This window comes from Silene latifolia, chromosome 5 (assembly GCF_048544455.1).
Source record: "Silene latifolia isolate original U9 population chromosome 5, ASM4854445v1, whole genome shotgun sequence".
Lineage (NCBI taxonomy): Eukaryota > Viridiplantae > Streptophyta > Magnoliopsida > Caryophyllales > Caryophyllaceae > Silene > Silene latifolia.
The window spans coordinates 85,342,032-85,414,120 of record NC_133530.1 but is presented as its reverse complement, the minus strand read 5'-3'; the positions used below and the strand labels follow the sequence as shown (position 1 = coordinate 85,414,120).

General features: G+C 38.3%; 2 protein-coding genes across 2 annotated transcripts; both read left to right on the top strand.

Moving 5' to 3' along the window:
- The first annotated feature begins 25,174 nt into the window (after positions 1–25,174).
- On the top strand, positions 25,175–45,536 carry LOC141655693 (putative wall-associated receptor kinase-like 16). The gene is made up of 7 exons (XM_074462759.1): positions 25,175–25,345; positions 25,501–25,638; positions 25,880–25,938; positions 40,419–40,438; positions 41,229–42,362; positions 42,796–43,860; positions 44,346–45,536. Exons 1-5 carry the CDS (start codon positions 25,175–25,177, stop codon positions 42,275–42,277), a joined length of 1,437 nt encoding a protein of 478 aa, XP_074318860.1. The 3' UTR covers positions 42,278–42,362; positions 42,796–43,860; positions 44,346–45,536.
- LOC141655692 (uncharacterized) lies at positions 42,780–45,387 on the top strand. Its single transcript, XM_074462758.1, has 2 exons — positions 42,780–43,830; positions 44,456–45,387. Exons 1-2 carry the CDS (start codon positions 42,780–42,782, stop codon positions 45,385–45,387), a joined length of 1,983 nt encoding a protein of 660 aa, XP_074318859.1.
- Positions 45,537–72,089: the final 26,553 nt, after the last annotated feature.

Sequence of the window (72,089 nt, the reverse complement as noted above, 5' to 3'; positions counted from 1 at the left end):
GCCTACAAGGATTAGGGCTAACTATCATACCTTTAATTCTCCACAAGAAATATCGAGACTCTCAAATGAAGTAGCTTAGGTTCATTCCATCTTATGTGCTAAGGTAGTACCCATGCTCAATCATCTATAACAAACAAGCTCTCATTAGTCATAAATCCCAAGGTGTTTCTCAACTCACTAGGCTCCCATATCAAACACAACTAACAAGACTAACCAAAGGATCCCGAGTTATATTCTCCTATACAACTCAAACCTTAAACAATCAATTTCTCAACTCGTTCACGCCTTCCAATGATACATTCACTCACCCCAACGTACGAGGCTCAGTTAAAAACATTCTCTCAAAACTGGGTTCTCTTGACCGAGGGCACTATCCAGCGGAATAAAAGGAAGGTGTCCTCAAGGACCCTCATTAAAAGAAGAAAACGAACCAAGGATGAATCGGGAGAAAGAATAGAAGAATAGTTACCTAGGCGAGAGAAGAGGAATTAGAAAGACGAATAGGCAACGAGATTGAAATAAAGGATAAAGAGGCACCAAAAGAAAAACAAAAGAAGTTTTAGGAAGAAATGGGAAGGAGGAAGAGGAGCTTGTTGATTTTGTTGGTTTTGGGGAATTTGAGTAAGAACTAGTAAGATAGCATCATCAATGTATCTTCTTGGCGGAGCCATCTTAAAAAGAAGAAAATTAATTAGTACCTAACAATTAGCAATCACAAACAGACTACCACATAAAATCCTAATTCTACCCATCCTACCCTTCTCTCAAGTTTATTATTCAAAGGTCAAGTGATTCTAAGTGGGGTGCACAAACGTGCGTCGGGAGCAATAGGCTCTGATACCAACTGTGACACCCTTAAATCTAGCCTTAATTAATTACGTAAATTCTACAGAAAAACTGGTAGGATATGTTTGTAATTGGTTCAACTAGCCAAAAACCTGTAATTTCAAAAAATTTTCTAAACCAGTTACAACATCTCCAACATTCCCAATAGACGGGTGTCAAAACCTGCAATTGCTAACAATCTAACTTACTTAATACCGCTAAAGGTAAGAAAATACATAATGATACAACCCAAAATAGAAAAAGGGAGACATATGTCCCTTCAAATAATATACAAACCAAAAGATAAAAGGTTTACTAATAGAATAGCCAAAACTAGGTCCAAGGTTCCTTGCTCACTAGCTCGTCAGTGACCCCCAACTAAGCATCAACAACCTGTCAATCTCATTTTATACAAACACGAAAGCCACAATTCAGTGGGGAGTAACTTCGAGTCCTCCCAGCCACGAATCGTCAAAATTAATGTAACATGTAATGTAACATGTAGACAATATGATAAACCATGTAATTATCATGTAATCTAACCTATGACCCCTAAACTGACCAAACTAAACTATCATGTGAATCATATAACAAATAGTAATCCAAACTCTATCAACCATAGCCGGCTTGCATCTCACCTTCTATGATTCATAGAATCATCAAACAAGAAAGGGCAATATATCAAAGACAGGCATAAGTTCTTAGCACGGTCAATAGTCACTTTGTAACTCGAGTCTATACCACGAGGTAGGGAAGGTAATCGAACCGGTATCTTGGCTCGGCGGTTAATATTAATAAAACATGGCCAAGAGACAACACAACCCTAGCCTAAAAATCTGAGACCTAGACATGCGGATTGTGGGGTAATATCCGTATAAGACCCTTTAAATTTAGGACTATAACGTAAATTTAACATGTGAAATATGGTCATAAACGAAATACAAAACAGAAACGACAAAGATAAAGAATCAACCTCGGGTCCTTTGTAGTGCGGCGTAAAGAACAGAAATCAACAGAGATTTCCTCCTAATTGTTGCACCCAAGACCGTCTGAGACTATGCCCTTGTGCTAGAAATGCTCTCTAATTGACTTGCAATATCGAGAGAGCTATTGTGAGGTTTTTCGATGTGAGATCTAGGAATTTCAGAGAAAGTTGCACTGAAACCCTAATTGTTTTTCACTAATGATGATTAGGTTAAGCAAGAGGAGAAGCTCTCCTTTTGTTCTCCTAATCTCGGCCAAACCGAGAGGGGCCTTGGGAAGTGGGCTTCCACTTCCTTTTTGAATTAGCTCATGGTCCGGTTCGTAAATCGCTAAAATGTATATGACGCGGTTTTGTTATAAATCGTCATCGGTTATCGGTTATTAAAGCATCAACTAATAATACGGATTAGTTGAAACATTAATACATGTCCGACAAAGACGATATTGTATAATTATATTCAATATACATTTAATTAAATATAAACGCTTATATTCAATTTATTTAATTAATCGCTTAATTCGCCTTTTAGCCATTATTATTTAATCCGTATTAAATAACATATCTCAACATCACATTTTGACTTATTATTAGTCAAATAACTCGGACTAACTGGTTAGTCAATTTTGGCATCTACATGACAGTATTTGATTAATAAATTATTTTCGAAATATATTAACGGTCCGAAATTACGGGGCGTTACACCCACGCATAGGAGGCACTTTCCGAAGAACCTTGTCCCCAACCTGAAACTCTATATCCCGGCGATATAGATCTGCATAACTCTTTTGCCTATCCTGAGCCGCTCTCATCCTTTCCCTGATCATCTTAATCTGCTCAACCATCTCATGTACCATCTCTGGTCCTAGAACCACTGCCTCAGCACTGTTGCCCAACAAATCGGACTCCTACGTCTCCTCCCATATAAGGCCTCAAACGGTGCCATGTCAATACTAGTGTGATAGCTGTTATTGTAAGAAAACTCTACCAAATCCAACCTCTGTTCCCAGCTACCACCAAAGTCCATCACACAAGCTCGTAACATATCCTCCAGAGTCTTGATTGTTCTCTCAGTCTGACCGTCTGTCGCAGGATGAAATAATGTTGTACTCATCTTTAACATTGTTCCCAAATATTCCTGCAACTCTTTCCAAAACTTTGAGATAAATCTCGCATCTCTGTCAGATACTATGTCCTTAGGGACTCCATGCAACTTTAGCACATTTTTCCGATAAGCCATAGCTAATTGTGCCTTAGTCCATGTATCTTTCATTGGCACAAAATGAGCTGACTTGGTCAGTCGATCCACTATTACCCATATCATGTTGTTACCCCGTTGACTCTTCGGCAAACCCACGATAAAATCCATAGAAATGGATTCCTACTTCCACTCAGGTACCTCTAAAGACTGAATCTTACCTTGTGGTCATCAATGTTTCCCTTTAACTCTCTGGCATGTTAAACGACAACGGGCCACAAACTCAGCTGTCTCTTTCTTCATCCCAGGCCACCAGAACGTGTTCTTTAAATCCTTGTACAGCTTGTCACCGCCTGGATGTACCGAATACGGTGTACAATGTGCCTCTTTCATGATTGTCTTTTTCAGCTCCTCATCATTAGGGACACACCACCTCCCATCAAACCTCAGACTACCATTTGTATGAATAGAGAATCGAGACAGACACACCACCTCCCATCAAACCTCAGACTACCATCTGTATGAAAAGAGAATCGAGACACTGTCCCTTTCTCTACTCCAGCCCTCCACTCTACCATCTTAGGATCCAACGCCTGTTTACCTCGAATATCATCATAAAGATCAGGCTGCACTGCTGTCAAATCTCCCATGGCATCCCCTCTCTGCATCATATGTATCCCAAACTTCCCCACCTCATCTCTCAACCTCATCAAAGATAAAGTTGTACACAAAGAATGTACACTCTTCCTACTCAAAGCATGAGCAACAACATTGGCTTTCCCTTCATGGTAGATAATATCCATGTCATAGTCGCCAATCAGCTCCATCCACCTCCTCTGTCTCATGTTCAACTCCTTTTGAGTGAAGATGTACTTGAGACTCTTGTGATCATAAAATACCTTAAAGGTCGCCCCATAAAGGTAATTTCTCCAAATCTTGAGAGCAAACACCACTGCACCCAACTCCAGATCGTGTTTAGGATAATTCTCCTCATAAGGCTTCAATTGCCTAGAAGCATAGGCAATCACTTTACCGTTCTGCATCAACACACATCCCAACCCATTCTTTGAGGCATCTGTATAAACCTCAAAGTTCTCAATCCCTTCAGGCAATGCTAAGATAGGAGCTGTGGTCAAACGCTCCTTTAATGTTTGGAACGCCGTCTCACAACTCTCATCCCAACAAAACTTGTTCTCTTTCCTCATCAAAGTTGTCATAGGTCTAGCAATCTTGAAGAAATCCTTCACGAACCGTCTGTAATATCCAGCTAAACCCAAGAAACTCCTGATCTCAGCAACATTCTTTGGTGCTTCCCACTTTGTCACTGCCTCAATCTTTGCCGGATCCACAGCTACCCCATCCTTAGAGATCACATGCCCCAGAAAAGCAACTCTCTCTAACCAGAACTCACACTTGGACAGCTTAGCATATAACTCATGCTCCCTCAAGGTCTGCGACACAATCCTCAGATGCTCCTCATGTTCCTCCTTAGTCTTGGAATAGACTAAGATGTCATCGATAAACACCACCACAAACTTGTCCAAAAACTGTCTGAAGATTCTGTTCATCAAATCCATAAACACAACCGGTGCATTAGATAACCCAAAAGGCATCACCACATACTCATAATGGCCATACCTCGACGTGAAAGCTGTCTTTGGTATGTCCACCTCTCTAATCTTCACCTGATGGTACCCCGACCTCAAATCAATCTTGGAAAAGACTGATGCACCACTCAACTGATCAAACAGGTCATCTATCCTTGGCAAAGGATACTTGTTCTTTACTGTCACCCGGTTCAGCTCCCTGTAGTCTATGCACAACCTCAAGCTCCCTTCTTTCTTCTTCACAAAAAGAACTGGTGCTCCCCACGGTGATACACTAGGTCTAATGTATCCCTTCTCTATCAGATCATCCAACTATTTCCTGAGCTCCTCCATCTCTTTAGGACCCATCTGGTACAGTGCCTTAGAGATGGACCCCATCCCCGGTTTCAACTCAACCGTGAAATCTATCTCCCTCTTCGGTGGCAACCCCGGAATCTCCTCCGGAAAGACATCTGAAAACTCACCCACCACTGGTATCTAATCAACTGTCGGACTCTTTATCCGGTCATCTCTCACATGGCACAAGATCAAAGGGCATCCCTTCCTTAGATAGGACTTCAAGGTTACAGCTGCAATCAACTTAACTTTGGGTTTGACCACCAACCCACGATAAGACACACTAACACCCTTAGGGTGTTAGGACCTCTCAAAGACCTTTCTTTTGATGACAGTCTATCTTAGCTTTGTACTTTCCCAGCCAATCCATCCCGACTATTATCTCAAAACCGTCTAAAGGAAACTCTAGCAAGTCTACAGGTAGGTCAACTTGCCCAACTATCATAGATACATCTCTGTACAACCTCCCACATAATACAGACTCACCCGAAGGTATAAAAACTTTCTCACTTACAGACTCATATACCCTCAAACCCAACCGTTTAACATGACTTGAAGATACAAACGACTGAGATGCCCCCGAATCAAACAAAATAAAGGTATGAATAATGTTAACAAGAAAAGTACCAGTGATAACATGTGTGTCGTCCTCAACTGCTTTCTTGTCCATCATAAACAGCTTTCCATTAGACTTCTGTCCACCTCCCTGGACAGTACTGGCTGATGTGGTCGGCTTAGCACCCGACCCCTGATTGTTGTTGTTGTTCGTAGCTGGTCTCTGATAAGAATTACCGCCATTGCGGTTACCTCCACCCTGGTTGCCCTGACCTCCCCGGTTAGACCATGACCCAGCCGGTCTGTTGCTCGCATAACTCTGTGCCGGTCCTTGAGAATAGCTCCCCTGTGCCGGTCTCTGAAAAGCCCCCGGTACACTCGTGCACTCATGTCTCTTGTGGCCTACACCGCCACAGCCAAAGCAAGTCATCCCCCAACTACCACTACCGCTCCCACGGCCACGCCCAAAGGAAGCCCCAGCACTGAACCCCGAACCAGAATAAAATGCTCTAGCCTGACTGTGGTTGCTGTTAGAACACATTTGGTTGATGATGTCAAGTTTCATTTGTTGTTTAATTGTTTGCCTCTTAGTTAAATTGTTTAGCAAAATTGAAGCTATTGATGATCAATCAAAGAGTCCACAAGCTAATCAAAGTAACAAGATGATCAAGATGAAGGCAAGACAAGAAAGCCCATTGCCTAGAATGAATGTTGTAAACGAGGTAGTTAAACATATCCTCTTTATGCATAAGTGATTGCAAAACCATGCAACAGTTCTGTGTGATTGTTGCACCAAGGTTTCTGGTAATAACGTATGGAGAATTTTCCGAAAAATTCACAAGTGTTTGAAATTCTTTATAAAGTCTTTCTATGTTCAATAGGAATATTATTTCAAAACTGAAGAACAAAAAGAATATGCTTGCACAATAATTGAAAGATGCCAATCCCATTTGTGCAAGTTGTTTTTCATGCTAAAAATAGGTCTTATGCTTTTTCCATTTGTGGCAAAATTGTGAGTTCCCATATTTTATGGGAAACACTCCTTTGCTTTGGAAAAATGCAGCCACCTTGAGCCTCACAAACCTGATTGTTCTTTTATAATTTTAAATGAAAATGCATACTACAAACCTATGGATATTAGATTAAAGAAATGTTAAGATCCTTCTCTTACACACTTCCTTTCTCTATAAATAGCCACTTCATTTATCATTTACTGTAAGACTTTTCAGAACACTCATTGTAAAACATTTGCAAAATCATTTCAGCATTTTAAGCTTTGTTCTTCAAATATTTGCAAAACCGTTTTCTGTTTTCAAAAGTCTTCACTTGTTTTTCAAAGTCAGTAAAATCTCCAAGTATCGGTTCGCTTAATAAGCTGTTGCATAAAGAATATGTTCAATGATTCTCGTGTTTAGGTCTTAATTGTAATCTCCATGTTCTTAAGTGAACCACTGTGATTCTGACTCTGTAAACCGTTGAGATAGAACTTTAAGTCTTGAAGCGGAGTAGCTTTGAGCAAGGGAAAGTCTTGAAGCGGAGTAGCTTCAAGCAATTGCAACCGGAGTAGGTTGGCGAGTTATTTTCATTGTAAGGGGTTTAGTTAAGTTTGAGTAAATTTCTAAACAAGCAATAAAATAACGGTTGGACGTAGGCTCCGGAGTAGGAGCTGAACCAATTTTTAAAACATCGTCTTGTTTGTTTATTTACTTTTACATTCGTTTATCCTTTGCATTTTTATCTACCTATCTCATTGCCAGTGTTGTGCAACAGTTCATCATACTGTTGCATAGACCTGCTGTACCGTTTGTAAACTTACAATCCATTAAGTTTCTCAAACTCGTACCTAATAGATCTTACTTGTGTTAGTCATTAACCAAGTAAACGAGAAAATTTTTAAAAGGTACACCTAATTCACCCCCTCCCCCTCTTAGGTGTTTATCGTTCTTAACTCTTCAATTGGTATCAGAGCCTCGTGCTCTTGATATTGGTTAAAACCAAAGAGTTGATCCTATAGTTATGGACGATTCAAAACATACTAAGTTTCCCATCTTTAAGGGGGAAAACTATGCTTGGTGGAAACACCGCATGGAGCACTATGTCAAAAGTGCGGACTACGAATGTTGGTTGATCATTCAAAAGGGTCCCCTCAAAATTAAGGTGACTAATGCCGATGGCACTAAGTCCCTCAAAAGTGAGGACAAATATGTTGAAGCCGATTATAGGAAAGTCGAGAAAAACTCTAAAGTCATGTCCATCCTTCAATATGGCATCGGTGAACAAGAGATTAACCGGATGTCCGGATGTGACTCGGCAAAGGAAATTTGGGACACCCTTAATCTTGCTTATGAGGGAACGTCACAAGTAAAAAAGTACCGTGTTGATCTTCTCATGCAACAATATGAGATGTTCAACATGGAAAGAGATGAGTCAATTAATAGTTTGTCTTCACGCTTCTCTGGTATTGTTAATGACCTCAAGAGTTTAGGTAGAAACTTTGAATCCGAGGATTTAGTCCGTAAAATCCTTCGTAGCCTATCTAAAAAATGGCAACCGAAGGTTACGGCTATTGAGGAAGCTAAAGACCTTTCTTTGTTGTCCCTTGATGAACTTATGGGCTCACTCATGGCTCATGAGTTAACTCTCATGAAGCGCTCTAGTGAAAGCTCTAAAGGGAAAGGACTCGCTCTCAATGATCTCTCAAGTGATGAGGAGGATGAAGATGACGAGTTTGCAATGTTCACTAAAAACATTGGTGGCATGATTAATGGTCGAAACTCACAAAGGTCAAACAATTATACTAGCAAAAGACGTTTTCCCAAAAGAAGATCTAGTTCCACTATGGGTTGCTTCAAATGTGGTGACAACGGTCACCAAATAAAAGAATGTCCTAAGTGGAATGACATCAAATCTAAAGAAAAGCGTGATTTTGCTAAAAGAGAATACAAGAATGAAGTAATGACAGCTGTTGGACCATATAGCTTATATGTTTATGTTTTGATGATGTCAAGGTGCCTTACATGTTTTATACTTGTTGCGTGTAATTGTTTGTTAAGTGTTTTAGCATTAACTTATTACGAGCAACCAAGGAGATTGTGATGTACACATGAGAAGTTCAAGTCCTTGTTTAAAGATCAAACAATTCGAAGGTTCGTTCAAGCATTATGTGAAGACGGAGTTCTTCTAGAAGATTAATCAAGCTTGGATGATGATGTAGCCTATACTCGAAGATCTCCCTGAAGATTAGAATAGTATAGGTGATTATCTCGTAGTGGTAATCAAGAATGAGTTTCTTAGTTAGTGAAGTTATAGCTTTGCAGCTATAACATTACTAGTAAAAGAGCTCAATGTTATAGCTCTTCTACTATAACATTGAAATGCTGAGTTTTTCATACACGACTTTTAAATGGTTCGAAAATTGTTTTACAATTTCTTAAAGACTATTTTATATGTTTTAATGAAAGTATTTATTTTGTAAAGCCCGGTTTAGTGAGGAGTCCGGTTTTATGGTTGGCGTTAATTGATAGCTTTTGGGTCGACTTATGAGTTGGACTCTACTATCAATTAGGGTTTCCATCTAGCCTCTCTTAAAACCTAAATTCTAATTATATAACAAGATTAGGGTTTGCATGGATTCACGAGCCCATGAGCCGTGTTATGCCGTGTTGCCTAAGAGATTAGGTAAAGATTTTATTTTATAAAATAATCTTTACATATCTTGTATATCTTACTTATATATTTGTTTATGGTAAAAGATTTTCTTGTTTTAGGAAATCTTATCATAATCTTAGAATTTATAGTAAAGATAATATTAGAAAGATTATATTCTATCTTTTTGAATATTCTTTATTATCTTCTATGGCTTTTAGGTAAGAGATAATAAGAAGATATAATTTATAATTATATCTTATTATTAGAATTGCTATTAGGTTTCCTTGAAACCGTGTAGCTCTCCTTCTCTTTGCCTATAAATACTTTGTCATTTGCAACATCTAAAATAGAGACCTTAAGCATAAAATTGTTTTTCATAATTTAAAGAGCAAACCGTGTGTTTTTAACGAAAACCGATTTGCTAATTTCGAAAGGTCGTGTCTTTACAAAAACTCGCATACTTGTTCTTCATTATCGTTATAAGATAATAGTGCTATAATTGATTGCTTACTTGTTCATTAACGTGAACTATTAGAAGAATCATTAGTGCTTTCTTATTAGCGTAAGTTAGTCACTCGAGTATTTAACGGTACTCATTGAGTTACAGCTAGAGTTAGTTGTACGAGTTGGGTTAGTAAATTTGTAATCCGGAGAAAGGTACTAAATTTATTAATCGAGAATAGTGGACGTAGGTTTCGACTTGTGAAACTGAACCACTTCAAAAATCCGTGTGTCTCTCTTTCTTTCGTTTATTTGCTTTGTTTTTAATTCGTTAATTAGTTAATTAGTTAAAGTTTAATCAATAAACTTTAAATAATTAATTATACATACATAATCGAAAAAGCTTTCATAAAGTTTTAAATCCTCAATTCACCCCCCCCCCTCTTGAGTATTTTGGATCAATAGACTCTTCAATTGGTATCAGAGCCTCGTGCTCTTGATTGCCTAACCGCAAGGAGGCTGATCTATCTTGTTTTTCATTTATCTTCTTGTTTTATATTCCATTTGCCTATCACGTGATAAATGGATTCCAAATATCTCAAGTGTCCCGTCTTTGATGGGAAGAATTATGGATTATGGAAAAACATGATGACTCACTATGTGAAAGGACACGATTGGGAGGCTTTGGAGGATTATTCAAAACGGACCGCATAAAATTCTTGTGGCATCCGAGGAAGGCACTACCTATGAAAAGAAAGAAGAAGACTATGTCGAGGCTGACTACAAGAAAGCTGAGAAGAACTCCAAAGCAATAAGTCTTCGCAAAACGGAATGACTTCCACAGAGTTTGATCGGTTCTCCTCTTGTTCCACGGCCAAGGAGATATGGGATGGGCTCGAATTAGCTTATGAAGGTACTTCCATTGTTAGGAAGCACCGAATTGATTTGCTTATGCAAAAATACGAGCTATTCATTATGAAGCCTAATGAGTCCTTAGATAGCATGTCTGCAAGATTTTCGAGCATTATAAACGAATCGAAAAACCTAGGTAGGAAATTCAGTACTGAGGACATTGCTAGAAAGGTTCTTAGGAGCCTTACTAAAAAGTGGCGTGCTAAGGTCACTGCAATGGAGGAATCACGAGATCTTGAAAACCTATCCTATCAAGAACTCATAGGTGCTCTCATGGCCCATGAAATTACTCTTAACAAAGATGACGCTGAACCAAGCCGAAATAAGAGTATGGCCTTAAAGAGTGAAGAAGTGGACTCTGAATTAGAGGATGAAACGTTTGTTTGCACGCCGTTTCAAAAACAAAATATTTGAAACAAACAAACAAAATCATCCTTTAACAACAACAACAACAAGTCATTCAACAAAAAGGTTAATGACTCAAAGTCATCTTTCGCAAATAGAGGTTGCTTCAGATGTGGAGAATCTGGTCATATGATCAAAGATTGTCCAACATGGGAGAAGATAAAGGACAAGACGAAACGTGAGAAGACAAAGAGAGAATTCAAGCAAGTTATGATGGCTTCGTGTTGGGGAGACCTTGAATCAGAAGATGACGAGGAATCAAGAGACGAAGTGGCTAACCTTTGTCCGAGCAAAGTGTTAGTCTTGACCTAATCTCCGACAGTGATGATGAAAGCACAACCTCTCACTCAAACTATTGTTTTCTTGGAGAATCGGACGAAGATGACGATGAAGAGGTAAGTTACCTTGAGCTTAAAAAACGTGTTAAGAAATTGTCTAAAAGTGCCCTAATTGAATTCTTTGAACAATCTCTTGATAAGTGCCATGAACAGGATTTGGAATTGAAAGATCTAAAGGAACAGATTCTCGATATTGCGGAAGAGAATCATAATCTCAAGACTAAAGCTAAGAAGTTGAAATCTAAAGTTACAGCTGAGAAAGCTACAACATTAGATTCTACTATGGCTGAAAAGAAGGAATTAGAGTCCAAAGTTATAGCTAATGAAGCTATAACTTCCGACCTAAAGCTTAAAATCAAGCACCTTCAAGCCAAAGTTATAGCTAATGAAGCTATAACTTTAGAACTTAGAAAAGTCGAGAACTTTTGGAAGCTAAGGTCACTTCTAATGAAGAAGTAATCTTGGATCAAAAGAAAGAGATAGATTCCCTTTCAAAGCAATTAAAAGAATCTAAGACCGATATGATCAATGTTAAGAAACACCACACCGATGTTGTGTTCATTCTTAACAAACGATTCCAAGACTTTCGTGACAACTTTAAAAAGGACAATGATGTAGATCACACGAAATGTCAAGAGGAAATTAAAACCCTAAAAGACCTTCTTCTACACGCTAGAAAGGTGCATGACAAATGGGAAGGTAGCACGAAAGTCCTGAACTTCCTAACCGAACAATCTGACAATAATATGAAGATGGGGTTAGGACATGAGTGCTATAGCCGTAGAGATCACTCTAAATGCAAATCAACACCTTCGGATTTTGATTTTAGAAAAAGGAAGTATCTTGATCTTCTGAATATTTGATTTGCAATTCTGTGGTCATACGGGACATATCCAAATCAATTGTGTCAAAAAGGCTCACGATTTACGAAAGAATGCCGAACATGCCAAAACTGTTGACACAGTTGACGAGGATAAGGAAACTCCCACTGACGAACCTAACGAAGAAAGGAACAATAAATTCCGTTGGTTCTATGACATGGCCTTTGACTACTCTAAGAAACCTAGCACCTCACAAAGCCCTTGCAAATCTAAACCTAGTAAACCTATTCACAAGGCATCTAGTCAAGAGAGACCTAGAGAAGTTCCGAGACCTAGAGAAGTTCCGAGACCTAGAGAAAACCCTAACCCTAGAAATCCTCCCAAGATAAATAAACCTAAAGTTAGAAAGACGGTGATTAGAAGTATTTGGGTTCGAAAGGATCTAATATTTAGAGTAACTAATCATAAGGGACCCAACTTAGCTTGGGTACCTAAAAATTGTATCTAATCCTTTTGCAGGAAGTAGTGAAAGAAAACAACCAATGGTATCTTGACGGTGGATGTTCAAGACACATGACCGGAGACAAAAATCTGTTTCTTTCACTCAAGCCTTTCAACGGAGGAAAAGTGACGTTCGGGGATAATAAAAAGGGAAAAGTAATAGGAGTTGGCAAAATCGGAATCTCCAAATCTCACGCAATAAGTGACGTTTATCTTGTAGATGGTCTAAAACACAACTTGCTAAGCATATCTCAACTATGCGACAAAGGTAACAAAGTAGTCTTTCATACTGATAGTTGTCGCATTATTATTGAAGGAACTAGCAATGTCATTCTTGAAGGCCACCGTAAAAGGAACGTGTATATGGTAGATTTAAATCTTTGTGCCTACTAATTCTTTTTCGTGTATGAAAGTTACTCTTGATGATCCTTGTTTATGGCATAAGCGTTTTGGTCACATTAGCTCTCTAACCTTGAACAAGCTCAAGAAATGGGACTTGGTAGAAGGGTTACCTAAGATCAAGTTTGACCAAGAAAAGATGTGTGACACATGTGCAAGATGTAAACAAGTACGATCATCGTTCAAGCCAAAAAGAGTAGTAAGCACAGAACAAGCCTTGGAATTAGTACACATGGATTTATGTGGACCTATGAAGGTAAGAAGTAGAGGAGGATCAAGGTACGTCTTTGTTCTTGTAGACGACTACTCAAGGTATGTATGGCCTATCTTTCTTCATTCAAAAGATGAAACTTTTGATGAATTTGATTGTCTTATGAAACGTGTTCAAAATAAATATAAGACTAATCTAGTATCTATTAAATCGATCATGGCACCGAATTTGATAATCAAACCTTTATAGAATATTGTAAAGTTAATGGTGTAGGACATAACTTTTCCGCACCAAGAACTCCGCAACAAAACGGTGTCGTTGAACGTATGAATAGAACTTTAGAAGATATGGCACGTACAATGCTTCTGTGTAGTGGTTTACCTCGTAACTTTTGGGCTAAAGCCATTAGTACTTCTTGCTACATCCATAATCGTGCTATGATCCGACCTATCCTTAAGAAAACCCCATATGAACTCCTTAGAGGTCGAAAACCTAATATCTCCCATCTTCGTTGTTTTGGGAGTAAATGTTTTGTACATAATAACGGTAAAAACCGTTTAAGTAAGTTCGACCCTAGGAGTGATGAGGCGGTTTTTATAGGATACTCAGATCATAGCAAGGCTTATAAAGTATTCAATAAGAGAACTCTCTGTATTGAAGAAAGTGTCCATGTTATCTTTGATGAAGATAACATGTTCGATAAGCCTTTACAGGATGAGGAAGAAGACTTGGATGAACCCGACTTCCGTCTCTCAAGAGATGATCCCCCGGATTTGGAATTAGAGGATAACGAAATTGAGGGAATAAACGATGAACTCGATCGTTCCTCAAAAGACAAAAAGGAGAAGGATAAAGTTATAGTTGATGATACTATAACATCCACTCAAAATAAGAACTCCCAAACCAATGTTATAGATGATGTTATTAAAAGTGAATCCAAATCAAGGTGTAGAGTCCGAGGTTATAATCGACTCAAACACAACACCCGAATTGGATTCAGGGGAACTTCCCTAATTCCGATCCAAATGAAGTCGGGACAAGCTCAAATAACGATGATGAACCAAGCACTTCAACGAAGTGGAAATACAAGAATTCACACCCCATGGACAATATTCTTGGGAATATTAAGAAGGGTGTTCAAACAAGACGTTCTTTGAACAATTTATGCTCTTTCTACTCTTTCCTATCCATGATCGAACCAAAGAACATCAATGAAGCTCTTGCCGAATCAGATTGGATTATAGCTATGCAAGAAGAGCTACAATAATTCGAAAGAAACAAGGTTTGGCATTTAGTTCCTAGACCAAGAGATCGAACAGTCATTGGAACTCGATGGGTCTTCAGGAACAAATTGGATGATGCAGGGGTCATTGTCGAAACAAGGCAAGATTGGTGGTCCAAGGATATAATCAACAAGAAGGAATAGATTATGACGAGACTTTCGCTTTGTTGCTCGTCTTGAAGCTATTAGACTTCCGATAGCATTTGCCGCACACAAAGGGATGAAGCTATTCCAGATGGACGTCAAGACGGCATTCTTGAATGGATATTTGCAAGAGGAAGTCTTCGTTGAACAACCCCCTGGTTTTAAGAATATCAAATTTGAGGATCACGTATTCAAATTAGACAAAGCCCTATACGAATTGAAGCAAGCACCTAGGGCTTGGTACGACAGATTATCCAAATTTCTACTTGACGGTGGATTGATTGAGAGGATCCGTCGACAAAACCCTATTTCAAAACCGAGGATTCGACCTTTTGGTTGTTCAAATATACGTCGATGATATCATCTTTGGATCAACCAACCGACGCCTATGCAAATACTTTTCTGAGTTGATGACTTCCGAGTTCGAGATGAGTATGATGGGAGAATTAAAATTCTTCCTAGGTCTGCAAATACAACAAACAGATGAAGGCATTAAAATCCATCAACAGAAATACATCAAAGAGTTGATTCGGAAATTCGGGATGGAAAATTCACACGCTATGCCTACTCCAATGGTCGAGAACAAGAAATTGACATTGGATGAAACCGTAAATCATTGATGAAACTACTTACCGTGGGATGATTGGGTCACTGTTATATTTGACCGCAAGTAGACCGGATATCATGTTTAGCGTATGCGTTTGCGCGAGATATCAATCGTCTCCCAAAGAATCGCATATGACGGCCGTAAAACGGATTTTACGTTATTTAATTGGAACGGCCAACTTATATCTATGGTATCCTATGGAATGCAATTTTGACCTAGTCGGCTATTCTGATGCCGACTACGCGGGATGTTCTCTAGACAGAAAAAGCACGTCAGGTGTCGCCACTTTTATCGGACCATGTATCATCACGTGGGGTTCGAAGAAACAAAATTCGGTTGCTCTCTCAACTGCTGAAGCCGAATATATTGTCAGCAGGATGGTATGTACTCAACTTTTATGGCTTAAGCAACAATTACGTGATTATGGTGTTGATGTAGGATGTATTCCTATTTTATGTGATAATACTAGCGCGATAATTATTTCTAAAAATCCCGCACAACATTCACGTACCAAACATATTGAAATAAGACACCATTTTATACGAGACCATGTTGAGAAGGGGAATATAAAACTTGAATTTTGTAGTACTGAAAAACAATGGGCTGACATTTTGACAAAATCATTAGCTAGAGAACGATTTGAGACTTTACGGTTGGAAATTGGTTTAATCAGTGGTACCTAAGCTTCTATATATGTTTAATCTTTTTATGACTGACTAGTTAAGTTAAGATTGTATGACTGTGTCCGTATATTGCGTTGCATGAATAAATGCGTTTATAGAAATATTATTTTCATAAGATTCTTTTTGCTATTTAGAATTTAATTAATGTCCAAACTTATTCTCTCAATAAACAAACACACCATATTTTCTTGTATTTTTCCAAAAATCAAAAGAAAATCTCACAAAATCACTCACAATACTCGCTCAATGATTCCTATTTCAACTCAATTTCCTAAATCTCATCCTATTACTCTCCTATTCCTAATTAACCACACTTACCATAAAATATCTACACTTGTTAACCCTAGAACACCTACACCTATATCTACCCTTCCCTTGACCGTCCACCCATCCCACTTGCCTACCTCTTTCCTCCCTCAAATATTTACCATCATTACTTATCTTCCTCTGTACTCCAACAATCACCATCATCCCTTTTTCAAACCATCTCCATCATCATGAACTCATCCCATGCAAAAACCACTCGTTCCTCAACCCGTATCAACCAAAACCGTCCCCCTCCTCACCAAACATCACCCCTACCACCACATACTCCTCACTCCATGAATTGTCCTTCACCTCAACCCAACCAAAACTCGCCCCTGTTTCGTAGTCGGGACGAATCGGTCTCGAAGGAAAAGACGCCGTCTTTTCAAAGGTAAAAATAAGGTTGTAGTTGATAATGGTGAAGCTGGTGTGGAGGAACCCGAGGTGATGGTTCGGAATGGTGTTACTCGCGCTCTGTTCAAAGATGCTTCGAAAGCCGCGACGAAGGAAGGATTGAATCGTGTTCGGCTTACACACGATGAAAGCATCTTGGTAAATCGAGTTTTGAGGTATTCTATTCATGGTGGTCGGTATTATCCGAAGTCTTGGTTGGTTAGTGTACCCGCTCTTTCCTTCTTTATCAATTTTCTTGATTTTCAAGGTTGGAGTCACATAAGTCAGTTTTCGGGTCCTGTATACCCGGTTGAAGTGGTACAGTTCTTTGCTAGTGTGTCGATTAAAAAGGGAGTGTTGCATGCGGTTGTTAACGGTGTCGATGTTACCGTCTCTGTTTCGGATTTTTGCTCTGCTTTTTCGGTTCCTAATGAAGGGATTGAATTAAATCCGAGTCTTGAATGGTCTAATGTTGGGAGTGAAAAGGAATCTTTGGTAAAACAATATTTTGAGGAGATGACGGAGGGTGTCAATATCGTGGTTCGTCCTCTTTCGGCCAAAATTAAATTTTTCTTGAATTTTTTGTGGAACACTATAGTGCCGAGAAGAGGGGGCCGTGATAAGGTGTCAAGTTATGAGGCAATTATGGTTTATTCTTGGTTAGAGGGTCAAAAGGTAAATTTAGCAAGTGTTGTTTTGCACCGTATTCTTCAAACTGGTCTTACGGTGACAAAGGATAAGTTGAGCACCACGATTGATTTGCCTTACGGTATGTGGATCTCTCGGTTGTTGGAAATTAAGCAAGTAATAGGGCACGACAGGTTATGGTGTTAGTGCTAGAGATTGTATGTGTGACAAATTAATCAAGTTAATGGGTCTGGTTGCTGATGGACCCGAATTGCAACTTGTGAAAGATGTTGAAAAGGTTCCCGTGGATTCGGGTTTAGGAGCTGTTGAATCGAAATTGGAAGGATTTATGAATGGGTTAATGCAGAAATTTGAGGAGCATTCGGCTAGCTTGGCCACGGCACTGTCACGAGTTGGACCATCTCGGTCTTTAGACTCGGAATTAGATGCTAGTCGGGTGTACTCATGGATGGAGGGTGTGGATAAGAGATTGGCGGGTTTTGAAAGGGAGCTAAAGGCTATCCGTGGGGAAGTGTTCCCACATGGTGATCGTCTCACCTTCCTTACTAGTCAGGGTGGTGCGTTGGTGATGCACGGGAAAGCGATGGCGGGAGATCAAGCTCTTACGTTGGAAGCTACAAAGGCCCTTTCCTTAAAGGTCCTTAATTTTGAGAGGAGCATTGGGACTCTTTCACAGTTGGTTAGGAGTTCTTTCGACCGTCTGGATGCTTTGGAGCACCGTACCCGACCCGACTACGTAAACCCATATAAGACACGCAACATCTGATTCCTCACGTCCTACCATCATTAGCCTTTAATTTCATTAGCTTCTTTGTTTGTGGTGTGTTAATCAAACTATCATTCGGCCCATTTTGGCTTACATTTGTGGTTATGGCCCAAGTGTTCTATTAAACATGTGATCATTCGGCCCATTTGGCTTTAGACATGTTTAACTCTTAGTTTGGATGTTTATTATCTTTTGGATGCTTTTAGTCTTGCATGTTATCTTATTTTCTTATGACGTTTTTATCTCTTGTCTCGTCTTATATTATTCTAGTCATTTTTGATTTGTTCTTAACTTTTCGATGATGTCAAGAGGGGGAAAGAACGTCTATGGTAAGCATCTACCTAAGCTTGCTCCTTGTCAAGACCAATTGTCTCTTAAAGTTCTTAAAGCTTTGATATTTGGATATAATTGTTTGATCTTGCGTTACTCTTTATTATCAAGATAATGGTATTATATTAAGGGGGAACTTGTTCATTAGTCACAATTTTAGGAGACTTGCCATCATCAAAAAGGGGGAATTTGTTGGACCATATAGCTTATATGTTTATGTTTTGATGATGTCAAGGTGCCTTACATGTTTTATACTTGTTGCGTGTAATTGTTTGTTAAGTGTTTTAGCATTAACTTATTACGAGCAACCAAGGAGATTGTGATGTACACATGAGAAGTTCAAGTCCTTGTTTAAAGATCAAACAATTCGAAGGTTCGTTCAAGCATTATGTGAAGACGGAGTTCTTCTAGAAGATTAATCAAGCTTGGATGATGATGTAGCCTATACTCGAAGATCTCCCTGAAGATTAGAATAGTATAGGTGATTATCTCGTAGTGGTAATCAAGAATGAGTTTCTTAGTTAGTGAAGTTATAGCTTTGCAGCTATAACATTACTAGTAAAAGAGCTCAATGTTATAGCTCTTCTACTATAACATTGAAATGCTGAGTTTTTCATACACGACTTTTAAATAGTTCGAAAATTGTTTTACAATTTCTTAAAGACTATTTTATATGTTTTAATGAAAGTATTTATTTTGTAAAGCCCGGTTTAGTGAGGAGTCCGGTTTTATGGTTGGCGTTAATTGATAGCTTTTGGGTCGACTTATGAGTTGGACTCTACTATCAATTAGGGTTTCCATCTAGCCTCTCTTAAAACCTAAATTCTAATTATATAACAAGATTAGGGTTTGCATGGATTCACGAGCCCATGAGCCGTGTTATGCCGTGTTGCCTAAGAGATTAGGTAAAGATTTTATTTTATAAAATAATCTTTACATATCTTGTATATCTTACTTATATATTTGTTTATGGTAAAAGATTTTCTTGTTTTAGGAAATCTTATCATAATCTTAGAATTTATAGTAAAGATAATATTAGAAAGATTATATTCTATCTTTTTGAATATTCTTTATTATCTTCTATGGCTTTTAGGTAAGAGATAATAAGAAGATATAATTTATAATTATATCTTATTATTCGGCTATTAGGGTTTCCTTGAAACCGTGTAGCTCTCCTTCTCTTTGCCTATAAATACTTTGTCATTTGCAACATCTAAAATAGAGACCTTAAGCATAAAATTGTTTTTCATAATTTAAAGAGCAAACCGTGTGTTTTTAACGAAAACCGATTTGCTAATTTCGAAAGGTCGTGTCTTTACAAAAACTCGCATACTTGTTCTTCATTATCGTTATAAGATAATAGTGCTATAATTGATTGCTTACTTGTTCATTAACGTGAACTATTAGAAGAATCATTAGTGCTTTCTTATTAGCGTAAGTTAGTCACTCGAGTATTTAACGGTACTCATTGAGTTACAGCTAGAGTTAGTTGTACGAGTTGGGTTAGTAAATTTGTAATCCGGAGAAAGGTACTAAATTTATTAATCGAGAATAGTGGACGTAGGTTTCGACTTGTGAAACTGAACCACTTCAAAAATCCGTGTGTCTCTCTTTCTTTCGTTTATTTGCTTTGTTTTTAATTCGTTAATTAGTTAATTAGTTAAAGTTTAATCAATAAACTTTAAATAATTAATTATACATACATAATCGAAAAAGCTTTCATAAAGTTTTAAATCCTCAATTCACCCCCCCTCTTGAGTATTTTGGATCAATAGACTCTTCAACAGCCATTTGGGGCATGTCCGATTCCGATGAGGACGATGTCCTTGAGGAAGAATTAGACGCCAAAATGTGCATCTCTTCTCAATCAATCAATGATGTTCCAAAGTCAACAAAGAAACAAAATGTCAAATGTCTTATGGCTCACTCCGTGAACTCAGATTCAGATTTAGACAATGAGGTAAATAAGCTCAAGAAAAAGGTTCGATCTTTCTCTAAAGACAAAGTTTGTCTCCTCTTAGATCAATTCATTGATAAGTGCCGTGTCCAAAACAATAAATTAGAGGCTATGCAAACTGAAATTGAAGACATAGCCGAAGAAAATTTTGGTTTGAAAGAATGTCTAAATGAGGTTGATCAACCTAGTACATCATTGAGTCTTGAAAAGGAGATTAAAAAGCTCCGAAAACAGAATTTGTTTCTTGCTAAAAGGGTTGATGAAACGCATGCAACAGAGCACTGCACTGTTGCATCTGTGTCTAACAAAGGGGATGAGTCCCTCGTCAAAACTGTGTCCTCACTAACAAAAGAACGTGACCAACTTTTGATTGATCTTGCAACATGCGAAATTCAAAAAGATGATCTTGTCAAAATTGTTGAAATGTTGAATGACGAGTCAAGTCATGTTAAAAGTGCTTTAGATCGAGTGCAAAAATCAAACGATGACCTTCTTGTTCAAATTGAAACTCTGAAAAAGGCTGAACAAATCTATGCAACAGTTGATGCAACTGTTGCATCTGAGTCTAAAAGGGAAATTGAGACTCTCACAAAACATGTGTCCTCACTAACTAAGGAACGTGACTCTCTGTTAGCTGACCTCACTTTGTGTAAAAGAGATAACAAGCAACTTGAGCAAATTGGCTTATTGCTTAGTGATGAAGTAAGACATTCTAAACACGCCTTCGACAAAGTAGGTCAATTAAATCTTAATCATCTTGCTAAAATTGATACATTAACCAAAGAGCTAGATGAGGCTAAGATGGTTCACCTAAAATGGGAAGGAACTCAGAATGTTTTAAAATTTTCTCTAAAACAGTTCCAAGAGTATGAAAAGTTTGCAAAGAATGCTGAACTTGGTTTCAAATGCAACAGTAACACGCACTGTTGCATCCGAAACCAGGACCCAAGCAAAACTAATTTTAGAAGACGAAATCGCAATTTGGACTTCCGATTTTGTTATTTGTAACTTTGTGGTAATCTTGGTCATGAGCTTAACAATTGTGAAAACAGAAAACGTGACCTAGAAAAGAACACTAAATTAGCTAAAAAGGTATGGATCAAGAAAGACTTGGTGAAACAAGCTAGTGTCAAGAAGGGACCCAAACTTGTTTGGGTTCCCAAACTAACTGTTTGATCTTGTATAGGCATTAGTGGGAGACAGCAGCAATTGGTACTTAGATAGTGGATGCTCTCGTCACATGACGGGAGAAGAAAACCAATTCCTCTCGCTAGAAGCCTACAAAGGTGGCATGGTGACTTTTTGGTGACAACAAACGAGGTGAAATCATTGGTATTGAAAAGTTGGTAAGTCAAAGTCACTATGTGTCGACAAAGTGTTGCTTGTCAAAGGTTTGAAACACAATCTTCTAAGCATTTCACAATTGTGTGATTGAGGTAACATTGTTGAATTTCATGATAGTATATGTAGAATACTTGATGGTAAAACTAGAGAGTTAATTCTTGAAGGTAAGTGTGTCAAAGATGTGTACATGACTAACCTATGCTCATTGTCGGGTCAAACTTTATCATGTATGAGTGCTCACAAAAATAACCCTTACTTTGGCATAAAAGGTTGGGTCATGTTAATGCTAAAACCCTTAATACTTTCAAGAAACTTGACCTAGTAGATGGCATGCCTAACATGAAATTTGATTTTAACTCACTTTGTGATGATTGTGTTAGAGGTAAACAAGTTAAATGCTCCTTTAAATCCAAAAATTGTGTTAGCACTTCTCATGTCCTTGAACTTGTTCACATTGATTTATGTGGACCCATGCGTATTGTTAACAAGGGTGAAAGTCGCTATATTTGTGTGATTGTAGATGACCTTTCAAGATATGTTTGGCTACTTTTCTTAAGTTCCAAAGACCAAGCATTTGATGAATTCTTAATTTGGGTTAAAATGGTTCAAAACAAATTTGGTCTAAAACTTGCATCCTTAAGATCCGACCATGGAACCAAATTTGAGAATTCATCATTTGAGGACTATTGTAATGATCATGGTATTAGCCATAATTTTTCGGCCACAAGAACCCCTCAACAAAATGGGGTTGTGGAACGAATGAATCGAACTCTTGAAAACATGGCTAGGACTATGATCATTAGCTCTAAAGTACCAAAGAACTTTTGGGCCGAGGCCGTAAACATCTTGTTACATCTACAACCGAGTCATGATTAGGAAAATAATTAACGAAACACCTTATGAATTACTACGAGGAAGAAAGTCTAACATCTCACATTTAAAATGCTTTGGTATTAAATGCTTTGTTCACAACAATGGCAAAAACAACCTAGGTAAATTTGATGCTCGTAGTGATGAAGGAGTATTTGTTGATTATTCTAGTCATAGTAAAGCTTACAAAGTTTACAACAAAAGGACTATGAAAATGGAATAAAGCGTTCATGTAATATTTGACGAATCTAGTCTTTTTATGTCTAATGAACAGGCTGATGATGAAGAGAAGGATGATGATTGCGACATTGGAATGATTTGTCATGACATGGACATGGTGGAAGAGGTTGAGGAAGTTGTGCAACAGTCAGAGCCTCTGTTGCATGAAGAAGCTGGCCAAAATTCAGGGGGAACTAACCCTTCCTCATCTTTAAATAGAGCTAACTCATCCAGGGGAATGAGGATGGTAGTGAACCATTCACTACTCAAACAGAAACTGATCCACAATCACCCTCACAAAATCACCCTCATGCAACAGTCACTGCAACTGTTGCATCAGAACCAAACGAAACAAATGAAGCCTCCAACACCATTGTTCCAAGAAAATGGAAACGCCAAAGCTCCTATCCTCCCACAAATCAGACTAGTGACCTTGAATCAGGAGTAAAAACCAGGTCATTCCTCCAAAACTTTTGTGCCTACAATCCATATCTCTCACAAATCGAACCTAGCCACTTCACCATTGCTCTTAATGACTCATGTTGGGTGACGACCATGCAAGAGGAGCTAGATCAATTCAAGAGGAATGAGGTATGGCATCTTGTCTCTAGACCATCTAATCGTAAATCTTTGTAATTAGTATTAGATGGGTCTTTTGCAATAAGCTTGATGATAGTGGAAAAATCGTAAGGAATAAAGCTAGACTAGTGGTACAAGGGTTTAATCAACAAAAGAGGATTGACTACAATGAAACCTTTGCACCAGTAGCTAGGCTTGAAGCCATACGAATGCTCATAGCTTTTGCATCTCATGTTGGCATAAAACCTTTTCAAATGGATGTTAAAACTGCTTTCTTAAATGGCTATCTTGAAGAAGAAGTTTTTGTCGAACAACCTCCAGGCTTTATAAACAATGAGTTCCCTAATCACGTATTTAAACTTGACAAAGCACTTTATGGTTTAAAACAGGCTCCCCGAGCTTGGTATGATAGACTTTCAAAATTCCTGTTAGAAAATGGTTTTCTACGTGGTTCGGTCGATAAAACATTGTTTATCAAGTCACAGTCAGAGGAACTGTTGCTTGTGCAAGTATATGTCGATGACATTATTTTTGGTGCAACTAACAACACTCTTTATAAGTACTTTTCAGATCTTATGACTTCTGAGTTTGAAATGAGCATGATGGGAGAACTTGGATTCTTCCTTGGTCTCCAAATTAAGCAAAGTGAACAAGGCACCATGGTCCATCGACAAAAGTATTTGAAGTAAATGCTAAGTAAGTTTGGGTTGACTAATGCCAAACCCGTTGCTACACCAATGGTATTAAACTTGATCAAGACCAAAATAGTAAGAGTGTTAGTGAAACGGTGTATCGAGGTATGATTGGTTCATTGCTTTATTTAAACACTAGTCGACCCGACATTCAATTTAGCGTATGTTTGTGTGCTTGTTTCCAATCAAATCCTAAGGAATAACACTTTAAAACCGTCAAACGGAATTTCAAGTATTTGATTAGAATACAAGACTTGCATCTTTGGTATCCATCTCATTACGAACTTGATCTTGTAGGATTCTCTGATGCGGATTACGCGGCAGCACGGTGGACATAAAAAGCACATCCGGAATTGCTACATTCATGGGCCCTTGTTTAACCACTTGGGCATCCAAAAAGCAAAACACGGTATCATTGTCCACGACTAAAAGTGAATACAACAGTGCAGCACTCTGTTGCACACAAATCATTTGGGTTCATCAACAATTGCACGACTATGGTATGATCTTCGAAACAACTCTGATATTTTGCGATAATACTAGTGCAATTAACATTTCAAAGAACCCAATACAACATTCATGTACTAAACATATTGAGATTAGGCATCATTTCTTACGTGATCAAGTCGAAAAGGGAACAATTAGTCTTAACTTTTGTAAAACGGAAAATCAAATTGCGGACATTTTTACAAAACCGTTGGAAAGAGAACAAATCGTAAAACTTCGGTTGGAAATTGGTTTGTTGGGTGATATGTGACTCTAATGAATTTATTTTTCCTATATGATTGACTAGAAAAAGGGATGTACATGTCTAAAGTTTAAAATGTCAAAATCTCCAACATGCAAAATGGACCGAGAATTTTAATTAAAATCTTGCACTTGCATGTGAATTATTTCATTGAGCCTCTCAACTTCACCTTATTTCAAATCAAGATAATCCCTCCATCTAGCCCACTTTTTGAGCATCAATTCTTCATTCTTACACTCAACCAGCGCTCATTATCCACACCCTCACTAAACCAACCGACCCTCCTATTAACTCCTTCAACCCATAATACATTGCCAAATTAAAAATGGCCACCCAATCCGCTGCATATATCGAAAAATCCGACAAAACCCAACCGTCCCCTACCAAGCTGCAAACAGTCAGAGACCATTTTGCATGAAAGAAAACCATGACATGCAAAGGGCGAGGTCGTGGTGGATTAAAGAGGAGTCCCCCAATTTCAATGATGTTGGACTCTAATGTCGATATTGATTCTGAGAAAGATAAGCTTACACTTAATGAATTGGCAAGTGAAATCAACAAAGAGAAAGTGATCGTTGAAGATGTTTTTGAAGAAGTGGTTGTTGTCGAAAAAGGAAAAGAAAAGGAGAATGTTGATGATGTTGAGAAAGAAAAAGAAGCTGAAAGTATTGTTGAAAAGGAAGTTGATGTCGAAAAAGAAAAAGGAAAGGAGAAAGATAGAGTGAGTGAAAAAAAAATGTTGAAAACGAAAAGGAAACCGAAGGTGGGAAAAATGATGATGTTGCTGAAAATATGGATACTCCAGTCGAAAAATCAGAAAAGGAGGTTATGCATGAAGATGAGTTCATCCCAAATTATGAACAAATTGATGAACCAAACAATTATGACAAGGTACTTGATAACGGTCTTGATCCCCTCTTTACCGAAAACCCCCAATTCCAAATCCAAATCCAAAATCACAGAACTTTTTGGTGATGGTGATGAACCACTTGTTGAATCTCATCTCAAACCAAACACAAAACCCAAACCCATTACCAAAATAAAATGAGGATCAAATCCCAAAGCGGCCAAGAAGCTTAAGTCTGGTGCAACAGTTGGATCAACTGTTGCAATGGGTCCGGTAAATGCGAAGTTAGATAAGATTTTGACCATTGTGACTAGGCTTGTTGTCAATAATGAGACCCTTAAGAAGTAAGTTGTTGCGTTCAAAACCATCAATGAATATCTCATAGAGCGTGTCCAAATCCTTGGAAGAAATGTTCCCGATGATGATGAACGAACCATCTTTTGCCCAAATTGCCTTCCTAACCCTTTTGGCTTCTTGTCTTAATATCTCATGCAATCTGTGATCTGTTTTTAAGTTTTTCTCGAACAATTTTCTGGTGGTTTATCTTGTACTACTTGAACATGTTTTCATCCTTCTTTTGATGATGTCAAGAGGGGGAAGTATGTTAATTATGTGTTTATGTTCATTCAATGACTCTTAGGCTAACGTTCACCGTTGAAATGTCTTAGCTATAATGATTAGATGTTCTACTTAGGATAAGCATGTTGACCCTCATTCACCTTGATCATGTCATGTTTATTTAATGTCTTATTGAATATGGTTCAAAGACCGACTCACCATGGGCTTAGGGGGAACTTAACACATATTTAAAACTTGCCATCATCAAAGAGGGAATTTGTTAGAACACATTTGGTTGATGATGTCAAGTTTCATTTGTTGTTTAATTGTTTGCCTCTTAGTTAAATTGTTTAGCAAAATTGAAGCTATTGATGATCAATCAAAGAGTCCACAAGCTAATCAAAGTAACAAGATGATCAAGATGAAGGCAAGACAAGAAAGCCCATTGCCTAGAATGAATGTTGTAAACGAGGTAGTTAAACATATCCTCTTTATGCATAAGTGATTGCAAAACCATGCAACAGTTCCTGTGACTGTTGCACCAAGGTTTCTGGTACTAACGTATAGAGAATTTTCCGAAAAATTCACAAGTGTTTGAAATTCTTTATAAAGTCTTTATATGTTCAATAGGAATATTATTTCAAAACTGAAGAACAAAAAGAACAAAAAGAATATGCTTGCACAATAATTTAAAGATGCCAATCCCATTTGTGCAAGTTGTTTTTCATGCTAAAATTAGGTCTTATGCTTTTTCCATTTGTGGCAAAATTGTGAGTTCCCATATTTTATGGGAAACACTCCTTTGCTTTGAAAAAATGCAGCCACCTTGAGCCTCACAAACCTGATTGTTCTTTTATAATTTTAAATGAAAATGCATACTACAAACCTATGGATATTAGATTAAAGAAATGTTAAGATCCTTCTCTTACACACTTCCTTTCTCTATAAATAGCCACTTCATTTATCATTTACTGTAAGACTTTTCAGAACACTCATTATAAAACATTTGCAAAATCATTTCAGCATTTTAAGCTCTGTTCTTCAAATATTTGCAAAACCGTTTTCTGTTTTCAAAAGTCTTCACTTGTTTTTCAAAGCTGTAAAATCTCCAAGTATCAGTTCGCTTAACTGTTGCATAAAGAATATGTTCAATGACTCTCGTGTTTAGGTCTTAATTGTAATCTTCATGTTCTTAAGTGAACCACTGAGATTCTGACTCTGTAAACCGTTGAGATAGAACTTTAAGTCTTGAAGCGGAGTAGCTTTGAGCAAGGGAAAGTCTTGAAGCGGAGTAGCTTCAAGCAATTGCAACCGGAGTAGGTTGGCGAGTTATTTTCATTGTAAGGGGTTTAGTTAAGTTTGAGTAAATTTCTAAACAAGCAATAAAATAACGGTTGGACGTAGGCTCCGGAGTAGGAGCTGAACCAATTTTTAAAACATCGTCTTGTTTGTTTATTTACTTTTACATTCGTTTATCCTTTGCATTTTTATCTACCTATCTCGTTGCCAGTGCTGTGCAACAGTTCATCATACTGTTGCATAGACCTGCTGTACCGTTTGTGAACTTACAATCCATTAAGTTTCTCAAACTCGTACCTAATAGATCTTACTTGTGTTAGTCATTAACCAAGTAAACGAGAAAATTTTTAAAAGGTACACCTAATTCACCCCCTCACCCTCTTAGGTGTTTATCGTTCTTAACTCTTCAGTTGCCTTTCTTGTAATTAGATTGGCCACCACCTTCACTCTCAGCCTTTCTTTTCTCACTAAGCTACCTCTCTCCCGGGCCATCTCCACCAACCTCTCAACTCTCCCAGCCCTCTCATAAGCTTCCTTAACATCAGTAAGGACTCCCACGGGTAACTTGTCCATAATCCTGGGGGTTAACCCCTCTCAAATCTCAGCGCTAGGTTCTCCTCACTCAAACCCATGTCCTCAGCATATCTAGACTTCTCATTAAACTGCATGTAGTACTCAACTACTGACATGTCAAATGTCATCCTAAACCCATCAAACTCCTCCCTCAGCTTACTCCTCACATGCTCAGGTACAAACTCTTTCCTCATAGCTCTCCGGAACTCTTCCCAAGGTATAGCAGGTAGACCATGCTTCGTATACATCTCCCTAGCACTCACCTTCACCTTATCCCACCATTCACTAGCCGCTTCCCTCAAGTAAAACGCAGCTTGTTCTACTTTCATCTCATCAGGACAATGTACCAGATCCAGAATGTTCTCCATCTCGCGATGCCAATTGTCAAGAAGATTTGGCTCCCCGGTCCCTTTATACTCTTTTTGGTTGAACCTCGCTATATAAAGACTGATCTTAGAGTGATCAACCTCTTTATCCTTCCCCACTCTCTTTAGGGCGTCCGTAAGAGCATCTTGATGCTCCAACATCTTAACTATATCGTCGATGTTCATGCTCTCAGCTCTCGCATACAAAGCGGTTTTCTTTGGTGGCATCTTGAAACTATATAAGAAAGAGTAGACATAAACATACGTACTATAACCCAAAACACGAAAACAAACTGCCCAGAACCCACTCAATCGAGTGCCTAAAACTAGTCGATCGAGTAGCGGCTACTCGATCGAGTGCCCACCATACTCGATCGAGTGCCCCGACTTCAGACCCAAAACAGACCTTCTTATCTCTAACATACTCGACCGAGTAGCATAGCCACTCGATCGAGTGCCCCCTACTCGATCGAGTGCCTCTATGTACTCGATCGAGTACCCAAAAACACGATTCTGGTTATAAAAACGTCAAAATACCCACTCGATCGAGTCAGACCCACTCGATCGAGTACCTCACCTACTAGATCGAGTGCCCCCTACTCGATCGAGTCATGCTGACTCATACATACTACCCGCATGTTATCTTTCCTAACCCAACATACTATGCAACTTCATAATCTCAACATTATAATATAACTACGCATGCATTTCTACCAATTCTTCACATAATCAACAAAATAATCTACTTCATGTTATTAAATGCCACATAATAAACAATCATCATGCTTCTTTATTCAAACCAACATATGTACACACCCCACCAAATTTTTCAATCACAATTTCAATCTTCTATTCTCAACATCCAACAATTCACAACATATATCGTTACGTTCACATAAGCTGACAAACACCACATACGACCTTGACACATACCCCCCATGTGACCGGTTCAAAATTGTAGGGCGAGTTCGCGACTTTAGGACGTCTCCCAAGCCTTTGCATTAGCTCCTATACCTTTACCCCGGGTTCATTTTAATTGACTCCCTACGTTCATTATATTCATTAGTTACAGGTTTCAGGATCGTCGCTCTGATACCATTTTGTAACACCCCCATACTCCAAGTGCCTTACCAGGACCACTCAGGTATAAAGATGTTACCATCTCGGTTCCCCGAGGCAATGATAATCATAAGACAATAACGAAACAACATTTAAATAGTATAAGTTTAGTGAAAGAATACAATCCAAACCAAATGCCCAAAATACGGGTTACATGTTCTCAAAACAACTGTCTAATCAACTAACTGAAAGTGTCTGACAAACTACTAATGCTACAGTGGAAGACTCTATCATCTGAAGGTGACACATCCCAGCTAGCCCATGTATCTCGACTCATACCTGCTCAACAACTGCTCACCATCCCCGAATGGATCACCACAGTTTTTAAAACAATAAACGGGTCGATACTAATCACACAATTTATATAATCCAACAACACAACAAACAACACACTCAATCGTCACGGATATACGCCGAACTCCATCACCAACTCCACAATACCGACTACACACTAAAGTGTGTAGCCCTGCCAGAGTGCCCATCGCAACAGGTCACTCCTCGCCGCCAGTGGGGGACCGCAGTCGTTCCCACCTAAGCTCCGCTCATCTCCATCGAGCGATAAACCCAAATCCATTAATGTGCACATCCCTTCTGTGGCGGGTTCCACAGAAGGCGAATAATGGGCGTGAAGCCACTCCCGCAAGTGACTCCACTCAGCCAGGGACGCACCCCGAAGAACACAGACAGATACAAACAATCACAACTACTAATCAGCAATCAAAACCAACAACCGTCACAATACTCGTATGATAACAATCAACAATCACAAATCACCACCAACACATTATGGGACTAATACTGAGTAGGGAACGAAACCCTACCTGGAAAGCAACACAGTCAGACGATCTCAACAGCTGTTATCAAAAAGCCTCGTCTACGAATCCTCCTCCTAACATAACTTCACATATATCACTAACCACACAAAACTAACACAAATCCCCAATTCCCAAAATTAGGTTTTAACAAGACTTAATTAAATATAACAAATTCGGTACGTAGATCTTACCCTCGTCGCAAGGATCACAAAGATGTAAAGAAAGGTGAATTCCGACCTTCCAAGCTCCGGGATTTGTCAATAATGCGATGAACGCGAAGTACGTAGGTTGAAATCTCTTTTGAAAGTAATTAGGTTTGTAAAAGTGTATTATGAAAGTGACGGAAGTGTTTATATATTAATTCGCATTATTAACAAAACCCGACAAATCATCCCCCCCTCCCCCCCGTAAACCGGCTACTCGATCGAGTAATTGACGTACTCGATCGAGTGCCGCCTACTCGATCGAGTACCAAGGCTACTCGATCGAGTACCCAACAGGTCAAAAACTATTTTAAAACGCAAAACACACTTACTCAACAGAGTAAGGCCCACTCGATAGAGTACCCAGAGACTCATAAAACCGTAGTATTACAGTCTTCCCTCCTTAAAAAGAACTTCGTCCCCGAAGTTCAAACCACAACAAAACCAAGGCATACTACTACACTCTCGACACAACAACCAAAACAAAACTCAACATAAAACATGCTACCAACCAAACTCAACCCGACTCAACCACTACAAGACATACCGACACAACACAAAAAGAGTGTAAAAACTCTTAAAAACTCTTTGTGATCATCTCCTACCCCCCTAAAAGAAACAAGTTTACGTCCCCCTAACCATACATACCTGATCAAAAAGAAAAGGTTAACGCTCTCTCATAGCCTCCTCTGCCTCCCATGTAGCTTCCTCAGTCTCATGATTAGACCAAAGGATTTTGAGCAAAACTGTCTCACCACTCCTAGTCTTCATAACCTTCCGGTCAAGAATCTGCTTATGCACCTCAAGGTAGGACAAGGACTCATCTAACTCTAATCTCTCTTCCTCTAACACATGTGACGGATCACTCACATACTTGCGCAACTGAGATACACGAAACACATTATGCACCCTCTCCAACGCAGCTGGTAAAGCCAAACGATAAGCAACCTCTCCAACCCGTTCTAAGATCTCATAAGGCCCTATGAACTTCTGACTCAGCTTGCCTTTCTCCCGAATCTCATAACCTCACGCATAGGAGACACTTTCAGAAGAACCTTGTCCCCAACCTGAAACTCTATATCCCGGCGATGTAGATCTGCATAACTCTTTTGCCTATCCTGAGCCGCTCTCATCCTTTCCCTGATCATCTTAATCTGCTCAACCATCTCATGTACCATCTTTGGTCCTAGAACCAATGACTCAACATTGTCGTCCCAACAAATCGGACTCCTACATCTCCTCCCATATAAGGCCTCAAACGGTGCCATGCCAATACTAGTGTGATAGCTGTTATTGTAAGAAAACTCTACCAAATCCAACCTCTGTTCCCAGCTACCACCAAAGTCCATCACACAAGCTCGTAACATATCCTCCAGAGTCTTGATTGTTCTCTCAGTTTGACCGTCTGTCGCATGATAAAATGATGTACTCATCTTTAACGTTGTTCCCAAAGATTCCTGCAACTCTTTCCAAAACTTTGAGATAAATCTCGCATCTCTGTCAGATACTATGTCCTTAGGGACTCCATGCAACTTTAGCACATTTTTCCGATAAGCCATAGCTAATTGTGCCTTAGTCCATGTATCTTTCATTGGCACAAAATGAGCTGACTTGGTCAGTCGATCCACTATTACCCATATCATGTTGTTACCCTGTTAACTCTTCGGCAAACCCACGATAAAATCCATAGAAATGGATTCCCACTTCCACTCAAGTACCTCTAAAGACTGAATCTTACCTTGTGGTCGTCACTGTTCCCCTTTAACTCTCTGGCATGTTAAATAACGGGCCACAAACTCAGCTGTCTCTTTCTTCATCCCAGGCCACCAGAACGTGTTCTTTAAATCCTTGTACAGCTTGTCACCACCTGGATGTACTGAATACGGTGTACAATGTGCCTTTGTCATAATTGTCTTTTCCAGTTCCTCATCATTAGGGACACACCACCTCCCATCAAACCTCAGACTACCATCTGTATGAATAGAGAATCGAGACAGACACACCATCTCCCATCAAACCTCAGACTACCATCTGTATGAATAGAGAATCGAGACACTGTCCCTTTCTTTACTCCAGCCCTCCACTCTACCATCTTAGGATCCAACGCATGTTTACCTCGAATATCATCATAAAGATCAGGCTGCACTGTCAAATCTCCCATGGCATCCCCTCTCTACATCATATGTATCCCAAACTTCCCCACCTCATCTCTCAACCTCATCAAAGATAAAGTTGTACACAAAGAATGTACACTCTTCCTACTCAAAGCATCAGCAACAACATTGGATTTCCCTTCATGGTAGATAATATCCATGTCATAGTCGCCAATCAGCTCCATCCACCTCCTCTGTCTCATGTTCAACTCCTTTTGAGTGAAGATGTACTTGAGACTCTTGTGATCAGAAAATACCTTAAAGGTCGCCCCATAAAGGTAATGTCTCCAAATCTTGAGAGCAAACACCACTGCACCCAACTCCAGATCGTGTGTAGGATAATTCTCCTCATAAGGCTTCAATTTCCTAGAAGCATAGGCAATCACTTAACCGTTCTCCATCAACACACATCCCAACCCATTCTTTGAGACATCTGTATAAACCTCAAAGTTCTCAATCCCTTCAGGCAATGCTAAGATAAGAGCTGTGGTCAAACGCTCCTTTAATGTTTGGAACGCCGTCTCACAACTCTCATCCCAACGAAACATGTTATCTTTCCTCATCAAAGCTGTCATAGGTCTAGAAATCTTGGAGAAATCCTTCACAAACCGTCTGTAATATCCAGCTAAACCCAAGAAACTCATGATCTCAGCAACATTCTTTGATGCTTCCCACTTTGTCACTGCCTCAATCTTTGCCGGATCCACAGCTACCCCATCCTTAGAGATCACATACCCCAGAAAAGCAACTCTCTCTAACCAGAACTCACACTTGGACAGCTTAGCTTATAACTCATGCTCCCTCAAGGTCTGCAACACAATCCTCAGATGCTCCTCATGTTCCTCCTTAGTCTTGGAATAGACTAAGATATCATCGATAAACACCACCACAAACATGTCCAAAAACTGTCTGAAGATTTTGTTCATCAAATCCATAAACACAGCTAGTGCATTAGATAACCCAAAAGGCATCACCACATACTCATAATGGCCATACCTCGACGTGAAAGTTGTCTTTGGTATGTCCACCTCTCTAATCTTCACCTGATGGTACACCGGCCTCAAATTAATCTTGGAAAAGACTGATGCACCACTCAACTGATCAAACAGGTCATCTATCCTTGGCAAAGGATACTTGTTCTTTACTGTCACCTGGTTCAGCTCCATGTAGTTTATGCACAACCTCAAGCTCCCATCTTTCTTCTTCACAAAAAGAACTGGTGCTCCCCACGGTGATACACTAGGTCTAATGTATCCCTTCTCTATCAGATCATCCAACTGTTTCCTGAGCTCCTCCATCTCTTTAGGACCCATCCGGTAAGGTGCCTTAGAGATTGGCCCCGTCCCCGGTTTCAACTCAACTGTGAAATCTATCTCCCTCTTCGGTGGCAACCCCAGAATCTCCTCCGGAAAGACATCTGAAAACTCACCCACCATTGGTATCTGATCAACTGTCGGACTCTTTATCCGGTCATCTCTCACATGGCACAAGATCAAAGGGCATCCCTTCCTCGGATAGAACTTCAAGGTTACAGCTGCAATTAACTTAACTTTGGGTTTGACCACAAACCCACTATAAGACACACTAACACCCTTAGGACCTCTCAAAGACACTTTCTTTTGATGACAGTCTATCTTAGCTTTGTACTTTCCCAACCAATCCATCCTGACTATCATCTCAAAACCGTCTAAAGGAAACTCTAGCAAATCTACAGGTAGATCAACTTGCCCAACTATCATAGATACATCCATGTACAACCTCCTACATGATACAGCCTCACCAGAAGGTATAAAAAGTTTCTCACTTACAGACTCATATACCCTCAAACCCAACCGTTTAACATTACTTGAAGATACAAATGACTGAGATGCACCCGAATCAAACAAAACAGAGGTATGAATACCGTTAACAAGGAAAGTACCAGTGATAACATGTGCGTCGTCCTCAGCTGCTTTCTTGTCCATCATAAATGACTTTCCATCGGACTTGTCCACCTCCCGGACAAGATCTTGGTGATGTGGTCGGCTTAGCACCCGACCCCTAATTGTTGTTGTTGTTCGTAGCTGGTCTCTGATAAGAATTACCGCCATTGCGGTTACCTCCACCCTGGTTGCTCTGACCTTCCCGGTTAGACCATGACCCAGTCGGTCTGTTGCTCGCATAACTCTGTGTCGGTCCCTGAGAATAGCTCCCCTGAGCCGGTCTCTGAAAAGCCCATGTTACACTCATGCACTCATGTCTCTTGTGGCCTACACCGCCACAGCCAAAGCAAGTCATCCCCCAACTACCACTACCGCTCCCACGGCCACGCCCAAAGGAAGCCCCAAAGATGAACCCGAACGTAAGAAAACGCTCTAGCCTGACTGTGGTTGCCTTTCTTGTAATTAGATTGGCCACCACCTTCACTCTCAGCCTTTCTTTTCTCACTAAGCTACCTCTCTCCCGGGCCATCTCCACCAACCTCTCAACTCTCCCAGCCCTCTCATAAGCTTCCTTAACATCAGTAAGGACTGCCACGGGTAACTTGTCCATAATCCTGGGGGTCAACCCCCTCTCAAATCTCAGCGCTAGGTTCTCCTCACTCAAACCCATGTCCTCAGCATATCTAGACTTCTCATTAAACTGCCTGTAGTACTCAGCTACCGATATGTCAGATGTCATCCTAAACCCATCAAACTCCTCTCTTAGCTTACTCCTCACTTGCTCAGGTACAAACTCTTTCCTCATAGCTCTCCGGAACTCTTCCCAAGGTATAGCAGGTAGACCCTGCTTCGTATACATCTCCCTAGCACTCACCTTCACCTTATCCCACCATTCACCAGTCGCTTCCCTCAAGTAGAACGCAGCTTGTTCTACTTTCATCTCATCAGAACAATGTACCAGATCCATAATGTTCTCCATCTCGCGATGCCAATTGTCAAGAAGATTTGGCTCCCCAGTCCCTTTATACTCTTTTGGGTTGAACCTCGCTATATAAAGACTGATCTTAGAGTGATCAACCTCTTTATCCTTCCCCACTCTCTTTAGGGCGTCCGTAAGAGCATCTTGATGCTCCAACATCTTAACTATATCGTCGATGTTCATGCTCTCAGCTCTCGCATACAAAGCGGTTTTCTTTGGTGGCATCTTGAAACTATATAAGAAAGGGTAGACATAAACATACGTACTATAACCTAAAACACGAAAACAAACTGCCCAGAACCCACTCGATCGAGTGCCTAAAACTACTCGATCGAGTAGCGGCTACTCGATCGAATGCCCACCATACTCGATCGAGTGCCCCGACTTCGCACTCCAAAAGACCTTCGATCTCTAACATACTCGACCGAGTAGCATAGCCACTCGATCGAGTGCCCCTACTCGATCGAGTGCCCCTATGTACTCGATCGAGTACCCAAAAACACGATTCGGTTATAAAACGTCAAAATACCCACTCGATCGAGTCGGACCCACTCGATCGAGTACCTCACCTACTCGATCGAGTGCCCCTACTCGATCGAGTCATGCTGACTCATACATACTACCCGCATGTTATCTCTCCTAACCCAACATACTATGCAATTTCATAATCTCAACATTATAATATAACTACGCATGCATTTCTACACGATTCTTCATATAATCAACAAAATAATCTACTTCATGTTATTAAATGCCACATAATAAACAACCATCATGCTTCTTTATTCAAACCAACATATGTACACACCCCACCAAATTTTTCAATCACAATTTCAATCTTCTATTCCCAACATCCAACAATTCACAACATATATCGTTACGTTCACATAAGTCGACAAACACCACATACGACCTTGACACATACCCCCATGTGACCGGTTCAAAATTGTAGGGCGAGTTCGCGACTTTAGGACGTCTCCCAAGCCTTTTCATTAGCTCCTACAACCTTTACCCCGGGTTCATTTTAATTGACTCCTACGTTCATTATATTCATTAGTTACGAGGTTTCGGGATCGTCGCTCGATACCATTTTGTAACACCCCATACTCCAAGTGCCTTACCAGGACCACTCAGGTATAAAGATGTTACCATCTCGGTTCCAAAGGGCAATGATAATCATAAGACAATAACGAAACAACATTTAAATAGTATAAGTTTAGTGAAAGAATACAATCCAAACCAAATGCCCAAAATACGGGTTACATGTTCTCAAAACAACTGTCTAATCAACTAACTGAAAGTGTTTCACAAACTACTAATGCTACAAAGGGAAGACTCTATCATCTAAAGGTGACACATCCCGGCTAGCCCATGTATCTCGACTCATACCGCTTTCAACAATCGCTCACCATCCCGAATGGATCACCACGATTTTTAAAACAATAAACGGGGTCAATACTAATCACACAATTTATATAATCCAACAACACAACAAACAACACACTCAATCGTCACGGATATACTCGAACTCCATCACCAACTCCACAATCATCGACTACACACTAAAGTGTGTAGCCCCGCTGAGTACCCGTCGCAACAAAGTCACTCCTCGCGCCGATGGGGACCACAGCCGTTCCCACCTAAGCCCCGCTCATCTCCATCGAGCGATAAACCCAAATCCATTAATGTGCACATCCCTTTCGTGGCGAGTTCCACGAGAAGGCGAATAATGGGCGTGAAGCCACTCCCGCAAGTGACTCCACTCGGCCAGGGGACGCACCCGAAGAACACAGACAGATACAAACAATCACAACTACTAATCAGCAATCAAAACCAACAACCGTCACAATACTCGTATGATAACAATCAACCATCACAAATCACCACCAACACCTTATGGGACTAATACTGAGTAGGGAACGAAACCCTACCTGGAAAGCAACACAGTCAGACGATCTCAACAAATTTGTTATCAAAAGCCTCGTCTACGAATCCTCCTCCTAACATAACTTCACATATATCACTAACCACACAAAACTAACACAAATCCTCAATTCCCAAAATTAGGGTTTAACAAGACTTAATTAAATATAACAAATTCGGTACGTAGATCTTACCCTCGTCGCAAGGATCACAAAGATGTAAAGAAAGGTGAATTCCGACCTTCCAAGCTCCGGGATTTGTCAATAATGCGATGAATGCGAAGTACGTAGGTTGAAATCTCTTTTGAAAGTAATTAGGTTTGTAAAAGTGTATTATGAAAGTGACGGAAGTGTTTATATATTAATTCGCATTATTAACAAAACCCGACAAATCATCCCCCCGTAAACCGGATACTCGATCGAGTAACTGACGTACTCGATCGAGTGCCGCCTACTCGATCGAGTACCAAGGCTACTCGATCGAGTACCCAACAGGTCAGAAACTATTTTAAAACGCAAAACACACTTACTCGACAGAGTAAGGCCCACTCGATAGAGTACCCAGAGACTCATAAAACCGTAGTATTACAAATACTGCTAGGGCAGACTTCATACCTAGTATAAATAAGAGTACTTGTTCTTACTCTAATATGAGTGCTTGTAAGCCTAGAATTAAGTGTACTAATAAGATGCATTTACTTCATGCTAGACTTGGTCATACCTCATTGTCTTAAATGAAGCATATAGATGTCCTTGATTGTAAGTCAGTTGGGAAATTTGAATGTGAGACATGTGTATTGGCTAAAAAGCATCAATTACCTTTTGAAAGAAGTAATTCGAGAGCTTTGAATATTTTTGATCTTATACACATAGACTTATGGGGGCCATACAAAAGACCTACCATAACTGGTGCTCATTATTTCCTTACCATAGTAGATGACCACAGTAGGGTCACTTGGACTTTTCTTTTAAAGGATAAAATACAAGCTACAGAGGCTATTAAGAATATAACAACTTCTATCTATAATCTTCATAATATACTTACTAGTTTAGATTCCGTGCAATATATGCACGGTATTTATAAAGTTTTACTTTTTGATGTACTCCTTATTATTTATGGATTTTAAATTGACAATTTAATTATTTTTTATGTTTCTCATCACTATATTTTGATTTGAGCAATAAAAATTAAACTTGTAAAAAGTCACGAATGAGTATTTTAATAAAAAAATTTCTTTTTACCGAGAAATTAATGATGTTATTTTTAGGATTCTTTTTACTATTAACATTTTTGTGTGCATCTTATCAAAAGTCAATAAATTTTCATCGTACAATTTTTTTTTTAAGTATACTGTTTTTCTTTCTCATATAAGAATAGAGATAAATTTATGTAGAATGTAAAATATGCAAAATATTAAATTTAAAAGATTGTATCATACGTATAATATATATGATTTGCCAATTTTATGTACAGAACTTTCATCGAAGCTATAAACATTGACTCAATCATATACTTGCTATAAAGTGTCTATTTCAATGTAATAATCAAAATACGCAACTTGTTCCAATGAAATTGTTCAAAAAGAGAGACTATCATGTATCAAGTGTACCAAATTTTCCTAATTGTATTTTTTCTTTCGTATAATATAACTTTTACACAATGTCGTCTTTCTTTTTCAGTTAGTTCCACTTGTAATTTTAACCCTGTTACTTCTGTTTCTTCTACTTTAGGGGTATCTAATTCCAGTTAATGGATTATACAACCGGTTGTATATACAACTTATTCAGTGTTGTCGAGCCTTGTTACAAAGTTGTCGAGCTCTATTAACAAAATTATCGAGTTATGATACAAAGTTGTTGAGCTTAACAGAATAATTATTAAACTCAATAACTTCGTAAAATAGCTCAATAACTTGTAAAATAACTCAACAACTTTGTGTGAGAGCTCGATAACTTTGAGGTGGTTGTACATAGCTCTTATACAACCAGTTGCAGGATAATATTTGTGATCTAATTCCTCTATGTTTGTATGGTAATTAGTTTTGTTTCTTTGTTGTAATCATATAGTATGTAATCTCCTCTTTGCTAGTTTATATATGAAATAGTACACGTTTGTCTAAAAAAAAAAAAAATATAACTTTGACACCTATTACTCAAACATGAATGGTAAAGTCATGAGGGTTGTATTTATAGGGCTTGTTTGATTGCTACCATAAAATGGAAAATCGCATGATTAAAAATGAGGGATATTTGGCTACCCCAAATTATCAGATTTTCCTTTTCCCATGAATTGTCAACTCTTCCATAATGAGAGGAGTTTGATTATTTATACCCCTAAGTAATTGGAAACTCTTGTGTCAATTCCACTTCCGGATGCCAACCAAACAAGTTTTGCGCAATTAACATTAATTGTCCAATTCATGTGTTTTATAAAAATCATGGAAAATTAATTTGGTATGACATGACTAAATGACACCATAATTTGGATTCAAAACCCATAATCATCATATTCGACCTTGTGGCTAGATAACTGGCATGACAAAAGTAACCCGATCCGAATCTAAAATGCATCCTAATTGAAGAACCGAACATGACCGATCCAATTTAACGTAACCTGAATGTTTATTATCGCATACCGGTCTTTATCCCAATTAACTTGATAACAACCCACCCGAAATGTCCTACTCAACCCAACCCGGCCCGAAATTTATGCAAACCCGAATAGACCGGTCCAAATCAGACCCGATCTGAATGACCAGTTTCCCAAGTCTAGTTGTGGGTCCCTCCAAACAAAAGGAAAAAAAACGAGTATCTCAAAGGAAAAAGAACATAATTAAACAGTAAACACAAAGAAAGAAAATACTACCACCGTTCAGTCGGTAACTGATGAACACAAAGTAGTAGCTGAGATTTTAGGGTTCCTTCAATTAAATCTGGTAAGTATTCCAAATATTCAATCTTTCTACTATTGTTCTCTTTCAATCATTATGTTTCAACCATTAATTTAAGGTTATTAAGCTGTGTTTTTTGTGTTGATTGCCTGCAATCTCTGGTTAATTGGACGAATTATTAATTGTACCCAAATTCTTACTTGTGACGGTCACAAGTTATGACGGCTGATTTAAATAATGTTAAAAAGGAAATTGGTTGTGATGAATTATTAACAAGCAAGAGTTGCTATTGATTGGGTTCATGATGTAATTGATTGATTATGATTGATGAATTATGCAAATTCATTTGGAATAATCCAAGTTAATAATCCAAGTTAATAATCAAATTGACTCACAAGTTATGATGGCTGATTTAAATAATGTTAAAAAGGAAATGGATTGTGACTTGTAAGACGTTTCAAACTAAGACGGTCACAAGTAAGATTTGCTGTTGATTGGGTTCATGATGTAATTGATTATGATTGATGAATTATGCAAATTCATTTAGAATAATCCATAATTGACTCAAAAGTTAGGCTTACTTGGAATAATCCAAGTTAATAATCAATCATTTATACCATTAATTCTCTTTAAAACTCACAAGTCATAGAACTGACTAATCGCTCTCTCATAATCAATCATTTGTTTACCTTTGATTAAATTACCCATTACAAAGAATAAAAAAGGTAAATAAGTGATTCAGACGGGGGAGTATTAGTTAATTCATCTTGTTCTTCCTATGTTAAAAGAATGAAATTGGATGTGTTTTCAAACTTCTTTTTTCTGTTGAGTCAAGATAAATGGAAGAGGAAGAACAGGAAGAAAGTTAAACAAGTGGAGAAGATTGAATCAAAGGAAGAGTATTTCACCAAAAATGGCGGTATCTTGTTGGAAAAGCAGATTGCTTTGAGCCAAGGTAAGGATATAGGAGCACCACAGCTGAAAATTTTATCCGAAGATGAAATCGAGAAAGCTACAAATAACTATGATCCGGATCTCATCATTGCTAGTTTTCGCGGTGCCAATGTGTACAAGGGCTTATTAAATGACAATGTGGTAGCTATCAAAGCCCCTCAAAAACGCGACCCAGATCCCGAACTTGTGGATCACTTCTTGACTGCAGTCGCCATAGGAACAGTTTTATGTCATGACAATATGATTAGGATCTATGGCTGCTGTCTCGAGACCTGTGTTCCAATGACGATTCATGAATACTGTCCAAATATGGACCTTCATCAGCTTTTACATGGAGATTTGGCATTTCAAAAGCCTTTGACATGGATAAGCCGGCTACGGGTAGCAGTTGATATTGCCTATGCACTTTCTTATATGCATAATGCCTTGTCACAGCCAGTGGTTCATAGAGATGTCATGTCATTTGGGATAATACTCGACTCATCGTTCCATGCAAAACTAGCCTACTTTGGCCACTCGGTGGCCATTACTCCAGGGAAGAAAGATCAAAGCTTGCCGGTTCATGGGACTCCAGGATACATTGACCCGGAATACATTGAAACTAAAGAAGTTACTGAGAAATGCGACGTTTATAGCTTTGGTGTTTTAATGCTGGAGTTATTAACTTCAAGGGATCCCTTTGAAATGGCTCAATGTGGGCAAAATTTGGTTGATGAGTTTGTTTCCAAGGTGGAAAGAAATGGTGTTAAGGCGTTGACCGACTTGATTCTTATGGTGGAAGGGAAGGAGGATGAGATCCGCCTTTTTGCACTGCTTGCTTTGAAATGTGTGGTGGAAAAGGGAGAGAAACGGCCGAGTATGATCAATGTTGTTGAAGAGTTATGGTTGATACAAGAACAGGTGAACAAAAGAAGTCCAAGTAAAGTCTAATACTCTCCACGAGCAATATTAAGCAGTTGAAAGAGGTGCACTGAAAGTGAGCCTGGCCTCTGCCAGATATAATCGTTCTTAACCAGTAAGATCTTTAAGCCATCGTATTTTCGAGATTCTCTTTAGTAATTCTTACCTAGTAAGATCTTGGTGATTCTCTTTTTAAATCATTCTGTAAGCCATCACTTTTGTGGGAATCCCTTAAATCATTCTTACACTTCTTTGTTTTCTCTAGTGTGAGTTGGCTTCTCGTTCGAGAGATCTATTTTTTGTTGAACCAGCAAAATCTATTTTTACTAGAATCTCCACTTTTGGGTAGTCAAATTTGACTCCCATCATTTGATTATTCTTGTTGTGCAGTTAGATGAGTAAGCACCCAAAACTAGATGAAAGGTCAAGCGTATTGAAAAATCCTTGTTTATCTTCTACCATTTATATGGTTATTGAATTCCCAAATTATAAATCATACACTCAATTATTTTTCTCTTCGTAAGGTATTAGTATGAAATTGGGTCAAGCCAAATGGGAGACAAAGAAGACGAAGAAAAACAAGGAAGTGCTGAAGTTTGAATCGAAGGAAGAGTATTTCATCAAAAATGGCGGTATCTTGTTGGAAAAACAGATTGCTGTGAGCCAAGGCAAGAACATAGAAGCAGGACAGCTAAGAATTTTATCCGCGGATGAAATCGAGAAAGCTACAAATAACTATGACCCTGATCAAATTGTTCGTAGTTATAACGGTGTAAGCTTTTACAAGGGCACATTTGATAACAAAGTGGTAGTTATTAAAATCCCTGAAAAGCCTGACCCAAATCCCGAACATGTCGAACTCTTCTTGACTGACATCGCCATAAGAACGGTTTTATGTCATAACAATATGATTAAGACTCATGGTTGTTGTCTCGAGACTTGTGTCCCACTAACGGTGCATGAATTCTTCCCAACAAGTAAACCTCTTCATGATTGTTTACATGGGGATATGGCACTTCTGAAACCATTGTCATGGACCAGCAGGTTACGGGCAGCAACTGATATTGCGTATGCACTTTCTTATATGCATAACGCCTTGTCACAGCCACTGGTTCACAGAGATATCATGTCATCGGGGATATTACTCGACTCGGTGTTCCACGCAAAACTAACTTTCTGTGGCTATTCAGTGGCCATCACTCCAGGGAATAAAGATCAAAGATGGCCTATTCATGGGACTCCAGGATACATCGATCCTGAATACATTACAACTCAAGAAGTTACTGAGAAATGTGATGTCTACAGCTTTGGGGTTTTGATGTTGGAGTTATTAACTTCGAGGGATCCTTCTGAAATGGCTCGATGTGGGAACGATTTGGTTGATGAGTTTGTTTCCATGGTGGAAAAAAATGGTGTTGAGGCAATGTTTGATACTATTCTTCTTGAGGAAGGTAATATAGATGAGATCCAAGGGTTTGCACGACTTGCTTTGAAATGTGTGGCGGAAAAAGGGGAGAAACGACCGAGTATGATCGATGTTGTTGAAGAACTTTGGCTAATACAAGATCAGGTGAACAACAGAAGTACATGTAAAAGTTTATGTGTCTAGAGAGGTATGCTTTCCTCATAACTGTAAGCATATTAGAGAAGTTTAGCTACTTAAGAGAGATTCATTGTAATTCTATCACGGAAGTCATTTTTTCTACCATAAAATAAGAGTCGAAGTAAACATACTCCGTATTTGATAGCCATGTAAAATTCTATCACGGTAATTATAAAATGTTTTATTGTGGTTCTTGTGGGTTTTTTCAAATTTTTGTCTAAAATGTTCTCATATTAGAATCGTGCATGACGAAGGCATTCACTTTTATGAGACAGACTCTCAAGAGACTAAATGGGTTTCGTTCAAGTTCTTGTATGAGGCGGTCTCTCAACGACCATTTAGTTATCTCCTCAGCAGTCTTGTAATCCAAGTCAAGTTTAGTGTAAAAATATCAAATTATCCCATTCACATTGTTATATATGTATACAGTAAGTCATAAGTCATTAGTCATAACTATGAAGTTGGGTATATTAACAAAGTTGTTTTATCTGTTAGGTCAACCTAAATGGGAGAGGAAGAACACAGAGAAAATAAATAAAGTGCAAAAGTTCGAATCCAAGGAAGAGTACTTCACAAAAAATGGCGGCATCTTGTTGGAAAAACAGATTGCAAGGACATAGGAGCAGGACAGCTGAGAATTTTATCTGTGGATGAAATCGAGAAGGCTACAAATTACTTTGATCCTGACCTAATTCTTGGCAACTTCCGTGGTACAAATATGTACAAGGCCATGTTTGATGGCAAGGTCGTAGGTATCAAAACCTCTGAAAATCCTGACCCAAATCCCGAACTTGTTGATCTCTTATTAACTGCTGCCGCCATAGGAATGGTTTTACATCATAATAATATGATTGACATCTATGGCTGTTGTCTTGAGACCCGTGTCCCAATGGTGGTGTATGAAATTTACCCGAAGATAGACCTTTATAAGCATTTACATGGGAATATGGCTCTTCGGAAGCCATTGCTATGGACCACCCGAATAAGGGTAGCAATAGATGTTGCTTATGCACTTTCTTATATGCATAATGCCTTATCACAGCCAGTGGTTCATAGAGATGTCATGTCATTTGGGATATTACTCGACCCGTCATTCCATGCAAAGTTAGCCTTCTTTGACCACTCTGTGGCCATTACTTCAGGGAAAAGAGATAAAAAATGGCCAGTTCATGGGACGTTGGGATACATTGACCCGGAATACATTGAAACCCAAGAAGTAACAGAAAAATGCGATGTCTACAGCTTTGGAGTTTTGATGTTGGAGTTATTAACTTCAAGGGATCCCGTTGAAATGGCTCGATGTGGGGACGATTTGGTCGATGAGTTTGTATCTGAGGTGGAGAAAAATGGTTTTAAGGCGATGATTGATATGATTCTCTGGGAAGAAGGTAATATGGATGAGATCCTGAGGTTTGCGCGACTTGCCTTGAAATGTGCGGCGAAGAAAGGAGAGGAACGGCCAAGTATGATCAGCGTTGTTGAAGAGCTATGGGTAATACAAGATCATGTGAACAACAGAACTGGAAATGAAGCCTAATACCTCTATTACCTTTTTTTCTCCATCATTAGTAAACCATTTATATGGTCGGACTTTACATGTGTATTGGCTTGAGTTAATCTTGTATGAGACGGTCTAACATATGAGTCTTCAGATAAATCTACTCATTAGCCATTAACTGTGAAAAATCATATGTTTATCTTCCACATCGGAGAAAAATAGAAGTGTAATTTACTTTATAAGTCAATCGGATTCTCTATCCATTGCCAATTTTACTTTACTCGTATTTCATTATAAAATTATCCTTGTCCATGCCTTTTGAATTTCTGATAACAAGTGTGGCCGTGTGGGTGGCATTATTCATGCCTCCTTGAATAAAACACATTGGAAGAGAAATGGAAAGTAAATAAAATAGGGTGATCGTTTGCAATATGTCTTACTTAAGACTAGACCTAGCGAACAGGTTAATCAAATCGGTTTTGGGTTGGGCCAATTCGGATTTCAGGTAAGTTCGGATCTGTCATATTATCGGGTTTTCCGGGTTGGGTTGGGTTGTTTCGGGTTTCACTTGTTTTTCGGGTTCGTTGGTTTGGTCATTTTCGGGTCAAACCATGGTTTAAAATCTCGGCTAAGACGTATCGTATCACCCGAGATGTATCTATCGGAGGCAGCCGATACGAGATATCCCGAGATGTATCGGGTAAATTAAAAACTTGAAAGTATCGCCAAGAGTCCGAACTGACCAATTTATAACGTGTATCGGCCAACTTTGCTTGATATAGCCTGCAATGAACCCGATATGAATGAGTTATAACTTGTTCGACCAAGTTTTTTTTAATAAAAAGTTCTTAGAAATTATATAGCACTGGTCAAATTAATTATCCTAATAGAATTAATCTAACTTTATATGAAGTAGTCCATAGATGATGAAATATCAATAAAAGCTTGTAAAATAAATATCACTACGATAACCGCGATTCGGAGCGTGACGACAGAGTTGGGGACGATCCCGCGACCATGATTGCGACCAATACCGTGATTTAAAACCCTGGGTCAGACGGGTCCGAATCATTTCGGGCCAATGATTAAGAGAGAAAACGATATGTTTTGTATTATTACCTATTTTTAGTTTTAATTTTGATAATTGATAATTTATTTGAACGTAAATAATATTAAGTTGCTTTTAAATTAGTCATTCTAAGTCTTTTTTTGTTTAATTAGAGTTATGTTTTGTTAGGTCAATTTCGGATCGGGGGTTTAGGATCGGGTTATTTCGGTTCGGATCAGTTTCGGGTTCACAAAGCACAAGTCATGTTCAAGCCGAGTCCGGTCAATTTTGGTTTCGGGTCGCGTTCAAGGGTTGTAGTTCGGGTCAATTTCGGGTCTCGAGTCAAAGTCAATCGGGTCGGGTTGGTTTTGCCAGGTCTACTTAAGACGGATCCGTCTAAAGAATAAAACTAATTTAATAAAATCCCACCTACATAGATAAGACAAACTTTTTGCTAATCTCAATGTAATCTGTTTTTGTCTTATGTATGATACATATCTGCCTTAAGGTTAAGATGAATACACCTCGTTAGGGGTGGTCTAGTGCGGGTCGGCCTTGCTAACCGGACCCGGCCAGCCTGTGACCCGTAGATGAAACCGGCCCGACCCGCCCTATATCAGGGCCGGTTCCGGGTCCCCAAATGTCAAACCCGGCCCGTCCAAACCCGAACCCGCCCTAGACCCGCCCATAAATCCGCCTCAACCCGCCCATAACCTGCCTCACGGGTAACTTCTGACCCGGCCCGCCCCGACCCTTACCCGGGCCGGTTCCGGGTCTCCGAAACCCTGACCGACCCGACCCGGACCCGGCCAACCCGCACTGTTGACCACCCCTACACCCCGTTAGAGGTGATCATTAGTGGGTTTGGACCGGACATAGACGGGCCTACACTTGAAAAAAATTATCTGTCAGGCCTACTTTTATTACCCCTGTCCATTAAAATGGGTCTAGTTTGTTTGTCCAAGCCTATCCATTAAAATAGGCGAGCCTACCCACCGACTCGTAAGCTCAATGTTAAAACATAAAAAAAAAAAAAAGGGTTGTTAACTTAAACAACACTACCTACAATCGAGAATGAAGTAGGTTTAAGAACTTTTTTTTGGACTCGCTCGACATCATTTTGCTTAATACTTTTTTTTAATGTTATTAAAGTTGTCATGTACATAAAAATCGGAAAATATCTCTTTTAACGGGTCGGTCTATGGACATCTCTCATATTCCATACATGACCATTAATTTTAGCGAACCTATTTTCATTGTTCCTTACCCGTTATTTTAATTTTTTTTATATAATCAAGCCCGCTTAAATAGCAGGCCAAATAAAATGGGCCGAACAGGTCGGCACACACTTGATGGGCTCTAATACCGTCTTAAATTGGGCTTTATTAGTAGCACCATAACAAAACCACCAGAAATGACAAATGACCATGATTCTTGGTGGATGATCAATGCTATGGCCGTGGCTTGAGAATAGTCGGGTATGTATTCCAAAAATTCAATCTTTCTACCATTCTTCTCTTCCAATTAATTTAAACCCATAATTTACTTGTATTTTATTGCTTGCAATCTTTATGTTTCAATCAATAATTAAGCTGTGTTTATTGTGTTGATTGCCTGCAATCTCTGATAATTTGGACTATGTATTAATTGTGCTCAAATTCTTACTTGTGACGGTCATAAATTATAACGGCACTCACAACCGTTTTAAAGAATGTTAAAAAGGAAAGGGGTTGTGAGACGTTTTAACTTATAACGGTCACAAGCGAGACTTGTTGTTGATTGGGTGCATGATGTAATTGCTTATGATTGATGAAGTATGCAAAGTCCCCTCCTTTCCACAGTCAAAAGTCAAGCAAGCTTGGAAGAGTCCAAGTCAATAATCAATCATCTATACCATTAAGGGGGTGTTTGGTTCACAGGTGGGTATGTGTTTGGAATCGGGAATCATACCTGGGTGGTATCGGGTTGGAACTTTACCTTGTGTTTGATTCAATTTTAGGGGTTATGGGGTTAAAAATCAGTTAAAGCTAAAAAATCTTCAAAATACAATATTTTTAATAATAATTTTTATACTATTAAATTGAACGATTTTTTAAAATAATGTTCAAAAATAAAAAATGTATCGTTTCGGGTCGGTATTAAAACTATTTGTTGAAATGGTGTCCATGTAGGATTGTCATTCCCAAACCTAGTTAACCCACCCCCTAACCCAGCATCCTCTTCCCATTCAACTCTCACCCTTTACACAGTTTACCCCTTCACCACCTCCGGCAGCTCCATCTCCGTCATATCCCCACCATAAAATCCCACCTCCGACCACCTCCTCCATCGTTTACTCCCCTCCCCAACAATCCCGACCCCCTTTCTCCTCCAACCCGAACACAACGATCGTCTATCACTTCCTATCAATTAACAACCTTCAGCAGCCACCGCATCAGCAAGGCTACCCTATTAGTGCCGCCGCAGCACTTCTTATATCCGGGACAACATCACGAAAGATGTGACCGTCACCGTCGCCGCCTTATACAGTGATGCCTCTCTATTTCCGACCACCGTGGAAAGGGAATGTGCCTCATTGGCCTGCAAATGTCGTGAGACAGAGCTGTGGTGGGGATGGTTTTTGGTGGCCGCGGTGGTGGGTTAGGGTGGGCAGAGTCGGGTTCGATAGAAGATGTAATATCAGTAGCGGGGTCAGCGACTTAGGCGACATCGGGGGTGGTCGGAGGTGAGATTTTATGGTGGGGATATGCCGGAGATGGAGTTGTCGGAGGTGGGGTAGCCGGAGGTGTTAAAGGGTAAACGGTAAGGGTGAGAGTTGAAAGAGAATGGGATGTTGGGTTAGGGGGTGGCTTAATTAGGTTTGGGAATGACAATCCTACATGGACACCATTTCAACAAATAGTTTCAATACCGACCCGAAACGATAAATTTTTTATTTTTGAGCATTATTTTAAAAAATCGTTCTATTAAATTATATAGATAAAATTTAATCAAATAAATATATAAAAAAAAAAATTACAAATTTTCTTATCACTTTTTAATATTTCTTGATGGGGCATATTCTGCACCCGTTGACCGAGTCAACATATTGAGCAAGGTCAAAGATCAAAAGACAGCAAGTCAACATGTTAGACCGCCTAACCGACGCAGGGCTTCGGCGGTCACTGGGTCTCTACGGGCAACCATCCAGCCGGGAGACACATCCGCGTACTCATATCCAAGACCCCTCGGCATGGAGTCAACAGGGCCCGCCGGCCTGCCATGGGTCCCTCGGCCGAGGGTAGATCAGTCTTTCCACCTGCTAGCCACTTGGCCACTACGTGACAAAAGGTGAAAGTCTATAAATACTCCACTTCTCTCATTGAGAAGGGGATCCGAAATATAACCTAAACACCTCATAATCTGGTAATATCTTCCTTATCTCTCTACAATATGTACTTCGCCAAGTAACACACAACTTACCTCTTTAAGTTCACTGACTTGAGCGTCGGAGTGAGTACGCTCGGCCAAAGCCGAGCCCTCAGTTTGTTCATTGTTTCAGGAGAGGCCGAAAGGAGGATTCAACCAAAGACGTCATTCTACAAGCCACGAGTGGTAACAAATAACTGCTTCGGAGTCACACCCGGAACATTTTTAATTTAATACCATAGGCTAGGTTGCCCCAAAACGGACACGACACGGACACGTGATACGGCATCCCATGAAATTTAGGACACGGGACACGCTATTTAAATTTAATAAAAAAACATATTTTATGGTTATAAATAACGTATGACTTTATTTTTGTATGTATTTGATACTAAATTTAGATAATTGAAGGTAAAATTTGACCTTTAACTATAACTATTTCTCATTTTCCACTCAAACCAATCTTCTAATCAATCTCTTTTGACAATTTATTCCTCGTCTAAACTATAACATATTTAGGCGTGTGTCCAATGAGTATCGGGTGTCCGGGTGTCGGACACGGTGTCGGACACGGGATGGCTAGTTAGGAGGAGTGTCCGTGCTACCTAGACCATAGGTATGAATCTCATACTCACCCCTTTCCTGGGTATGAGAAACCCATACCTCATGGGTTTGAGGTATGGGTATGAAACCTTCATTTCCATCAAACAAATACATGGTATGAGTTTGGTTCATTTCAAACTCATACCTCATACCTCATACCTATATTGGGTGAAACAAACACTTCGTAACTAGTTTTTAACTCATAAGTCGTAGACGTTCGATCCATCTTCTTCTTCCTAAATTATTATTATGAAATTGGGTGTGTTTTCAGAGTTCTTTTCTCTGTTGGGTTTTAAATGGGAGAGGAAGAACAGGAAGAAAGTCAAGGAAGTGCAGAAGATTGAATCAAAGGAAGATTATTTCATCAAGAATGGTGGTATTTTGTTGGAAAAACAAATTGCTTTGAGCCAAGGACAGGACATAGGAGCAGGACAGCTCAAAATTTTATCCGAGGATGAAATCAAGAAAGCTACGAACAACTATGATCCTGATCTAATTTGTCATACTTATCGCGAATCAAATCTCTACAAGGGCACATTAAATGATGAGGGGTAGCCATCAAAACCTCTCCAAAACACGACTCTAATCACGAACTTGTCAATAACTTCTTGACTGATGTTGCTATGAAAAAACAGTTTTGTGTCATGACAATATGATCAAGCTCTATGGCTGCTATCTTGAGACCTATGTCCCCATCACGGTGCATGAATTTTACCCAGGTAAAGGTCTTTATGAGCACTTACATGGCGACATGTCACTTCAGAAACCATTGACGTGGACCAGCTGATTAATGGCAGCAACTGATATTGCCTATGCTCTTTCTTATATGCATAATGCTTTGTCACAGCCAGTGGTTCATACAGATATCACATCATTTGGGGTAATACTCGACTCGTCCTCCAATGTGAAACTAAGCCACTTTGACCACTCAGTGGCCATTTCCCCAGGGCAAAGAGATCGAGGGCCTGTTCATGGGGATCCGGGATACATTGACCCGGAATACATTGAAACACAAGAAGTTACAGAAAAATGTGATGTCTATAGCTTTGGGGTTTTGATGTTGGAGTTATTAACTTCACGGGATCCCATTGAAATGGCATGATGTGGCAACAATTTGGTCGATGAGTTTGTATTTGAGGTGGAGAAAAATCGTTTTCAGGCAATGATCGACAAGATTCTGTTGGAAGAAAGTAATATGGATGAGATCCAGAGGTTTGCGCGACTTGCCTTGAAATGTGTGGCGAAGAAAGGAGAGGAACGGCCGAGTATGATCAACATTGTTGAACAGCTATGGGTGATACAAGATCAAAGGAACAACAGAAGTGGAAGTAAAGCCTAGTACTTTTATTACTACCTTTTTTTCTTTTCATCACTGTCTGATCTAGATTAGATTACTTGAGAATTTATCTGTGTATTGGCCTATTGGGTTGAGTTAGTCTTGTATGAGGCGGTATGATTTCTGAGGCTATAAATAAATCTACTTATTAAGCCGTATATTTTACAACTTAATTTCAGCTCTTCATTCAGCCAAAAGAAAAGGCCTTGGTCATTTCTTAAACTCATATAGTCCATAACAAAAGAGTAAGAGCACCTTTTTGGGGCAACTCATATAGTCCAGAAGTCCATAACTCTGTGTGTATTTTTTTCTTCCGTACAATAATATCACTTTGACTTTATCAACCTCAATATTAATTCGAATTATGTCAAATAACCATGAGTAGTCGGCAAGGTAAAAAGAGTTAGTGAGAGATTCTTGAGAGAGAAAACTCTCTCAATTTCTTAGAATGTCAGATCTGGAAAAAAAATTGGTCTCTTTCTCAGCCTTTCTTCTTTCCTATTCAACCTCTTTCTTCATAACCATCATATTCTACATTCATGGTTGTTAAGATTGCTAGTCTTTTTTAAGTCTTGTTTAATTGAAAATTTTCAGATTTCTTTCTTGGTTTTCTTCCTCTTAAAGATTAGATATTGATTTACTCTCCATTTTAGCCTAGGAGAGTTTATCATAATCTTATATCTTAACTAAAGAAGGATTAAATCAAATATTTAAGAACAATATTTCAATTGTAATGCTACAAATGTAATTAGAACTTTTAATATTTTTAGATTTCTACCGAAATCTGAAAATTATTTCTGTTAAATTTGAAGTTTTCTTCATTCTGGGTATCTTTATTATCCTTTCTTCAACTTTCTTAAGGGAAAAGCAATTTTGTCATAAATTACCGGGTTTCTTTAACTTATTTTTCGTAGAAAATCAGCACTCTCAGCCCCGAAAATAGCTTGATTTTGGGCCAACGCCAACAGCGGAGTAATGCCTTAGCTGAGCAACCGATTCCCGCATATCGAGGGCTGGAATGCTCTATTGTGAGAGTTGATCTCGAATTCAACAAAAATAGCTTTCCAATACAAGTACTAATTCCGTCTTGGCGAAGTGCACAAAGTTTACGGGTTTGATTGAAAACTTCACACGAAATTTAGAATGATTTGCACTTATTTTTGTTGGAAGACTATTTTTTAAGTTTATTTATTATATCATTCTTTAATTATTTTGTTGGGACTTTGTAGTGACTTTCTTTTTGTTGATTGAGAGTTTCTCTTTTGTCCTTTTATTATGTTTCACATGGTGGTTTGAAAATCATTGATTTTCTTGCACCATTCTCATCAGAAAGGGTGTTATAGGTTGATTTTGATCAATCTAGTTTCCTTACCTTATAAAAAAAACTCAATATTAATTCAAAATCCGTCAGCATCATAATTGCCCTTGTGGTTAGACATGGCAAAATTAACCCGACCCGTTTCCGACTCGCATACGATTTGAGAACCCGAATATGACCCGACTTTCATCGAAATGTGTGTCACACAGTTACTTTCATCATATTACGTGGAACCGCACTCCACGTCACTACTGCCACCTCATCACCTCGGATCACATGCCACGTTATCATTGTCATCTTATTTGAGTCTCACCGTCATACTTAGTGAGTTAGTGACGGTAATGATAATGATGACGAGGTGCTGATGGAGAGAATGGTGACAGTTAAGTTGACTAACACAGGCAAGAGAAGACAAAACGTATAAATGGTAGGAATTACGATATAAAACAAGTTTTAAAAAATGCCAGAAAAAGACGTTGATCGACCCGGTTTTTTACCCGAACCCTACCCGAAACCCGTATAGATTTGACCCGTATTTTACCCGACCCGAAATACACCCGACTCGTATTTTACTCGAATCCAAAACTACCCGACCAATAACCCATCCGTTCAACCCGTTTGATAGGTCTAGACCAAACCCAAACTCGACCCCAATACAGTTGACCCGTTTGCCAAATCTACTACTCTACTAAGACAAAAGAAAACATAAGTACCCATATCTTGGTAATTAACTGAAAACGTTATTTCAATGTGAAAAGCTTGATGAACACAATGTAGTAGCTGAGTTTTTAGGGTTCTTGGAGTAAAACGTTAAGGACTCGATTTTGGACAGAATTTGACTCGAAAATAGGATGTGTTTGTGACTGAAATGGACACGAAAAACAAGGAACTAAACAAGGATATGACTTAGACGAGATCACGAAGCAAGTCTAAGACTAGGAATCTCGTCCAAGATCACGAAGCAATGACTAAATTCCGCCCCAAAGCACTAAGCAAATGGAGGGTTTTCCGCACTAAGCAAGAAGAAAGCAAGTAGAAAACTCTGTTTTCAAACTTATAATTTTAATCTTAAACTCAATTTGATTTCTTACACAGGTTTAGAGCTATTTATATAAAGGCTCCAATCTAATCCTAGCCATACATTCAATATTACATCCAAGGGTCACAAAATGGCTGGAAGAGGACAATAAAAACGGCAGCAATTAGGCCCTACAAGTCTTACACAAACTGAAAATGAAAAGGACATAAAGCATAAAGCAAAACAAAGTAAACTAATAAGACAATCATCCTTGACTCTTTATTTAATGATAGGTGAGGCTTCTTGGGAGCTTCAAGGGGATCGGCCATGAGTAGTATAGGAGTCATAGAGCAGCAAAAAGGGTCCTTGGAGTTGGTTTGGACAATTTAATTAGGAAACTTGAAAGAATAGGCAAGTACAATCACAAGATAGCTCTAATATAATCAATCTGCAGTAGTCAATTTTGCAGCAGTCAACTTCGCAGGTACCTCTCTAGTTACCAAAGCTTCTTACTATTCAAAATCTATTCCATATACCTGGATCATTGATTCAGGGGCCACAGATCATATGAGTTCCTTATTGTATCTCTTCTTTAATAAGAGAACTTTACTCAGACCTATAATAGTAGGATTACCTGATGGGACTAACAAATCAGTTATGTGACACCCTTAAATTTAGCGTTAAATACTTACGTAAATTCTACAGAAAAACTGACAGGATATGTTTGTAATTGGTTCAACTAGACAAAAACCTGTAATTTTTAAAACTTTTTCCTAAACCATTCACAAACATTTCCAGCATTTCCAAGAGGAGGGTGCCAAAACCTGCAAATTCTATCAAACTAATTTACATGACTATGCTAAAGGCACGGGGATATAATGATACAAACCAAAATAGAAAAGGGAGACATATGTCCCTTCAAAATATATACAAAACCAAATGTTAAAAGGTTTACTATAAGAATAGCCAAACTAGGTCCAAGGTTCCTTATGCTCACTAGCTCGTCCGTGTACCCCAACTAAGCACCATCAACCTGTCAATCGCATTTTATACAAACACGAAAGCCACAATTCAGTGGGGAGTAACTTTGAGTCCTCCCAGCCACGAATCATCATATTTAATATAACATGTAAACATAAGAATATGAAAATGAATAACACATAGCCTTAGCATATAGATGCTAGACAATCGTGCTTATCATGTGAACAACAATATAACAACACATAGTCCTAGCATGTGAATACTAGACCGACTCATACTACACTATCATGTGAATCACATAACATCTAGGAATCCAAACTCTATCAACCATAGCCGGCTTGCATCTCACCTTCTATGATTCATAGAATCATCAAACAAGAAAGGGCAATATATCAAAGACAGGCATAAGTTCTTAGCACGGTCAATAGTCACTTTGTAACTCGAGTCTATACCACGAGGTAGGGAAGGTAATCGAACCGGTATCTTGGCTCAGCGGTTAATATTAATAAAACATGGCCAAGACACAACACAACCCTAGCCTAAAATCTGCGCAGACCTAGACATGCGGATACACACCACCGCACCCAAGACCCACAATTTTTCTAAAACAAAGTGAGTACCCTAAGGAGTCCACCAAAGGGTTGGCTAGTACTTAAGCTGACCACTTACTAACAAAATAAGTAACGAGGTCATGCCCCAACTTGGATATAAATCCACTAGTCAGGAACACAAAGGCTATTAAGCAGTGAACATATACTCGTCAGAGACTATAAAGACCTATCTATGATGAAGGCCGAAATACTCACCTAGGACCTAGTCCCAGCTAGTCCCAGCTTGAATATTTTAGCCCACACCTCACAAGACAAGTAGGATACCCAATTAACCATAAAAGGGACAAAGAGTCCAACTTACCAACATAAATGCTAACATTCTATCATGTGAAAGGCTATATAAATGTCTATTCAGCAGAACAATCCAACAATATTAAAGGCTTCAGGGAACCTAGGGCCATTTCTACAATACAAGACACTATTAAATTCAATCAACTATACATGTGAACTAAAACTTGATAAATGGCCTAAAACAAGAAAAAGGCCGATTATTCAATTCATATAAAATTTCATCCAACCGAATTTTTACCCGCAACCCCAGCCCTGCGACAGGTACGGGTTAAATTGCGGCTGACCAATCACTCAATTAACTGACATCGAATCAGTCAAAGGGACCAAGGCTCATTTTTCGGCACAATCAGCAAAACATTACAATTATCACTATAAAATTCATTTTGAGCCTATTAATTACAATTTCATTTTGTAAACTATCCTAACATGTGATAACTATCAATATAACATAATTTTTTTTTACCATTAACTTAATTTTTAACTACTATTATGATTCATTTCCTAAGTTAAACCATATGTTACTTATTCTAATTATATCATTAATGAACCTAAAATGACGAACAAAGCATGGAAAACCGCGAAACAAGCAACGGGCTGACCCGGGCCAGCCGTGGGCCTCGGGTCGCCGCCGAACTCGCCGCCACCCCCCCACCTCCATTTTTCCATTTTTGTTCAGTATAAGACCGTCTGAAACATAATTAATCGTTCCCAATACTAACATGTTAACTAAAACTAACAAAAATACACGAATTAAACATGCATGCAATCATTTTAACATGTGAAATTAACTACTTAATTAAAAATCACAAAAACATACAAAAATCAAAGCATGTGACGATTTTTCGTCGAGTAACTCGAAATATGTTACCTTAAGCTAGAAAATGAGCAATTAGCACCTTAAAACCCAAACCCTAACAAGCACTAGCCACTATCCTCGACAATATACGAGTCCCCAAACTCGTCTTCCAATTCTTCACCTAAATAAACAATAAAAACACAAAAATAAGCACAAATACCGAAATTTTGCCAAAATTCGTCTTAAAACAACTTCAAGAAAACTGAAATTAAATTATACCAGGTTGTAGATCTCGACGAGGGGATTCCGGAAATATAAATTTCGTGAAAATCCGTCAAGAAACGAGAAAGTTATGGCCAAATTAGCTTGAATTTGGGTAAAATGGTGTTTTCTTATAATTTAGAAGGTAGAGGATGATGAAGATAAGAAAAATCAGAAAAAAGGGAAAGGGGGAAGAGATGTCCGCGGGAAAGGGAAGAGGAAAGGAGGAAGACGGATTTAAGTCGGGATTTTTACGAGTCGGTTTTGGCTCGTTTCGATAATAATTAAAACCGTAGGTCAAATGCAAATTCCGACAAGATCAAAGTTCTTAAACACGAGATTACAAGAAAATTGAATACTCATACGACTCATTTCCAAATTCGTTTACCCAATGTTCAAAAGAATTGTCATTTTCCCCCCGATACGCCCTTATTTCGAAATAAAAAGTTTTACACGGTTTAAACTATTTTTAAACATTTCGAAACTATCAAAATAAATACTTTTCTTCAAAATATAATAAAATTATATTTCTTTGATTTATTTTTTTTACTTTAAATACATTAATATCAAATTTTATTTGATTACTAAATTATTTTCGAAATATATTAACGGTCCGAAATTACGGGGTGTTACAGTCACCCCTCCTTTTAAAAAGTTTCGCCCTCGAAACTTAGAAGGAGAAATTATAGTATACAACATCTTAAAAATATATTCATAAGGAAAATATAGGTATCTTTTCAATGAAATGGTGATACTCTCGTTGATCAGACAAGAACATCCACATTCATATCAAGATATAAAAATATTTTCACACCAATAAATGAGAAAACCCATTATTGGGACGTCTCCAACAACGAGATTTAACATTCACTAATGTTAAAACCATTGAAAATCATAAAAGCATTTCCAAAATTTTAGTTTAAAGTTCTATAATAAGAATAATATCTTTACTAATTATGATTAAATACGGCTTAGTAACTCAGAAAAAGAGTAAGAAAAAGGAATACCTTATGGAAATAAATCAAAATTTCATTTTCAAATCTTTAAAAATAGGTTAGGTTTGCAGAAGTGACATAAACTTTTATGAATGAATTGAAACCGGTGGCTTGAAAATTTAGAAGTTGTACAACACGGAAAATAACTTAGATAGCATATAAAACAAAGTATATTAAGATGATTCAAACTTAACTAATCAAAAAGAGCTATGATGAATTTCATGGGGTAAGAATTGAAGTCAGAATTACAAGGATGTCAAAGATAGAGTTTCATAGGTTACCAGCATCAAACTTATGAGAGGAGTATGATGAAGTAAGGAAGAGAGGTATGAGCGGTAACGCTCATGATCAAAGAAGAAGGGAGATTAGACAACAAGGAAACGCCAGACACTCTTATCTCAAACAACAACATCACTCAAAACGGTTCCGAAAACTTCCTAACAACAAAACTCATAACCACATCACTCCCAAGGGTTTCCTCAATCGCTTATGTTACCTCTTCCTAATATATTTCCTGGAACAAGATATTTCACTATAAGTGTGATCGCATCGCTCCAAATCCTCAAACATCCCGAAACAACTTTTACAAGCCTAAGGTCAAGATTTCCAACAAAGCTGTATTCGTATCCCACTAGTGTCAACTATGGGTTCCTCAAAAAGTAAACCTTCAATCAAGAGTCCCAATACCAAGCTCTAAACTCCAAGAGAAGGTTCCTCAAACATTCCACAAGGTTCCCATTTCAAAACAAGGTAGTAACATACCAACCCCAAATTATGAAAAATCAATAGGATCTCAAGTTTCTCTATCCTTTTACTTATTAAGGATTCTCAAAAGCAGAACTACACTCAGCTCCAACATCGTCTCATCATCACAAGTACTCAATGCGACCTCAATTCTCAATACTAAGTCTCTCTCAACTCAAGAACTCTCAAAAGCCAACTAATACCAAATCACATCACCAATCCATTCTGGTCATCAACACCCCCAAGGAGTATTCTTTCAAATTTGATATTCTAAACTTACTTACCATCAAATTCTCAAGGAACAAGGTCATAATTGTAACAACACTTTATCACCTCAGAGTTCCTAAAACCATAAATTGAAATTATGTTTCTTAGCCTAACAATTGGTGTCAACCATACCATTACCCTTCCTAGTTACCAAAACAAGTGCTAAAACCTCCCAATAATGTAGCTTACTCTCACTCTCATACCATAACTCAAGTAGTAATCAATATCACTCACTAAAACCAACTAATAATCCCACATTTAACATTTCTCACACGGCAACATATACATTATCAAACCCTCATATCCAAAGTGATTATGGAAGCCAATCACAAACTCGACTACTTAGTCAAACCTATATCCTCAAGTCACAACTCACTAACTCTGTAAACATGGTCAACAGGGTACCAACTATACTAAGGAGATAAGGAGTGATAACGGGATAGAGAAACGGTAAAATATTTTCAAAGGGTGCATGAACCTGACAAGTTAGGAAACTAAGGAGTCAGACCGTAAAGATAACGGTTGACAAAAATAAGAGGTATTCAAGTTAAGAAGATATCTAGGGCAAGAAGAAGATACGTAAACTTTGGCATAAAAATAGGGTTCAACGAACGTTAAAGAGAAGGGAAGGAGAACAGAAGCGGCATAATGAAAGGGTTACCGCTTACCAAACACTCATCAAAGCTTATGATCGATATGATAAGGTTACATCACTAAGGTGCTCTACAAAGCCTCAAAAGTCTACCAAATCATAGGACTAACAAGGACTCCACAATGGTAGGTATTCCTCAACTCAATTGGTTCTAAGAGCCAAAATCAATTCACCACACAAATTTATTTGTTACCATCCATGTCCCAAAGTATCTCCTTTACCATTCTCATCATCGAACTTCACTTACCATGTTATCCTCAAGTATCATGGCTTGTTTACTCCGTCATCTCCCGACTTAATACTTCTAGTCTCCGATACCATAAATTAGAATCACATCCTTGAACTCACGAACTACATCGAACAACATTCCACCAAAATTCCCAAATCCATATATGATTAATAAGGTCAACCACGTGTTCTCAAATTCCGAAAGGTCAACAAGGGCTACTCTATACTAGATTTGGTCAACTCAAAAGGTTTAACAAACTAACTAATTCCAAAGTACGATACCAATCCATTAAGCAACATCAATGTCCTATTGTATTCCTTTCAAGGCCTACAAGGATTAGTGCTAACTATCATTCCTTTAATTCTCCACAGGAAACATCAAGACTCTCAATAGACATAAATCCCAAGGTGTTTCTCATTTCACTAAGTTCTCATATCAAGCACAACTAACAAGACTAACCAAAGGATCCCAAGTTATATTCTCCTATACAACTCAAACCCTAAACAATCAATTTCTCAACTCGTTCACGCCCTCCAATGATACATTCTCTCAAAACTGGGTTCTCTTGAACAAGGGAACTATCCTGCGGAATAAAAGGAAGGTGTCCACAAGGACTTTTATTATAAGAAGAAAACGAACCAAGGATGAATCAGGAGAAAGAATTGAAGAGTAGTTACCAAGGCTAGATAAGAAGAATTTGAAAGACGAATGAACAACGAAATTGGAAGATTAAGGTAAGATACACTGAATACGGAAAGAAATATCGAGAAAGTGGAAGCATTCTTCATTTGGCATAACCAATCTTTAACGGCACCAAAATTAATAACTAACAATCAACAAGCTTAACAATTAGCAATCACAAACAGACTACCACATAAAATCCTAACTCTACCCATCCTACCCATCTCTCAAGTTTATTATTTAAAGGTCAAGTGATTTTAGGTGGGGTGCACAAACGTGCGTCGGGAGCAAATATGCTCTGATACCAACTGTGACACCCTTAAATTTAGCGTTAAATACTTACGTAAATTCTACAGAAAAACTGACAGGATATGTTTGTAATTGGTTCAACTAGAAAAAAACCTGTAATTTTTAAAACTTTTTCCTAAACCATTCACAAACATTTCCAGCATTTCCAAGAGGAGGGTGCCAAAACCTGCAAATTCTATCAAACTAATTTACATGACTATGCTAAAGGCACGGGGATATAATGATACAAACCAAAATAGAAAAGGGAGACATATATCCCTTCAAAATATATACAAAACCAAATGTTAAAAGGTTTACTATAAGAATAGCCAAACTAGGTCCAAGGTTCCTTATGCTCACTAGCTCGTCCGTGTACCCCAACTAAGCACCATCAACCTGTCAATCGCATTTTATACAAACACGAAAGCCACAATTCAGTGGGGAGTAACTTCGAGTCCTCCCAGCCACGAATCGTCATATTTAATATAACATGTAAACATAAGAATATGAAAATGAATAACACATAGCCTTAGCATATAGATGCTAGACAATCGTGCTTATCATGTGAACAACAATATAACAACACATAGTCATAGCATGTGAATACTAGACCGACTCATACTACACTATCATGTGAATCACATAACATCCAGGAATCCAAACTCTATCAACCATAGCCGGCTTGCATCTCACCTTCTATGATTCATAGAATCATCAAACAAGAAAGGGCAATATATCAAAGACAGGTATAAGTTCTTAGCACGGTCAATAGTCACTTTGTAACTCGAGTCTATACCACAAGGTAGGGAAGGTAATCGAACCGGTATCTTGGCTCAGCGGTTAATATTAATAAAACATGGCCAAGACACAACACAACCCTAGCCTAAAATCTGCGTAGACCTAGACATGCGGATACACACCACCGCACCCAAGACCCACAATTTTTCTAAAACAAAGTGAGTACCCTAAGGAGTCCACCAAAGGGTTGGCTAGTACTTAAGCTGACCACTTACTAACAAAATAAGTAACGAGGTCATGCCCCAACTTGGATATAAATCCACTAGTCAGGAACACAAAGGCTATTAAGCAGTGAACATATACTCGTCAGAGACTATAAAGACCTATCTATGATGAAGGCCGAAATACTCACCTAGGACCTAGTCCCAGCTAGTCCCAGCTTGAATATTTTAGCCCACACCACACAAGACAAGTAGGATACCCAATTAACCATAAAAGGGACAAAGAGTCCAACTTACCAACATAAATGCTAACATTCTATCATGTGAAAGGCTATATAAATGTCTATTCAGCAGAACAATCCAACAATATTAAAGGCTTCAGGGAACCTAGGGCCATTTCTACAATACAAGACACTATTAAATTCAATCAACTATACATGTGAACTAAAACTTGATAAATGGCCTAAAACAAGAAAAAGGCTGATTATCCAATTCATATAAAATTTCATCCAACCGAATTTTTACCCGCAACCTCACACCGCGACAGTGCGGGTTAAATTGCGGTCGACCAATCACTCAATTAATCGACATCGAATCAGTCAAAGGGACCAAGGCTCAGTTTTCGGCACAATCAGCAAAACATTACAATTATCACTATAAAATTCATTTTGAGCCTATTAATTACAATTTCATTTTGTAAACTATCCTAACATGTGATAACTATCAATATAACATAATTTTTTTTTACCATTAACTTAATTTTTAACTACTATTATGATTCATTTCCTAAGTTAAACCATATGTTACTTATTCTAATTATATCATTAATGAACCTAAAATGACGAACAAAGCATGGAAAACCGCGAAACAAGCAACGGGTGACCGGGCCACCGTGGCTCGCGGCCGGCATTCACGGCTGCCGAACTCGCCACCCCCCACCTCCATTTTTCCATTTTTGTTCAGTATAAGACCGTCTGAAACATAATTAATCGTTCCCAATACTAACATGTTAACTAAAACTAACAAAAATACACGAATTAAACATGCATGCAATCATTTTAACATGTGAAATTAACTACTTAATTAAAAATCACAAAAACATACAAAAATCAAAGCATGTGACGATTTTTCGTCGAGTAACTCGAAATATGTTACCTTAAGCTAGAAAATGAGCAATTAGCACCTTAAAACCCAAACCCTAACAAGCACTAGCCGCTATCCTCGACAATATACGAGTCCCCAAACTCGTCTTCCAATTCTTCACCTAAATAAACAATAAAAACACAAAAATAAGCACAAATACCGAAATTTTGCCAAAATTCGTCTTAAAACAACTTCAAGAAAACTGAAATTAAATTATACCAGGTTGTAGATCTCGACGAGGGGATTCCGGAAATATAAATTTCGTGAAAATCCGTCAAGAAACGAGAAAGTTATGGCCAAATTAGCTTGAATTTGGGTAAAATGGTGTTTTCTTATAATTTAGAAGGTAGAGGAAGATGAAGATAAGAAAAATCAGAAAAAAGGGAAAGGGGGAAGAGGTGTCCGCGGGAAAGGGAAGAGGAAAGGAGGAAGACGGGTTTAAGTCGGGATTTTTACGAGTCGGTTTTGGCTCGTTTCGATAATAATTAAAACCGTAGGTCAAATGCAAATTCCGACAAGACCAAAGTTCTTAAACACGAGATTACAAGAAAATTGAATACTCATACGACCCATTTCCAAATTCGTTTACCCAATGTTCAAAAGAATTGTCATTTTCCCCCCGATACGCCCTTATTTCGAAATAAAAAGTTTTACACGGTTTAAACTATTTTTAAACATCTCGAAACTATCAAAATATAATAAAATTATATTTCTTTGATTTATTTTTTTTACTTTAAATACATTAATATCAAATTTTATTTGATTACTAAATTATTTTCAAAATATATTAACGGTCCGAAATTACGGGGTGTTACAAGTTAGTATTATTAGGGATATTGAGTTGATGGCAGGTCTTGTCTTACATGACGTTCTTTACATTTCAGACTTTACACACAACCTATTATCTGTTGGAAAATTATTATCCACTACTGGTTTATTGATACACTTTGATGTGGACAAATGTGTTATACAAGACCCTCTCCATAAGCTCACACTTGCCGTTGGGAGAAGGGAAGATGGCCTATACAAGTTGAGACTTTTGAGTAATACTGCTTGGGCAGACTTCATACCTAGTATAAATTAGAGTACTTGTTCTTACTCTAATATGTGTGCTTGTAAGCCTAGTATTAAGTGTGCTAATAAGATGCATTTACTTCATGCTAGACTTGGTCATACCTCATTGTCTAAAATGAAGCATATAGATGTCCTTGATTGTAAGTCAGTTGGGAAATTTTAATGTGAGACATGTGTATTGGCTAAAATGCATCAATTACCTTTTGACAGAAGTAATTCGAGAGCTTTGAATATTTTTGATCTTATACACATAGACTTATGGGGGCCATACAAAAGACCTACCATAACTGGTGCTCATTATTTCCTTATCATAGTAGATGACCAATTGACCACAGTAGGGTCACTTGGACTTTTCTTTTAAAGGATAAAATACAAGCTATAGAGGCTATTAAGAATATAACAACTTCTATCTATATTCTTCATAATATACTTACTAGTTTAGATCCCGTGCAATATATTTAGAATTCTTTTTACTATTAACATTTTTGTGTGCATCTTATCAAAAGTCAATGAATTTTCATCGTACAATATTTTTTTTTTAAGTATACCGTTTTTCTTTCTCATATAAGAATGAAGATAAATTTATGTAGAATGTAAAATATGCAAAATATTAAATTTAAAAGATTGTATCATTAATCACCTACCATACGTATAATATATATGCTAAAAATACTAAGCTTAATTTTAGGAAATATGGTTTAGGCGGGAAAAATGAGAATTTCATCTATTTATTTAGTAAATAGGAGATTTTAAATAAAAATTTGCCAATTACTTATGTACACAACTTTCATCGAAGCTATAAACATTGACTCAATCATATACTTGCTATAAACTGTCTACTTCAATGTAATATTCAAAATACGCGACTTGTTCCAATGAAATTGTTCAAAAAGAGAGACTATCATGTATCAAGTGTACCAAATTTTCCTAATTGTATTTTTTCTTTCGTATAATATAACTTTGACACCTATTACTCAAACATGAATGGTAAAGTCATGAGGTTGTATTTATAGGGCTTGTTTGATTTCTACCATAAAATGGAAAATCGCATGATTAAAAATGAGGGATATTTGGCTACCCCAAATTATCGGATTTTCCTTTTCCCATGAATTGTCGACTCTTCCATAATGAGAGGAGTTTGATTATCTATGCCCCCTAAGTAATTGGAAACTCTTGTGTCAATTGTTGAACGTATAAGACTTATGTATTTCATATATTTGCCAAATCAATTGTGTTGAGTACAATATACAAAGAGAATATATATACTAAGGATACACGGTATTTACGGAAACGAGATAATTTGGTAACGGCTAGTGAATAAACTATTCTAGGCAAGGAAGACTGTTGCCTGTTGTGTGCTTGATGGAGCCGTTGGAGGTGGGTCGTATTACCCCCCCCCCCCCCTCAAGTTGGTGCGTGCAAATTAGAGACGCGCAACTTGGAGAGCAGACTGTCGAAAGAAATCCGTCCTAGAGCTTTAGTCAAAATATCGGCCAATTGGACTTTGGTATAGACGTAGCTTGGTTTGATTGTGCGTTTGAGAATCTCGTCCCGAATGAAGTGACAATCCACTTCAATGTGTTTGGTGCGTTCATGAAAAACCGGGTTGCGAGCTATGTGAAGCGCGGATTCGCTGTCACATAATAGGTCAATCGGTTTTTCATGAGGGAGACCCATAAATTGTAGTAGACCTTTAATCCATTTCAGTTCGCAGACCGTGACGGCCATGGCCCGATACTCGGCCTCAGCTGATGATCACGAAACCGTTGTTTGCTTTTTCATTTTCCAAGAAATAGGGGTGCTGCCGAGAAACGTAATGTAGGCGGATAGAGATCTTCGACTATAAGGACAAGTTGCATAATCAGAGTCGCAATAGGCGTGTAGGCGAAGATCATTATCAGACCGAAGAAGGATCCCTTGACCTGGATTATTTTTAAGATAACGAACCACCTGAAGTGCAGCTTGCCAATGATCTGTCCGTGGGGCATGCATGAATTGCGCCAAGATGTGGACGGAGTAGGTAAGTTCTGGTCTTGTGATGGTGAGGTAGACTAGGCGGCCTATCAAGCGTCGATAAGGCTGCGGGTCAGAGAGCAAGGGAGAGCTCGTTGAGGCGAGTCGATGATTGGGTTCCATGGGTATAGACTGAGGTTTGGAACCGAGTAGGCCGGCTTCAGTGAGAATGTCGAGGGCGTATTTTCTTTGCGATATAAATAGCCCGGTCTTATTCCGAGCAACTTCTAAACCCAAGAAATATTTTAGAGGCCCAAGGTCCTTCATGTGAAAGCAACTACTAAGATAGCCTTTGAATCGATCAACCATATTTGAATTATTTCCACAAATAACAAGGTCGTTGACGTAGACTAGAACATGTACCTCAGTGTTACCTTTTATGATGGAGAACAGGGAATGATCGTAGGGACATTGCTTGAAGCCATATGAGATCAAAGCGGAAGCTAACTTGGCGTACCAACATCTTGGAGCCTGTCGCACGCCATATAAAGATTTTCTGAGACGACAAACTTTGCCGTTGGTGTCATTGTTGAAGCCAGGGGGTGGTTTCATGTAGACCTCCTCTTCAAGTTCACCATGTAAAAAAGCGTTGTGGACATCCATTTGATGGATGACCCAATTCTTTGCGGCGGTGATGGTGAGGAGAGTACGAACTGTGACCATTTTGATAGTTGGTGAAAAGGTCTCTTGAAAATCAACACCTTCGATTTGCTTGTTACCCATGACGACTAGACGGGCTTTATATCGTTCAATTGTCCCATCGGCATTGTACTTAATTTTATAGACCCATTTCGATCCAATCGCCTTTTTGTGGGGCGGGAGGTATTCCATTGTCCATGTGTTGTTGCGTTCCAGAGCTTCAATTTCGCTTTTCATTGCGTCTTGCCATTGAGGTACCTGCATTGCTTCTTTAAAGGAATTTGGCTCGTGATTGTTGGTCACGGCTGCTAGAAAAGATTTGTGGTTAGTGGAAAACTTTGCGTAATCGATAAAATGAGAAATTGGATATCTCGTACCAGAAGATGATGATGATGCGGTGAGAATATGGGTCGAAGGGTTGATGGGTGGACGAACGAATCCCTTGAGACGGGAACTGGGTATCTTAATGCGTTGTCCTTTGCCCATTGTGGGGGCATCGTGTAACACCCCGTATTTTATTAAGTTGGATAAAATTCTTTTAATTGCTATTTTGAATTTAATTACATCATTTAACGATTTATATATATATGCTTAGCTAATTAATTAATTTCATCATAATTCGATACATTAATTTTAATAATCATTAATAAGTTTATTTAAAGTTAGTTCGAGTTTATTGAAATTAGTTCGAGTTTATTTATTTAATAATTTCCGTTTCTTTACGAGTCCTTTTGAAAGTTGTTTTAAGTGAACCCGAGATGGATTTTGGGAACAAAACCGTCCAATTAGCTATTTTGAGCTTATTTCACTAAATTAGCAATTTTTATTAATATCCGTTAGTTTCGTAAAAATCGCTAATAATTCCGATTCAAGCTGATATTGTATTATTTACGGTAACTAGCTGAGTTTATTTTATTTTTCATTCTTTAAACTTAATTATTATTGATTCCGTTTCATTTATGAGACTCTTTCTTAAACCGGTTAAATTTAACTCGAAACGGTTTTAATAACTATCGAAGTTTCTTAACGACGAAGAAACGTACGTATAATAAATAGCTAGCTAGCTAGCTGCTCCCTCTTTATTCTCACGCATCCCCTTATTTTTTGCCCTTTTCTTCTTTGTTCTATCAGAACAAACAACAACAATAAAACCACGCTCAACCTCCATTCTCGTCCCCCTTCAAACTCCGATCCCGACTCCGTTTCTCATCCGTTTTCAATGATTTTTGTTCCATAGCGCTCCTCTCGTTGTTCCTGTCAATCAGTTGTAAGTATAATTCATTTTCGTCATGTATTTTTACAAACCCATTTATATTTTCAGCTTTATTTATTATAAGACGGTTGTATGTACTAAAATAGACGGTCTGGTAGAAGATTTGTTAGTCATAAATGATTAGTTCAATCGGAAAAAGGTAACAATGATAGGTTACTAGATATTACTTGTAAAATATGTTTGTTTCGAATGCTGGTTAGTCTGTTTTATAGTTGAGACGGTGTATAATTATATATAGGGATCATTATAAATGTTAATTAGTCAGTTGTATAGTTGAGACGGTGTATACTGATATGTGGAGATGATTGAGAAGGTGTATACTGACCTGTAGGGATCATTTGGGATGCTAGCTAGTAAGTGGTATATTTAAGACGGTGTATGCTGACATGTATGGAGTGTTTTGGGTGCTAATTGGTATCCTTGATAGTTGAGACGGTGTATACTGACATGTAGGGATTGTTTTGGGATGCTATTTGGGATCTTGTTTAGTTGTGGTATTGTGTAGTAAATTAGGACTGTTTTTGAGTCCGCTTTGCAGGTACTTTGGGACATTTTGGGACCTTTTGACTCGGTTTAGGACTGGTTTAGGATTGATTGAACTCTGTTTTGGTACCAGTTTTTGTGCAGCCTTCTGACTGTTTTGGGACAGTCGAAATGGAGGCCGTGTGGGCTGTTTTGGCTTCGGTTTTGGGAGCCGTGACAGGCTGAGTTGGGCTCAGTTTTGGGACGGATAAAATGATGCTTTATGGGACTGTTTCTAGGGCGTAAAAGTTGTGACAATTTTCTTGGTATGCCTGTCAAAAGGGAGGGTCATAATGGTTTATGAACATAAGACAGTAGCTAATGAATATGATTTACATGTTTTGATTTAAGTTAATTTCCGTCTCATCTTTTATATAAAGATAATTCGTTAATATCGTTCTTTCACATAATTATTTTAGGTGACTCATATGTGGTTGAAGATGAAGAGTAATTTTTGGTTTTAGAAGCTTTCTCAAGTTTATTGCTTGTCTCCTTGCTAGCTGAAGGTAACTATTCCGAGTTACTCGACGAATTAATGTCACAATAGTAGTTGATGTTGTGTTTGTTGTTTGATAAGTATTTAGGTGATTGATAATGTATTACTTTCGTTTTTCACATGATAGAAATTGGAAATAGCATGAGAATAGTATTGCGATAAAATTTGTGATTTGGGCCAAAGTAGGCCAAGACTCTGAGCTGGGCCAGATTGACCGAACGAGTTTGGTCAAACTAGGTTTAAACCAGTCACCCTCGATTTGACCGATGACCCGTCGCGGGACTCGGGTCGAGGGTTTGTCTTTGAGGTGAGATTGGATGTTTTATGTTATGCCTTGATATTTGTAATTATCATTTCACATGTTGGTTGTTGGATGAATTGGTTGTCTTATACTTGAGTCTTGTTGCCTCTTTGCCATTTTAGCTTGTTCTCATGAATTATGAGATTAACGGTTAGCTGGAATTTGGATTATTATTGATATTGAGGATATTGTTGGATTGTCTGCTGAATAGACATTTATATAGCCTTTCACATGATAGAATGTTAGCATTTATGTTGGTAAGTTGGACGCTTTGCCCTTTTATGGTTAATTGGGTATCCTACTTGTCTAGTGTGGTGTGGGCTAAAGTATTCAAGCTGGGACTAGCTGGGACTAGGTTTTAGGTGAGTATTTCGGCCTTCATCATAGATAGGCCATTATAGTCTTTGACGAGTGTATGTTCACTGCTTAATAGCCTTTGTGTTCCTGACTTGGTGGGTTTATATCCAAGTTGGGGCATGACCTCGTTACTTATTTTGAGAGTAAGTGGTCAGCTTAAGTACTAGCCAACCCTTTGGTGGACTCCTTAGGGTACTCACTTTGTTTTAGAAAAATTGTGGATCTTGGGTGCGGTGGTGTGTATCCGCATGTCTAGGTCTGCGCAGATTTTAGGCTAGGGTTGTGTTGTGTCTTGGCCATGTTTTGATAGAACCTCTGAGCCAAGATACCGGTTCGATTACCTTCCCTACCTCGTGGTATAGACTCGAGTTACAGAGTGACTATTGACCGTACTAAGAACTTATGCCTGTCTTTGATATATTGCCCTTTCTTGTTTGATGATTCTATGAATCATAGAAGGTGAGATGCAAGCCGGCTATGGTTGATAGAGTTTGGATTCCTGGATGTTATGTGATTCACATGATAGTGTAGTATGAGTCGGTCTAGTATTCACATGCTAGGACTATGTGTTGTTATATTGTTGTTCACATGATAAGCACGATTGCCTAGCATCTATATGCTAAGGCTATGTGTCGTTCATATTCATATTCTTATGTTTACATGTTATATTAATTATGACATTTCGTGGCTGAGAGAACTCGGAGTTACTCCCCACTGACTGTGGCTTTCGTATTTGTATAAAATGCGAATGACAGGTAGGTGATGCATATACACTACTACAGATACATGCTATAACAACGGTCAAAAACCGTTGTTATATAAAAAAGCGGACGTTGTTAAAGCGTCCGTTGTAAAAGGTTTTAACAACGGTTAGTTTTCTTAAGGAAACCGTTGTTAAAACTATTAACAACGGTTTTAAGTATAAAAACCCGTTGTGGAAAGTGTGACTCAATTTTGGGGGGAAAGTTATAACAACGGGTTTTAATATACAAAACCGTTGTTATAACTAAAGACAACGGGTTGTTTTAAAATAACCGTTGTTGTTTGTTCTTAAAAAATAAAAAAAAATTAAATTAAATATTACTAGATGCATGCATAATTACGGCCTGTTAGAATTCCGATGCATGCATTATTACTGACATCACTGTACATATGAACGGATAATATGGAATGAGAAGGGTTAGTAATAAGATTTGAAGCAGCATTATTGAGAGATATGATGATGATTATGGCACAACTTCCTAACATATATATTAATTAAAAAGCAAATCAACCCACACATTGCTTAGTATATAAATACATTGCATATCTCAACTAACATTTCCATTATCTCAATATATTCATATCTCCAAACCCTAACTGCTAAAACAAACTCTACTTAATCTTTCAAAACAAACTCAAAAACTCCAACAAAATGAATGATTTCATCCTTAAGACTCTTACCATGATCGAGAACAACAACAACTTCATCCGCCGGTTCCTCCATATTGAGGAAAGTTTCAGGAGCTACCTTGCGGATGCTCGATCCGCACTGAAGCACGCCAAAGAAGATGGCTTGACAGAGCAAAAAGAGATTGCGGCTATATGACGATATAGCAATCACGAACGGAACCTCCAAATAGCCAAGGAGGAGAGGACGGATACGATAGAGCGGAATAAGATCCTCTATGAAAATATAAGAATTGCATTTTTACATATGTAAATTTTTTTTTAATTTATGTATTTATATATATATATATATATATATATATATATATATATATATATATATATATATATATATATATATATATATATTAATTATGTTTATCTTACTTCTTCATCTTGCTTCTTCATTGTTTTACTAACTAATTATGCGAACAATACTTAAACAAATAACATAATGGTCGATACAAACACATACATGCAAAAGAAATAAATAGAAAAAGAAAATAATGACGATGAAACTAACAAAGACGGCGAGATTTACCCGATAAATACGAACGTAATAGACGATGAAATCACAAAGTGTGGCGAGAAGATAAAGGGACGATGAGAAAGAGAGAAAGAGAGAAAGAGAGTGTGTATGTGTTTTGTGTTTGTTTGTCTGTTGTGTTTGTGTTTGTGTATTAAGGGTTGTGTTTTGTGGCTGCAACAAACTTCTGTTTGTGTGGTTTATAGTATGGAAGGTATTGACAACGGTTATTAAACAACAACCGTTGTGAAATATGTTTTAACAACGGTTGTAGAAAACACCCGTTGTTAAATAAGTTTTAACAACGGGTTTCAAAAATAACCGTTGTGATTACTTTTCACTAACTTTGCGCCAATTTTGCGCCAAATTATTAACAACGGTTGTGCATGTGTGACCCGTTGTTAAAACTAATAACAACGGTTTTTATAACCATACCCGTTGTAATTTATTTTAGTAAAATTCGCGCCATACATTCTACAACGT

Excerpts from the sequence above, each read along its gene's own strand:
- LOC141655693 (XM_074462759.1), top strand. The coding sequence starts at position 25,175 with ATGACATGCAAAGGGCGAGGTCGTGGTGGATTAAAGAGGAGTCCCCCA. Across the intron at positions 25,639-25,879 it reads AACCAAACAATTATGACAAG|TTAGATAAGATTTTGACCAT; the intron begins GTACTTGATAAC and ends GTAAATGCGAAG. Across the intron at positions 40,439-41,228 it reads GGTTCCTTCAATTAAATCTG|ATAAATGGAAGAGGAAGAAC; the intron begins GTAAGTATTCCA and ends TGTTGAGTCAAG.
- LOC141655692 (XM_074462758.1), top strand. The coding sequence starts at position 42,780 with ATGAAATTGGGTCAAGCCAAATGGGAGACAAAGAAGACGAAGAAAAAC. Across the intron at positions 43,831-44,455 it reads AGATCAGGTGAACAACAGAA|ATTGCAAGGACATAGGAGCA; the intron begins GTACATGTAAAA and ends TTGGAAAAACAG.